We start from the raw sequence: 70107 nt of genomic DNA on the forward strand, positions 1-70107 counted from the left end.
AAAAGGGACATTGTGTATAAGTGGAGCGATGAAGCTAAGAAATCGTTTCAGCGAATCAAGGAGGCCATCGCAGAAGCTCCTGCGTTGGTCAGCCCCAATTTCGGCAAGGAATTCTTCTTGTACACTTTTGCTTCTAATGTTTCATATGCCGCAATCCTCATTAAAAAAATGATGATGGCAACAAAGTCCCTATTTCTTATATGAGCTCCAATCTTCAGGGAGCATAACTGAACTACCCAGACGTGGAGAAACAAGGCTTTGCGGTTTTTAAGGCCATAAAAAATTTCCGCCCTTATTTATTAAAGGTCAGGACTAAAGTGATCGTTCCCCATCCTGCTGTAAGAGCCCTCTTCGTGCAAAAAGAAATGGGTGAACGGAGAGGAAATTGGATAACCACACTTCAAGAATACAACCTCGAGATTAAGCCGACAAAGATAGTTCAAGGGTAGGGATTGCGTGAGCTCGCGACAGAAGCCTTGACGGAGAATACGACCTCGAGATTAAGTCGACAAAGATAGTTTGAGGGCAGGGACTGCATGAACTTGCGACAAAAGCCTTGGTAGAGAAAGTAGGGGCGTTCGAAGAACCAGAAGCGCAGAACCTACAAAATGTACAAGTGGAATTCAGAGAGGAGCCCCTATGGATTAATGAGACGGTGATATATGAACGCGAAGCGTCAGAAGCCCTTTTGGATCTTAAGTCGTGGTATTACGACATACGTTTCTATCTAACATGGGGATCATGTCCTCAACACATGGATGCATCACAAAGGAGAGCGCTCAGATTGAAATCTAATTAGTATCACTTGGCCAATGACACATTATACAGAAAAAATTATGATGGAATTTGGCTGAGGTGCTTGGAAAAGGATGATGCTGATCATGTCTTGAAAGAAATACACGACGGCCCAGCAGGTGGTCACTACGACGAAGAGACCACTGCTAAAAAAATATTAAGAGCTAGATATTATTGGCCCACATTGTTCAAAGACTCGCATGCCTACGCTCGCAAATGCAAGGTGTGTCAAACCACTGCAGGACGAGAAAGAAAGCCAGCGGTTCCCCTCAGGCTTGTTATGGTTTATCGTCCATTCCAGCAATGGGGACTAGACATCATAGGCGAGATCACTCCAAACTCTTCACAACAGTATAAGTATATACTCACGGTGACCGACTACTTCACTAGATGGACTGAAGCCATCCTGCTTCGGAAGGTAAATGAAGACGAGGTAATATCATTTGTTGAGAAATTTATTATCAACAGGTTTGGCATCCCTGATGCTCTCATATTTGATAATGCTTCTTACTTTTCATCACTGAAATTGACTGAATTTGCTATTGATAAATCAATTCACATAAGGTATGCATCAAACTATTACCCCCAGGGAAATGGAGTTGCAGAGTCCTTGAATAAAAATCTCATCTGCATAATCCGTAAATCTATCGCTGACAACCAGAGGAATTGGAACAACGCTCTAATAAATGCCCTTTGGGTTGATAGGGTCACCCCAAAAGTGGCCTTGGGAAACTCCCCATACTTCCTCGTCTATGGACAGGAAGCCATCTTGCCTCCCAATGTTACCCTTCCCTCTCTATAGCTCTCCCAAGCTTCAAGAGGAACCCCTTCAGCCTTACTTCAAGAGAGGATCAACCAACTAATGAGGTTGGAGGAATTGAGAGATAAAGCCAAAAACAAATTCAGAAATCACCAAATGATTTTGAAGACATGGTTTGATTGCCATTTGGCAGGAGATAAAGATTACCAAGTAGGAGAGCTAGTCCTGAAATGGGACAAGTTGAATGAGCCAAAAGGTAAACACACGAAATTCCAACACTTATGGCTGGGCCCATTCCAAGTTGTGGAAAAAATTGGTCAAGGAACTTACAGGTTGAAAACTTTACAGGGAGAAACTGAAAAACTCCCTGTTAATGGCCAACATCTGAAGAGATACTTCCAGTAGCCACCACATGGTGGTTACCTCCTGAGTAGGTTAGAATTCATTTTATTTTTGCTATTAGTTTAGTTACATTTCTGTCTTTTCCTTTATTGTTTTTCTGCAAAGTTTATTTTCCTTCTGTTTTGAATTGCAGTCCTTTTCAGCCAACTGATTTCGGTCCTCCCATCTTGTTTTTACCTTTTTCAGATTGCCCTCATTCACCACCTTTAGCCTTTCCCTTCCTCATTAACCTGCTGATGAGTCTGTTGATTCTAAATCCATCGTTACTTTGCAAATCAAACAAATTTTCAGTGAGCCCATGAGAACTGGAAAATCAGCGGTGGAATTCAAACCGAAGCCACTCATTGGCATATGTTGGGAACTAGGTAAGATCTGTTGATAACTTGGATATCTGGAGCATGTAGGGGCATCTTTATAAAACGAAAAATGTGTACCTACAGCTGGACTGGCATGGAGGAACACTGCATTTTAAATAAATCCCACTCAGACCTAGCCTATACTTGCCTGTAAGGTTTGCAGTTATTCTCCATTAGTCCCATCCACCACACTAAATTCTCCAATACCTGTCATCTACAAGTATACCTCCTTTCATGGGCTAAGCTCACTGTCGTACACCTTGTGGCAAATCCAATTGTGCTCTAGTCCTTGTTCCTGAAACTGGAAGGACTTATTTAAAAGAAAATGAAATGTCAAGTCCTTATGCCAATTTGGAAGGATAGGTTGTTTGGGAAGCCAGTTAGAGTAAGCATTGTTTCTGGGCTCAGAGTACCGGTTGACACAACAAGCCCAACCTTGCTTAAGCGGTTTAAAAATATGGCATGATCCATGATTGCGCCCCATTCAATCATATGAAAATATAGCACTGAAATTCTTATACAAAGTGTAGATAAACATATCTACATCAAGTTTGATGAGTGATAAAGAGCTGAGGTACACACCTAAAACAGGTATTGACAGACCAGTGATGGCCCTGAAAGGATTTTGAAAGTAGGAAACAGGTAAAGGATGGTCAATAAATCCCATAATACTACCATTGGAGAATGCTTGTCAAAACCCTATCAATAAGTAGAAGCTATTTGTCTTTTTCCCACCTGAAGCAATTAATGTTGAAGTGGAACCCATGCTTGTCCATCTATACAGTTTGCATTTCAAGTTTATCTTAACACCCTAAGCTTCTATTGATCCAAGGTTTATTTGGAAACATAGATAATTGATTTGCGCAACGGTTCGCCATTTTTTGTGGCCACAACCACCAGCCTATTAAAACCTGCCCTGGTAGCAATTTTGAATGGGTCCCCTAGAAGTTTGACCTTCCACCTCCCCAAATGATCTTCTTTATCCCAGGGATTTTAGCTCTCTGCCTTATGATTCATCCATAACCCTCTCTAACCCTTCATCCATTTCCTTCATCGGGACTCTTCACCATAAACCTTCATGGTGTTCTACACCCACGCACATAACCAACCCCCACTCTCTATCATGGTTGTATTTGAATTCAACCGATGAAACCTTCCATCACTTCCTTATTTCCATTATAACTCTTTATAATGGAAATGCCTCACAAACATGCGTAAATCACCCTTTTTCGCCTATCGCAATCAACTCAACGCATACCATAAGGCACCGGACCCGACGACATTATTAACCACATTATATATATTTCGGGTCCAGAGCCCTTCGCATATCGCAATCAACAGAAGTCGAAGCCTATACATAAGGCCAATGCGATATAGCGGACCCGACAAGACTATAAAGTAAAATATATACGTTATCGGGTCTGCTTCCCCATCGCATATCGCAATCGGCGGGGTCCAGGGCTTATATGCATACCATGATAAACCAGACCCGACGATAATTTTTAAGTCGGGTGCATAATTTTTCAAGTCCGGCCCTATGGTCGGCCGCGGGTTTTCCCGTGTATTCCCTTGTATTGTGATAATACGTTGTGGCCAGGGTTTTCAAAGGGAAAGCTTATGTTGCGGATCCGAAGGGATTATTAAACACGGCTCATATGTATTTCGGGTCCGCCTCCCCAATCGCTTATCACAATCGGCAGAGTTCATTGTTTATACATAAAGCGATTTGCGATACGTCGGACCTGCCAATAATTATAGGCTCAGGTATATAAGATTTGAAGTCTAGCCTTATGGCCCAGCCGCGGGTTTTCCTGTGTTTTCTTGTGTATTCGATAAAATGTTGTGGTAGTAGTTTTTAATGGAAAATCCCATATGGTGGACTCGATAGGGTATGGGTTCCCGTCTATAATATTTCAAGTCCAGATTTCGAATCTGGTTCCGTGTTATGCGATGATTTTCCATGTAAATTGAGTTTACAGTTGCGGGACTTAATCAATACGTGAAAAAAATAAAAGGGGTTGATTCTTTCACATTTGTTCCTATTGATGTTATAAACGTTTAATGAGGGCACAACTTATGTTTTTTAAGCGTTTCTATCATATTTTCATAGGCATAGTTGATGTCTGTTATCTCTGTAGGCGAGGAGTAAAAGAAACGCATGAATAGATTCGAAGGGTCCATATATGAGAATGTGTTCCGTTTAAGGATGCAGCCTTAAGCATTCTCGGTCAGGTTTCCATGTGTTGCCTGTGTATTACGAAAGCGAAATTGTCCTAGGTTTCATCATGAAGAGATGACACATAGTCATCCTCTTCTAATCAACATCTATTTATTTCCCCAGGAAAGGAAGCGCTCGAGCAGATATGCCTTCTACGTGTCAGTAGTGACACCAGTTGTTCTACGTCTATGTATTCTGATATGTATATTGAAAAGAACAGGGGGAAGGCGAAAGGTTATGGGAAGACCGAGAGTCATTTCCAACAGCATAAGTATTACCTCCAGATAAGAGAGAAGGGCTTTTTGTTTGGAGAGAATAGCTTTGATTTATTGTGAATAAAGAAGTCTGTTTGGTTCAAGAAGGAGCCAATTGCTTCAAATTTATTTTCCTTTTCTCTCATATGTTTGGAATCAATGTGTTGTTGCTGGCATAAACATAAATGTGATTTGCTTTGTGCATATTGATAACAAGTAGTTCATGGTTATTCCTGGTTATTTGAATATGATACAATAGCATTGTTAATTCATGAAAGGTTGCTAATTCAGAACTTTGTTAAACATCAGTTGCAAGTGTTATTTGTAAGAAAAGGAATGTATATTCCTGTATAAGTAATTGGATTGCAATTAGGATTTAATATAGCCTTGTTCTTATTGAACCAATAATTGATTCATTTGGACTTGGAATCTATATATGATGTTTAACCTCTTTTGTTATGCTCCTGCATGATAGATTAGGATAGTTAGGACTAGCTTAAGTAGTGAGAAGTAGTGTAGATAGGATTTGATACATATAGGTTAGCTGTTTCTTTTGTTGATTCAATTGAAGTCTTCCTCAAGGAAGCAATCTCTCAACACCTTTAATAGTTTACGGGATCCTTTAAACCCGTTGGAGCTAGCCATCCCAAACGAAAGCAGATCTAATTGGGGTCTGTGATTGGGTTAGTTCCTCTTGTTGGTATAGCGAAAATTCGCCATGTCAACAGATACAAAGAGCAACACCTTCTTTAGAGCAACACCACAATAATTGGAAGAAAAAAGAAAAAGGGCTTTGTTACAAAGTGGAAAGCAAAATTATGGCAACAAGGAAGTCTACCCGTCACAACTATAAATATGGAAGTGTTGTTTCTCCTAGCCTTCCACAACCTACAAGGGTTACACCACAACAATTGGAAGAAAAAAGAGAAAAAGGGCTTTGTTACAACTGTGATAACAAATACATTAAAGGTCATAAGTGTGCCGAGAAGAAATTATTTTACATTGATTGTGGAGAGGAGGAAGGAAAGGATCAAGAAACATCAAAAGAAGAGTATATACACTAGGAACCAACCCCAGAGAAAGAAGAAGTGAATCCGACCATATCTTGTAAAGCATTGGAAAGAATTACCACTCCTAAAACTCTCAAGATAGAAGGACATATCAAGAAGAAAAAGGTTCAAAAAGTGAAAGATCACATCGAGAAAGAAGAAATGAATCTGACCATATATAGTAATGCATTGGACAGAATTACCACTCCTCAAGCTACCAATATAGAAGGACATATCAAGAATAAAAATGTTCAAGAATTGAAAGATCACATCGAGTCTCAACAAATCAATCCGACCATATCTTGTAATGCATTGGAAGAAATTACCACTCCTCAAACTATCAAGATAGAAGGACATATCAAGAAGTAAAAGGTAAGAGTGTTGATTGATTCGGGCAGTACCCATAATTTTATTGATTGTAAGATAGCCAAGGAATTGAATTGCTTCCTATATCCAGCACCGGAGTGTCAAGTGATGGTTGCAAGTGGAAGAACCATAAATTATTCTGGAAAGTGCCATAATATCAAGCTATCCATGGGAGAATATGTATTGAATAGCCCAATGTTTTCCATTCCAATGGGTGGTGCTGATGTTTTACTAGGAGTCCAATGGCTACAATCTTTGGGTACGATAGATTTTAATTTTCAAGAACTTTTCTTGAATTTTTTTTGGGAAGGAAAGGAAGTTGAATTGAGGGGTATCGAAGGAAAACTTGGAAAGATAATAAACTCTAACAGCATGACAAAGCTTCTAAATAAAGAACAACGGGGTGTAATTGCACAATTATGTTCACTAGAGGATCCCACATCAGAATCATGTATTTCTCCAGATCTCCAAAATGTTTTGGACAATCATTCCAAGGTATTTGAGACTCCCAAAGGCCTCCCACCTATTCGTGATCATGATCATGCTATCCATTTGATTCCACAAAGTGTTCCTCCAAACATCAGGCCTTACATATATCCATATGCCTAAAGGAGTGGGAACTCATTCAAAAGTTGCAGAAGATCCCAGTTCAAATAACATTGCAAGAACTTGACAAGGAAGGAAAAATCATATTGGAACATGAAGCAGTCGCAGAACCGAGAAAACGAAAGCTACAAATAGATCAATTTTAGAATATCTCATCAAGTGGAAGAACTTACCCGCTGAAGATTCCACATGGGAGGACAAGAATTTATACAGAAGCATCAAGAACTACTCAAGCGTTGAGGACAAAACTTTTTGAAGGAGAGGGGCATGTTAGGTACCTATACTACTAGTGTAACCCCTTATTGTTATTAGAACAACCCCCTTATTATATTGTTGTGTCCATGTAGTTCCCATAATGTTATTATTGTGCCCCATAGAAGCCCACTATTGTGCCCTTATATTATTATTGTTATGTCGGCTCTGATTATATTATGACCCCTAAGACTCCTATATATAGAAAGGAGGTCTTGTCATTTGTATCATCTAAGAATTGTTCATTTGTGTAATGTAAAGGAGGTTGCCCCGTCAAAGAGGCTTATTTCTAAGGCGTTGATCTATCTTTTCTATCTTTCTATGAGTTGGTTTCATAACACATTGACGTACTACTTTAGGCATTGGTAAAACTTTTGTTTCTTTTTTTCCCCTAGGAAAAAGTCGTAATTTTATTCATATTGATAAAATTACATTTTGTAGATGCCATAAGGCATATTCAGATGGCTGTACCTATGGTAACAGGCAGTAAACAAAAAGGACACAAAATAGTATATGACTGTTCCTGTAATAACCGCAAACTACTGCAATAGAAATAAAATTAAAATATATCAGCAAAGCTAAACTTTTCTACCCTTCTTCTTCTCAACCCGTCTCCAACCACCAGTGTCAGGTCTGGGTGTAATAATAGCTAGCTGATTTTCCATTGGGATCAGTTGAAGTTCTTTGTCAGATTCTGAGCCCTCAGATCCGTGTGCTCGCTTGATGCCACTTGTTTCCATTTGCCTTGTTGTAGATCTGTAATGTGTGGCCCCAAGAAAGAATTTTGGGCATTCTCTTCCTGAGTATATGTCTGTTGCATTTGGGGTTCGGGTTCTGGCTGTTCCTCTGTAGGCTCCACGTTTATGTCCTCTTCTTCCAATGGTTCAGTGTGCTGCCATCCTTTCGGCTTTTTCTGTTGTTTCTTGGTTCCCTTGGGGTCCTTTCGAGCAAATGGGCAGTTATACTAAAGGTGCCCTGTTTGCGTGCATCCCCTGCATTGGAACGCTGTGTTCTCATAGTCGAGCTGTTGTATCCATTGAGAGTTGTTGAAGTTCAGCGTGATGTGGTCGGGTAGCCCCTGACTCAGATCCACTTCTACACATATTCTGGCAAATGTAAAAATGCCCCTAATAGCTCTGTCGTCATCCATTTTTAGGAATTTACCCAGGGAATTCCCAATGGCCTCTAATACTTTATGATGCCAGAAGTGTAGAGGGAGACCATGTAGCCTTACCCAAACCGGCATCGTTGAGACTTTCATTGTGTTGGCGTCGAAATCAGGAAACCAGGGGGTGAGGAAGAGGCCAGCACTGCCCCAGAACCAAGGACCCTGATTAATAATGTTGTCACGTTCTTGTTTAGAGTTGAATCTAACTATGAAGAACCCTTTAGGGCAGAGGTAAATTTCACAGTTTGTTGTCCATGCTGTAGAGATCCATTGATGCAAGGCATCTGATTTTGGCCAGAAACCATTAAATCTACAAATAACTGCGTTTTGAGATAAATCGGTGTGAAGGCTAGTTACCTCCGGCATAGTTATTTGTAACGTTGGTGATTCTGGCTTTTGTTCCACAATGTAGGGTCCTAGTAACTCTGTTGGTGGTGCTGTTTTAATTTCCATTTTTTTCCCCTTCACTGCATCCCGAAAGGAGCTGGTGTTTTTTGAGCTGGTACCAGTGCTTCCACCACACAGTCGAAGATTAAGAATGATGGTTGAATCGTTGGTAATGCCGTAGTGCTGGAGTGTTTGGTTGTCCTGCAAACTGAACCCAGAATATATAAGGTTTTGATATTGAGCTGGGGTTCCAAGATGACCCTGGATCTTCTTTTTTAAATCATGTATGCTCATTTCCTTACTGAATCTCATGCAAATATGTTTGCCTTCAATCGATTTAATGAAGATCTGGATCAGATCTGTGTTCATGAGGAGTAGACCCTGATTCACTGGTTTGTGAGCCAGATCTGGCGAAAAAATGGCAGATCTGGGGTTCAAATATCTTCTCGTTGTAGGAGAGAAAGGTCCACCTCCAAACAGGGATTCACTCGATGCTGCTGTAGCGGATTCTATGTGAACTGCGACAGATCTAGTATTATTAGCAGTGATATCCATGGGAACGCCCCAGATCTGGTTACCCTTACTCTGTTTGGCTCCCGCGCACTCGACCCTCTCCAGCCGATCCGCTTTGCCCTTGCCCATAAACGCACATAATGCCTCTGATTCAAGATGGTGTTCTGAGAACGGTTGCAGATCTGGTCGTTTGCTGGCCGTATCATCCTTGCCGTGACCGCTGCTGTGCCAAATCCACGCCGGCGTGTGCAGATCCGTTACTCCTGCGAGCGATTTCCCCCATGGTTTCTTCGTTTTCTCTGTTCCTTTGCATTGCTGCAGGGTGTTGGCGGCACAAGAAACCCTCGCCATCTTAAACTCCAGAATCGCGTGATCAAACCAAAAACTTTTGTTTCTTATTATTGTACTTCATTTCATTTAATAAGTTATGTGTGACAAGCTTCCATCACAAATGGAAGGGAGAAGCACCCCTTCTTGGAAGAGTCTTTGTAGTTGATAGGTGTCTTGGTTAGCAATCAAGTGAAAAATCCCAATTAGCTATGTTATGTGGATCCAATCATCAATGGAAGGATAATATAGGCATTGGTGGATTACAATGCCTTTAACAACATCTTGGAGAAGTATTTGGCAAGTGAAGTTAGACTTAAACTTGGAACATGTAGTGCTTTAGTCAAGGTATTCAATCTTAAGGCTAAGGTAGTAGTTTCGGTTGCATTCATAATTCACATACAATTGGACAAATGGAAGGGTTATGTAGATTTTACATTATTGTAGATGGATGTCTTTGAAGTGATTTTTTATGAAAAAATCCTAAGTGACATGCAGTGAGTTCTCGGGTCATTTGAGAACAATTTGGTGATACTTGGTGGACAAAAGACTATTTTGATGTGCACAACAACAAGGAAGTTGGCCAAAAAGGTGTACATTACATCTGCATTAAGCATGAAAAGGGTAGCCAAGTGCCCAAAGTATCAACCTTTTATAGTCATTATTGGGGAAGAGGATGAGGGTGGAGGAGGGATGCCTATTATGTGAGTGCTTTCCAATGTGTTGGATAAGTTTGTATATTATATGTATGATTCTTTGTCTAAAGTGTTCCCAACTAGATGCACCATTAACCATTGTATTAACCTCAAATTAAGCTTGTAGTTTTGGACTAGAGCTCCCTATCGACTTTGTGGAACTAAACTAGAAGTGATGAGGTGGTAGTTGACTCAAATCATCATTGTTGGCTTCATCAAGTCTTCTAAGTCCCAATATAGTGCACTAGAATTAACGATATAGTTGTACTATCATGCATTGAATAAGAAAACCATCAAACACTAGTACACCTTAACTTTGGTAGCATATTTCTTTGACAAGTTGGCTAAGGCCAAGTTTTTCTCAAATTTGGAATTAAAGTAGGGATACTACTAGGGATTGTGGAAGGAGATGTGTAAGTTTCAAACCATTATAAAAAGTAATGCATACATAGCTTTTTTATAAATAGAAAAGTAAATAGTGGCAACCATAAATATACTTAGAGATTTGCCCTAAATACCTTTAACTGGGAAAACCAACAAAATGTTTAGGTCCACACCTCTAATTTTTATCATTTATCAACTTTATTATTTACAATACAATATATAGGATCTCACAACAATCAAAACTCCAATTCCATTGACCCAGATTAGATCAAAACCTTAATTCCTTAACCAAAATTAGAAGAGTATGGGATGAAAGATCATGTACCACAAAACCACTAAAAGTGAAAACCATGTGCCAAAAACCACAAAAGAAGACTAAAAAACTACAAAAAAAATATTTATGGGCTCCACCCCTTGTTGCAACCAATGCATATGAATCACACAAGGGGCTAGTTGTGTAAAGAATATATCACACACCTGACATTCTCCCACTTATTGCTTTATTTGTTGGAAAGGGTCACATGATCATAATTTAGGGAAGCAATGCCCATTGTCTCTTTGCCCAAGAAAACTTCTTAGTGCTCACAAACTTTGTTACCGAATCTACGACACTATTTAAAGTGCCCACCTTCTTCACCAACATCTTCTTATCTTCAACCATGTCACTCATAAAGTGATATAGAACATCAATATGCTTTGTCTTAGAATGATAAGTTGGGTTATTTACTAGAAATATTACACTCTAACTATTACAATCTTACCTTACAATGTCCCATACAAACACAATACTTGAACATAATCTCCATACCCATACAACTTCCTTACTCGTCTGAGTAGATTCCATGTATTCAACTTCTATAATTGAAAATGCCACCACAAATTGTCTCTTACTCATCAAAGTGATTGCTCCTCAAAATAGGTTAAGCACACGACAACTTGTATATCTTTTGCGATCCAAATCTTCAACCCAATATATGTCAACAAAGTCATATATGTCTAACACTTTATCTTCCCCATTCCTTCCTTGGTAGCAAATTCCATAAGTTGTAGTGCCAGTTAAATATTTGAAAACCCTCTTTATAATTGCCCAATTCTCTTTCTGCTGTTTTGAATACCTCTTCAAAAAGCCCACTACATGTTGAATGTTTGGTCTAGTACAAACCATTACATACATTAAACTACTTACATCACTAGCATACAGAACACTAGACATGTTCTCTTACATATTTTACATAAGCGAGTCCTCACAGTCTATCATTGGCCATGACCTTCCATGTTGTTTAAATAAAGATCATGGACTAATTAGATGTTAAACCATAGATCAATAACCATTAGTATCGAGGAGAATATGAACCATTGCATCACTTTGTGTTTAGAACATATCATGGCCATCAGATTAGAATGCAACTAATGCATACTAAAGAAACACATTAGGAACACACTCTACTCTAAACTTTTGTAATTAAATATACATAACATATCTCACAAAAATAAGGGTTTTTAAAATTATAACTATATATTGAGATGACAGTGAAAAAATAGTTTGGAAACATTTTTCAATATATAACTAAATTAAAGGTATTCTTTAATATATGGCTGAAAACATGTTATATTATGTTATATTCTTTAAATAGTGGGAAACCTATCAAAACTCAATTGTCAAACCAACAGTGGGGACACTCATCACTATCTTCTAACCTCAAATGCGGGTTGACTAATCACTATTATGTGAGGAAAACCACACTACTTGGAATTACTGGCTAGTGGTTTGTAAGAGGGCATACTTGATGCCTCCGAGTCTTAGGTTGTTAACATGTTTCCTTATGTTGAGAAAAAAAAACTCTTAACCAAACGAAAGCAATTTTAATACATACTGCAAACCTAATTTTATTATAAACTTATTGAGTAAAAACCTTATACTAAAAAAAACTTGATTTATTTATTCACAAATAATTTATTTTATAAATGGTTTTATCTTCCTTTCTTTTTAAACACACTCACCAATAAATAAAAATAACATTTTACATTTGGGAGTTGTCCACCTCAATTTTAATGTGTAAGATTCCAAAGTAATATTGTAAATTTGGAAGTTTCATCGAGTTTTGCAATGTTCAATTTTCCATCTAAGAGTGATTTGTTTATGTCAATTTTCTATCTAAGAGTGATTATGTCAATTTTCCAAACCTAATAATGAGAAAAAAATGTTAACGAGATTTATCTTTATATTCACAGAGATGTAGTTTTTGTTAATGAGGAATGGAGAGTTCCAAATAGCTGCTCTAGAGTCGAACCAATCAATTAATGACATTTGTCTTTATATTCACATTGAAGAAACAAAGAGAATTAGTTTTTTAAATGAGGAATGGAGAGTTCGGAGTTGCTTGCTGTAGAGTCGGTTTCGTGAGGTGGGTAAGTGTCACGCAAGTTTCTGATCCGATATCATTGAAGATCGTTGGATCAAATGGGTTTTGATCGAATGGATATCGGGTTTTAAAATGGTTGGAGGTTAAGTCTAAGAGCAGACCCGAAGTTTTATAGACCAATGGTTTATAATCTATTTCGGCTCCATGAAGCGGGTAAGTGTCGCGCAAGTTTCCGGTGCGATATCATTGAGCACTGCTGGATCATTTGGGTTCTTGATCGGAGAGAATATCAACCTTCTAATTGAAGGTCCATAGTTTGAACACTTAAGAATAATGACCAGGGGTCTAATTTTGTTTTTGTGTGTAAGGTTTTGGGTTTTGTTGACCCTGTTGTTTGTTAATCATCAACGGGTCTGTCTTTTGTTGGTCTTTACACTTGTAAAGACGTGTACCATATGTAATCTTTTTTTTGGTTAATTAAAGGCTCCATTCTTACTTGACCAAAAAAAAGGTTAAAAAATACACATCATTAATTAATTAATTATTCTTTATTCTAATTTGTAGTAATGAGATCACATGTAGTCTTGGGACAATTGGTTAGTTTTTTATTAGTAAAATATTTTTATTGAAAGGTTATTAGTTAAAAAACAAAGAGACCTCAACCATAATTGTGAAAACAAAGGGATCGCGAAGGTAACTTAACATAATCATGAAATAAATAAAAGGTTGCAAAAGGATCTAATTTTTTTTAGGGTGTTAAGTTTATTTATATATTTAAAAAAAGGAAAAAATTAAACTACTACAACAAAATTTTTTTTTAACTAATTAAAATTAATTTAAAAAAAATTGAACTTCTGCAACAAAAGTAATTCTTAACTAATTAAAATTAATTTTAAGTTTTTGTGTCGAAGGGTATATTTTATTTCCCATTACAATTTCATGAAGAATTGTGATCTTTGAGCCACTATTCTTACAAATACAACCAGGGTTGAAACCATGACAAAAAATACTCATTATGAACTCAAAATGTTATATGCCATAATCAATTTAATCAAGTGGGGAGGATAACAATATTATTTATGTCATTTGTAAATAATGACACACACGCACATAAAGAACTAGTGCACACCCATCTTAATCCAAATCTCAATGCAAATATTTTTTCAAGTTTTGTACTTTAAAAGATATTCACAACTCAAGAGATTTGATCCATCTAAACAATTGATAAATCTAATATTTTTTTTTTTCCAAGTAAGATTAATCTATTAACAAAGTAAGGGGGTAAAATTACAACGAGACCGAAGTCAAAACTCTGCTCTGAAGAGAGGCATAACTGTCAAGATAAGCAAATAAGAAGACTGACCATGGGCAGTGAACTCATTCTTGAGCCAGTATTCAGGTCCCACGCAGGGGAACAGGTTAAGATCCTCTTGATGTTGCAGTGTAAACAAAAATTCAAAAATACACCAGAATTTCACATAACTGTTTGCACAAAAAGCTTGCCCAGTTGTAAGGGCCACACGGCACGTAGACAAAGTAGAAGTGAGCATACTAGTCATCTGGAGGCTCTTCCACAATGCGGCACCAACCGAAATCAGGCATATCCCTTGCTTGAGCAGCATTCTGATCAGAAGGACCAGGGTCAACCGGCGCCATCACCACATCCTGAGCGCTGCGAACCTGAGCATCCGGAGCCTGCAGAGGTGCATTACCAATCCCCAGCTGGAGGGTCGAGGAAGGAACAGAGACAACCCCAAATCCCTTCGGAAGAGAGCTAGAATCCTCCGTCTGAGCTGCCTCATGGAAAACCACCGAGATATGAGCTGTGATCCTTGGCCGATTCAGAGAGCTGTTAAAGGTGAAGATTGCGGAACCAGACCCTAGGTGATGGCTGGAGGAATGAAGCCGCCCTCTCCCACTGCGGGTGCTAGGGTAGTGGCCAGCAAACAACTCACTGGAAAGGGAAGGCGAATCAGAGGACGGACTGGAAGGCGCGCGCCGGGGCTGGCCTCTTCGGCACCGCATTCTATGGCGCAAGCGAGGCATCAGGGAGTTAGCAGCAGCGGGATACCAGCTAGGCTGAGCAACTACGTTGACAGGGAGATGGCAAAAGTGGAAGAGAAGCAAGGCTGAGCCACAGCTTTGACAACAGATCAGAAAGGCTTCGAAACAAAGGCTCGAGGCCCAGGAGAGGAGCCAGTGGATAGACTGAGGCCGCTCCTCCAAAAGAACAGAGCCAAGCACCGAGTTATCCTTCCCTGGCAAGTCACGAGAGGCCTCAGGAATGACAGAGCCCACATCAAGCAGACAGAAATCAGAATTGAGGCCAGAGGCAAGAGAATGATGCGAGTGAATCGACAAAGACAAATCCACCGCAAGCCCAAGACTGAACCTTGCTTTATCATCCTCTGGCGCGCATCGAGAAGTGCCCTCCATAACTATGGCATTGAAGAACGTCGTGTTCTGAGGCAGGCCTGAGCGTGCGGAGGGAAGAGCCAGAGAAGTAGACATGATGTGTGAACCAAAGCCGCTGGAGTGAAAGCAGATGAGCCCTGCTCTTCGCAAATGCCGAGAGCCCACTTCCATGCGTATATTAATCCTTCTGTACTGGGTAGGCAGGTGTCGATCCACCTCGCCACACCCCTGTCCCTTCACATTTAAGACTAGATTATACACCCGCATCCGGGATGATAAATGTAATATTAAGATTGATTTAACCTGAAATATTTTATCTAAAACCAATATATAATTATTTTAATAAATAAATCAAAAATTAAAAATAAAATCTAATTAAAAATTTTAATTTATATATATATATATATATAGAATCCAACCATATAATTTTTCAAGGTGTAGACTAATTTATAGAAGAAATAACTTTTGTCATCTAAATCCAACAATATGATTTCAACCAAAATTGTGATTTTTGTTTGTTTGTTTGTTTGTTTAAAATACATTTTTGATTGCAAAAATGAATTCGACAACGTGAAAAATTGGCACACTCAAATTATATAGATTAAACAAGTTAAACTCAGTTTCAAAAAATCTTTAGGAAATTTTGGTTAAATGAAACCATAAAAAATACTACGAAAAAATTCATTTTGTTTATATGTTAAACTACACCATTTTTTTTTATAAATATTATTCTTTTTCATTATTTTAAATGCATAAACGAAACAAAATTCATTAATAATATATAATTTCAAATATATTATCTCATTATTTTTATAAAATTTGAGATAAAATTGATTACCAAACACTTACAAAAGACGTGGTACTCAGGAATTGCGCAGAGGGCAAAAGGTGGCAGGTCTAGGAAAAAAATTTCAAGAAAGAGCATTGTTTGAATCAAGTTTTATATATGGTCGAAATGGATTCAGCATCATCAAAAACCTTCGGGACATCCAAAATCTTGAAATTTGACAACTGTAACCTAGATTTAGAAAAATCCCTACCGGATTTTATCACAAGATTGCCTAAATTTCCATAATTTTCATTAAAGAAACATTCCGAGTTGTGTTTAGTGCAATTTTTTGGACTTTCTGGTGCTGGAATCCGGTGGAAAAATTTGAGGGTCTTGATTTGTGTTATTTAAACTAATTTTTTGACTATAAATATGGATTCAACACCCTAAAAAACCCCTAGGACACTTAGATTGCACAAGGTTACCCATCAAACTTGTGATTTCAATAAATTTCTGCCAATTTTAGAGAAATTTAATTGAAAAAACCTGGCCTGAAAGCTTAAAAAAAAAATCGCACTAAAAACAAGTCCAAAACAATCTAGTTACACTTACAAAATTACAATTACGGTTGTAAAGAAGAAAAATCTGGACGACTCATATTTCCACCTAGGTTACTTGTGGGCGTAGTCAAACGCACTCCAGTCCTTTCGTTATTTATGATGTTTAAAGATCATAAATTCAACATCTCGTGTTTCGGCCAGATCACTGACTTTGGCCCTGTTTGGAGTTATAAGTGCGACAGATTTCTGCACACTATCAACATAGAGTCCAACTGTTTCGATCCTTCGTATAGAATTTGCCAGCCAAATTGAGCAGCCAGAGCCCTGTTAAGTATTACTGTTACAAGTTTTTCATAATTCGCATTAAAACTCATCGAATGCCTAGAATGTGCTTGAAAAAATTGCAGTTACAGATCTGAGCGTTGGAGGGTCTAAGGTCGAGGAGAATGGAGATGGAGAAAATGTTTCATATGAACGCTGGCCTTGGAGACTCCAGCTATGCTCAGAATTCCAATATGTTACAGGTTTTGCATCTTAATTTAATAAACTTTGCATCTTACTTCAATAATTTCTTCATACAATTTGAAATATTTTCATGTTATCTTCCATTTGATTGTAATTCATTGACACAATATTGCAGAAAAGGGCATTGAATTTGGGAGAGCCTTTGTTGGAGGAAAGCATTTTATCAATGAAAATGGTGAAATGAGAAAGATTTTGCATTGCAGAGCTGGGTTGTTCTTCTGGACCCAATGCTCTCGTGGGTACTGAGAATATTATAAAGGTTCTCTGAGCCAAATATTTGTCTGCAGGCATTCCTGTTCCCCAGTTCCAAGTATTCTTCAATGATCTGCCTGCCACTGATTTCAATTCTCTCTTTAAGACCCTGCCTCCCTCTGTAATGACCGATGGGAATTACTCAGCTACATCATATTTCGCAGTAGGAGTACCAGGGTTGTTCTATGGAAGGTTATTTCCAGATCAGAGTATACAAATTTTTCATTCCTCCTATATCTACTTCATAATTCGTCAATTTATGTAGCGCTAATGGAATCCGTTACGACCAAATGCCTGCCAACCAACATTGCTGTCGATGGAAAAGATAATCTAATGACGACATTGGTATCTTAAGTTTTTAAAGACTAGCAATTGTCCCAAAAGGTACAAAGAGAGACCGATAGGAATATTAAATTGGAATTGTTGAATCTGTATAGAAGAGTTGATTGATTTGTCAAAAATTTTCTTGGGCTGGATCATTGTGCAATAACTTTTTTTTAGATGTTTTGTTTATATCTATATTACAAATAACACATTGAATGTCTTTTTTCATTTTAGAGTAAGTTAATTACCCAAAATCAAGAGGTTAAATTAATTACCCAAAATCAAGAAACCTTTATAGATGGCCAAGCATATACAAAGCTTGGTTGTGTCGAAGGCAATAACCACCATGACTATCCTATAAAAAGTCAAAACATAATATTAGAAAACATGTTGATATGTTGTTATTAAAAAGTTAATTCCTTTAGAAACCATGATATTATTATTATATTTTGTAAAGAATAATACACATATATAGAATGATACTACATTGAAAGCCATAATTGTATAGTGCGATTAGAAAGTCAAAATATAATATTCTTAGACCAATACTTATTGTATTCATATGTGATTTTTAATAAAATAAAATAAAATTTGTGATGTATAATTAATTTTATTTAAAAATTAGTAATAATAATTATAATAATAATATAATTAAAATAATAATTAATAATAATATAATTGAAATGATAAAATATAAAGATTCATAGGAATGACCAAAACAACCCAATTTGCAAATTGACAATTGGACATCTTAATAGTAAAGGCATTTTAAGATTAAGCATAACTTTGAAAGAAAGTTGAAGTTGATTTGATCATGTCAAACCTTGTTTTTACCTATGCAAAAAGAAGTTGAAGTTGATTTGATCATGTTAAACCTTGTTTTTACCGATGCAAAAAGTTGACGAACAGTTTTGGACATATGTAAAAAGTTGCTGAGGAGAGGTTGAGATTGAAAATATATAATCATTATGGGGTGTATGTGGTGGGTGAGAAAGTAAAGGTTGAAGTTGAATTAATTTTTCATGATTATAATTATGATATTATGTGATAAAAGATTAAGAAATATAAAATGCCAAAGTAAAAGTTGTTCCAATTAAATTTACTTTATTATAAAAGAACGTTGTATCTTTGTGCATATTGTTCTGTATCTACATACCTATTTGAAAATGGAAAAACACCCAATTTAAATTCAAATTATACTCCTCTATTAACTGGAAATACTTTATGAATATGAAATCATATACCATATACCTGTCATAACTATATCCACTTTATTAATGTGGATCCATGCGCTGGATGACACTTGTGGATCGAGCATTTAAATAATATTTTTGAATTTTTAATATTTAAAAATGCATGTGCTGGTGACACTTGTGGATCGAGCATTTAAATAATATTTTTGAATTTTTAATATTTAAAAATGATATATTTACTCTGCATCAAAAAATACCTTTAATTGCAGAGAAGGGAAGCTGCCTTGCTTTTATAATTTCTAACTTCAAAAAACAGGAAGCTGCCTTGCTTTTATAATTTCTAACTTCAAAAAACAGGAAGCTGCCTTTACTTTTATAATTTCGAAAAACAATGTGATAGAATTGAATAAAATATCATAGACTGAAATGAACAAAATTGTAATAAAATATAATATAATAGACTGGAATGAATAAAATTAAAATAAAATATTGAACAAAGAAAGTAGTAATCTTTCCATACAAGTAAAATTTAGTAGCTAATATTGCAGAGGGAAATCCCATCATATTACAGAATGAAAACCCATTTCCAGCCGAAGATCTCTCATTTTCTCATGTCTCTACCAGCATGCTTACTACCACAAACAATATTTTGAACATTAACTGATTCCAGACTAAGCAAGGGAAAAATGGTCATCTAGATCCTCCAAGACACTATTTCTGACTTCAAATTAAATGTATAGTCATGGTTCACTCCCTCAACATAGAACTTGTATGTAATACCATTGTATAAGATGTTGGCAGTTGTTGTTCACACTGATGCTGCATTTTTGTGATAATCTGGACGGGAAAAAATAGTATTGTTGCATGATATTTTCCATTAGGAAAAGCAAATTGTAAATGATCTACATTCATACCTCCTACCTCCTGGGTTCTCTTATATTTCTGAATCATATGATAAGGCAATGTTTGGGGGCTTAGTGCTTCCACTGTACAGTTTGGCACAAGAAAGAGAAATAGGAAAGGTGACAATCTCATCAAGTTGCATATAAGAACTGTTATCCAAAGTCCACTGTAGTCATCTTTTTGGACATGAAGCCACTAGAGTAGAAGTGCGCTAAACCAAGAACCAGATGTATTCCCAAAGTTAGACACTGACATCAGGAAAGGAAAGACAGTGTCTTCGATGCCATTGAAATCGATCTGGAATATGCATCCAAAAATTCACCCTTGAAACAGGTATAATGTCAAAGAGCCCAATAAATGAAGATGCGACTTTTGTATGGATTTTTTGGGCTAGATTTCCATTTATGATGTCGATGCAGGAGCTGGAGGATTGCAATGATTTTGCATGGCATCGCTCACACAAATTCAGTATCGTAAAACCCCAAAAAAGACTAAATTCTCGTATTCCCAATTGAATTATGATGCAACCAGATGTGTTTGTATCCATGGAATTCATTTCTTTGGTATTGTGGTTGTAGGGATCTCCATGCCTAAACCTCACTGGGGTTGCATCCAAAGTAACAGCTTGAAGAATAGCTGGCCCGTCTTCACATAGATATGGTTGCACAACTAATCCAATGGTTGTTAATTGAGTGCCATCCAGAAATGGCTTGTACTCCTCCCTTGATAGCAGACATATATGTAGAAACATATTATTTTGGAGAACCCCAATCTATCATTGTCCAAGGAAGGTTGGATCATTTGACAAAAATGGTACTAAGTCCTGATACTCTGCAATGTTGGGCCTATTCTTTATGCAAGAATATGCATATGTCTTGGAAATCGCATGAGTTGCAAGAAGTCTTCCTTTCACCTTACATCCAATCCATTGTGCACATCAAGGGTAATAGAGGCCTCCAAATGTTAACATTGATGATGCAACCCAGGTTTGGATCTGCCCTTTCCAGCATACAGAGGAAGCCAACTATCCATCGACAACATATACCTTTTTACCATTAACTGGGTCTATATGGTTAAACTTGTACGATGCCACTGGTATTGGAATAGATTTATGATAGACAAATACCTCATTTGACTCTGAACCAATAGCAACAGAAAGCCCCACAAGGCTCCTTTCATATCTATGCCCAGAATATGTCAGAACAGGGTTGCAAAGTACACTTCTTGTGCTTGTTGTCAGGTTCCAAGGCTTGATTGTGCCATCAATTGAAACTGAGGTAGTTTTCCTATGATGTGCAAGCAATATATTTATAGGATCTTGCCATTGAAGAGACACAACAATAGTCAAAAGTTGAGGACTACAAGTAACTAAGGTTTCATGTTGAAGTGTTTGGAAGCTCCCTATATGGCCTTTCTGCTCAAAGCATGCAAGAAACATGTAGAAAGCAAAATTCAAAGTCTGACTCAGTTATCTCCACTTTCCCACGTAATACCATAGCCTCAAGATCACAATATTTTTCAATAACTGAATATGCTTGATAACTTCTTTTGGAAAATTGAAAATGCTTTCAATTTCCAAATAAATACCTCGAATTTGAGCCTTCAATTGATGTTGGTCAGAGTAAATGTGGCTATTTGAATTCAAGCCGTTTGATATTAAAGGTAATTATGTTGGCTTATTATTAGTCATCCACCCTGTTAGGACTTCCCTTCCGAGCATCTGCACTACGTCAAACGAGCCAGCCACAGGATCCCGAGTTCCATGAACTATAATTCCTTTGGTACGCGTATTGATAAAATGTGAATTGCCATTAATATCGTGGAGACTGGGAGCATCACCATGCCAATCTTGTAACTGTTTTTGGTGAGCAACAAACCAGACATGGTAATCATGGTATTAGGCAAGGCACCTCACCTTTGTAAGCATCTCTCTGACATGCTTGATTTACATTTGTTTAGAAGGATGTTGGTGATCTAACTCATTGTATGGATCATTCACTAGGCCACGTACTCCATGCCTAAAAATTGCTTCCTTTGCATGTTCCAGGTCCTAATTAATTGAAGGAATTTTTCATTTCAAACTTTATCAGATAAGGATTGTCATTTAACCATTGCTTCCCCTGCTCTGGTTCTTTGGCACTGATCCATTGTGTGGAGTAGCATGGAAGGAAAGCTTCTTTTATATGATGTTCTAACAGTCCTCTCACATGCTCCTGAACCTTGTTTTCCATGGAACAAAGAGCAATTGGCTAGTCTCTAGCATGGTTCACGGGAGCATCAATCCACTCACTTTTCCTTCCTGACATCTTCCCCGAGATTCCTGAACTGAATCGAGAAATGTATATCTCATGTGCAACATAATACGATGCATTGGGGGACTAAATTCCAGCTGCAGATGATATTTGATAATATTCTTTATTACCTTTGTTCTGAAGGGAATTTTTCGTCTGCAATCCTTCTTGATGTGCTACCTTTACATTTTTATTTAGTTGAATCTCCACATTACCACACATTGCAAGAACCCTAGTGAATTCATTAAATGGTTGAGGCAAGATACAAATAACAGAATTACCTCTCCTCCTTTTAGCAACAATCCCAGGTGTAAGGATAGCAATGTCCTCAGCAAACATGGTATTGGAGTTTGGAGTGTGGAAGCTTAGTTTCATTAGAGAATGTTCCTTGTTGTCTTCAGTTGTACCATCCACTAGGAATTCAATTTCTTCTTGGAGCATGTTCCTTGTAACATCATTGCAAACTTCGAATGGCCTTACAAAGACTCCAGTAAACTGATCCATATTTTGATGTTGAAATTTACTTATATTGAATACATCTTGAGTGGGATCTTATCCCCTGCAAATGAGAATGATGCCATCAAGATGCTTCAGATTGTCTTCACAAGATTTGTGTCCATATTTTGCTGAGCCTTTGACATGAACAATACCTTCAATCATGACACTGCCAGACTTAGTGGGTAACTGAACCTTTTCATGGGACAAACTTTTCAGGGTCTTTCCAACTAAGAATTCAAATGAAAATGGTCCATATATTTCTTCTAAGCCTGGTTTGGAAACCTCTTTATTTGCAACATGAATTAATACCTTTTTCCTACCACCATTTGGATTAACACTTACCCTTTGGCTCACTTCAGATGTATTTCACAAGGCTTCAACTGTATCTTCAACTAAATGTACTGAATCTTCATTTATGCTTATATCTTCGTCTTTAGATTTGTAATTGCTTTCCCCTTTCTTTGCCATCTTTAATGACAACCATGTTTCCAATTGTTCTAACATGTTTGTGAAATCTTGGTTGTAATCTTCAAATTTTTGACTTGGAAGCTTTTTATCTTTAAACTTCCATTCTGACCCTCAAATTCTTCTCCTTGATATCACCCACAGCTGGCCAGAGTTATGCTCTAATACCACTATAATATACCCAACAAAAGTTACATACAAACTTTTCCAAAAAAATTAAAATTTCTCTTTGGCACCTTTCTACAAACAATTTGAATGCAAAGTCTGGAAACACCTTCAACAAACAACTCAGAAATTTCGTCAAACACTTCAAGGAAAATTTCAGATAAATAACTTCAGTTAAAGAACTAAGGCAACTAGGTTTTATTTGATAGCTGCAAATGTTGTTTGGTTATATCAGGTAACTAAGCTGTTTACTGTTTAACCTGCTATCCGTGATGAATTTTTTCTGCAAACTGCTATTATTGAAATTATATAACTGATTACTGGCTAATCAGACGAAAACTTTTACATAAAGAAGCCATCCTACAAAATAGTGCTGAGGAAGAAATCATTCACAAAAGTTGCACCTCCCATTATATCTATTTATTTAAATCCATGTCACTGTCAAATAACTTTAATCTAAAAAGTCAGCCTGGACAGGATTCCAATCAATAAAACAAAAGACACTCCCCTTCCGGAGAATTCAACAAGAATGGGACCTTGGCATCACAAATCCATTTAAATTTTAAACCTTCAATCTAACTTTGTTCATCAATGTAGAGTAATTCTGGGCTGCTTTAAAATTGGAAATTAGCTCCAAATAGCAATTATATCAAATGGAAAAAGTGGGAAAAAGATGTTCTGAAATGCAAGTTGGAGGGAAAAGAAAAAATCAACAAAAAGGACTATCCAGTATCTGCCAGATATGTTTCACTTGTAAAGCAAAACTTTTACAACATCCGAACATCCGGTATCTGATTTCTTTAGGGACCAACGACCTGGCATCAATAGATATGATGCTAATTGAACGTCTTTTGTCAAACCTCGATCCTTGAGTCCAAAGACTCAAATAACTTTGGACGTGTTCTATACTTGCACTGCATCATAGACAAATTTGAACTTTGACCATCAGAGGCTGCTCGTAGGCTGATTCTCAAGTCATTGAGGACAACAATACTCCTCCAGAATAAACGCCCCTTCAAACATGTATTTAGCATACCCAGCATGACATTTAGATATACAAATATAAAAAATGAAAATCTAAACAAATTTCCATCATTTAACCAGGTATGGTGTGGGAAAACTTACATCAGTGTAGTCTTGATCAGTTAACCACCATAAACACCTGTTCGTAGTGTCATAAACTCTCCTACACACAAATGACGATATGCCTGAAGGAAGTTCAACGTCTTTCCTGAGAAATCCAACTTTAGATGGATGAAGCAATGAGGCAGCTCATATCTCATCTTTGTGAAATGAAATAACCAGCTGTATAAACACACGATGAAATCATGTAAGACAGACATTAAAGCTTCAAAATATCTCATCTGTTTGCAACTCTATTGAATATGGAATAGCAATATAGCAGATGCGTAATAGATCATAATAAGCATACCAGTAAACCAAGGCACTGACCTTTTCCAGCGTATATTTAAAAGAACAAGCATCTTCCTTAAGAAGTGAACCAGTCAACTTATTATGGAATTTGTTTCATTGGAGTGCTCCACCTATTGATGTATCTCCATTTGAATAGGTTCCCTTGCACACATCTCCATGTTATTGGTTCAAGGCACCCACACGTGGAGGGTATCTATTCAGATGATATACTAACTATTGAACCCTTTTTTTTGGAATCGACCAATATGGCTGAAGCATCATTGCATCAATTGAAGGTACACAAGGATCTAACATTTTCAGGTTCTAATACTACTACATGTGATGGCCTAGAGATAACAATACAGAGAGAGAAGATGACCTTCCTTTTACTCTCTTCCACCAACATGTACAATCTCCAAAGCAAACATTCAATCCAAGAATGCTCAGAACTTTCTTAAAAAACAAGGTAGATGCAATGGATGTTCAGAATTTCCCTTTGTTGTTATGTTATCAGATAGAGTTTACAACATGGGGATGATCTTGCAACTCTAGTGGCCCCTGTTATATTGGTGGCAACATGTGTGAATGCTACCTACCCCAGGAGAACTACAAATGATTCTGTCATGAAAAGCTGAAAAGTATATACCTAGGATGAAACTAACAATAATAAGCATATCTGATCATGATGCATAAAATGCATAAGGAAAAAATCCCCAATATGTAGAACATAATAAAAAGTACAAAAGAATAGATGACAATTCCCAAAAGCAATCTGTGATACATTGCATGGAATGCCATCTGAAAAGCTGTACTATATTTTTTGTTACTTTTCCAATGTCATTTCATTTTTGCTGCAATAATTTCCATGCACTCATTTTGGAAGAAAATCATGAAGCTAAAGTTAATGGTAAGCCTAAAGTGCCCTGTCAACAGGAGCTGAAGTCTTTATTTCAAAGGCAAACAACGTTTACCAAAAAAATTATATTTTAAAAATGTGCTATGAATAACTAATAATTCTCGCATTATGCGTGGAGAATATCATAAAGCAATTGTACTGCTAGTTCCTACTAATGCCTTTGCAAGGGGCTTAAGATATCATTACTATAAAATGACTCTATATGACTCTCGAGTTCCAGATAAATGCTCATTGGCTCAATTTGAAGCACCAACAACAAAAACATTCTGTTGCATCTTCAAAAGTACTTACAAAAATAAACTACTCTATGCACAACATGCCTCTTTTGAATTGGAGTCAAGATAGCATATTGACCACTCTGAGAGTCTGAAATGTACTTTTCCTTTTCATTATTCTCCTTTTGCTGCTCGCCAAGAGCGGTGATCTTGAAGTGCTCTGAAAATGATTGACCAGGGCACAGAGGCATCCATTTGAGATAATTCGTGAAAGTAGTTCCCTATCAAAGTGATAGATATAAAATATAGACATCTTAGATTTCACACTGTGAAGTTGTCTCTTTCTGAATTGAAGACACTCTAATTATTCTCCAAATGCACCAAGGCTATTGATAAAACAGAGACCCCACCTCTAAAATAAAGTTTCATCCTCAGACAGATGGGAAAAACTTGGTCAGGTTGAAAGGGAGAGCATAAAACTCTTCACTTCTAGGATCAGTTTTGAATGAACGGAACTTATCCCACCAATGATGGCCTCTGTCTTTCCTTGTTGAGCTCTCCCCCATATGTAGAGTGTTATCCAAAAACAATGCTACGCTGCCAGTAACTAAAGGTGGTGACGAGAAAATCACATTGATAATGTCATTGAACTGTTAAAAAAGCCATTCAAAAATGTTTAAAGTTAAAAACATTGAAAATTTGAAGATTGAAGGGAATGTTGCCACAACGAACTGCTAGCCAAAAAATTTCAATGTAGTCCCTGAAAGAAGTTGTAAGAACCCTACCCATCATCCATGAGTGTGGACTGGACCATGACCAGAAGAAACTGTAAATTCATTGAAGTATTGTGGTACCGATAATCCCAAAAACAGAGAGAAGCCCAAGATGAACTTCGTCCTGAAACTATTTAGATTACAAAATTGAAGGAAACTGAGACCCTCACCAGCTGCTCATCAAGAATACAAAAAATTTCAGACACGAGGCAAAACCCAAAGAATTGTTGTTCTACCCTACAATTTTAAAGCTGCATCGTACAAACTGTCTGCCAATATAGGTACCCAATGAATTGTTGTTGTACCCTAATATGTTGAAATTGCATTGTACAACTAAGTGTCTGCCAATATGAGTTAACCTTAAGGTTTTATGCATACATCCATTATACATTATGGCAACAGCTAAGATACTACTAGTTGACTGACTTTGCAGCTCAGCACATAGGATTTGTGTACACTGTATACATACCAACATAACCAAAGAGGAGACAGTACACGGCAGCAACAATGGGTCCTGGTATAGAAGCAAAGATTGCTCCAAATTTGCCTGGAACACATTAACACGAAATTAGCAATGCCAAATCCTAGACTAGGGAATAAACCCCAAAATGAGAACAATATACCAACTTGAATTGATTATCACCAAGAACAGAGAAGAATATCATAAATCTAGGGAATAAACCCCAAAATGAGAACAATATACCAACTTGAATTGATTATCACCAAGAACAGAGAAGAATATCATAAATCTTGCTGATATCTGGAGCACCCTTCGACTCCCAACTCGTGTCAACCCCAAAAGACGAGCATTCTCACTGCAAATTCCCAAGATAAGACAAATTTCAGAGCTAGTATTGCCAGAAATGGGTCAAGTTGCAGCTAAAGTTGCAAGAAATGGGTCAAGTTGCCTGGTTCTTACACTGATACATTTCAGAGCTAGTATTGCCAGAAATGGGTCAAGTTGCAGCTAAAAGTTTCCAGAAATGGGTCAAGTTGCCTGGTTCTTACACTGATACTGTGGACCCATTTCCAGTTCCAAACATCCCATCCAATAAAATTCCAATTCCCTGTAGAGAGGACCATTACATTCCATCAACGACAATGATACAATCTTCCAATTACCTGAAGCCATAAGGGTGAAAGCAACGAATCCATTTCCTTACCTGCCAGCCTATACCACAGCTGATGATAGATGAAGGGGGAGGTGTGGCACTTGCAAACCTTGAAACAACATAGAATGTACCAGTAGACTGCAAATTTATGAAAGAAAAAAATAGTAGTCAATACCCAATTTTGTTTTTAAATAGAAACCCATAGATAACTATCAGAAATGTCAATGGGATAAAGAAAATAAAGGAGAAGAAAGAATATCTGATATATGGCAAGCAGGCAGACTTCAACAAGAGACACAAATGCTGCCACCATCATTGCAAAAGACTGTCCTCCATCAAAAACAGGTCCTCCCCATTGAAATGGATATGGAACACTTATCCTGCAGAATAATAAAGACCATGCTGAGGCTTTGCATGAGAACGTACTGTATGAAATGACATGACAATTAGTATGCATGCTTCTTGTAAGAATGCATACCATTTGGCACCACTAACTAGTCTAGAATGGTCTGTTCAGCAATGGGCTTGGGTCTTTTGAGGGGTATGCTTGTATGCTCCACCTACAGTGAGAATATGGGCATATGCCCACACAATAGCAACTGCAATTATGATGGCAAAACGCTCAAATAAGAATGCCAACTGCCCATCTACGTTACAGGCTTACCCTGCAGCTTCTCCCGCGCAGATTTAATGCCCGCCCCTACGAATCCGGAGTCAGGCACAGGTTGAAGAAGGCGCTGTGCTTGAGGAGTGTTCTCCGAAATTGCTGAGAATAAACAGAAAATGCCCACAAATTTCCCGCTCTATGCCCGACGCCAGGTGTCAGCCTGAGAAACAAAAGGACGACGAAAGTCCCTTTCAAAGGAAGGCCTATCGGCCTAATTATGTGAAGTTGTCCGTAACGTTTGATTTATTACGTTTAAATTACTAAAAATGAAATGAAAACCTAATAAAAGAAATTAAAATAATAAAAATATCAACCAAAATTATATATTTATTAAAATAATAAAAATATCACACAAAATTATATAAATGAATATAATATTATTTTAATTTCTTTAATAAAGATAAATTTGGTGAAAAGATGTATTAATAAATTAAATTTATTATTGAGGCATATATACTTTCTTTTTTCTAGATTTGAAAGTGATAAGAGAGGATACATATTTTTAATAATTAAGTTATATTTTTTTTTAATATAAAATAAAAATCCAAAGAAAAATACTTATTATAGAATTATAATAAACAATGTGATTTGAATGGTTATGGGCTTTGTACTTCTTCTATTCTACTAAGACCATCTCACTCTTTTCCTTCACTCAAATATGAAATAACAAATCAATATAATAGGAATGGGATCCCCTATTTTCCTAGTGGTTTGGTATTTAACGTGTTAAAGTTTCTGTTGCACACCTCAACTCTTCTTTAGGGTTAGGGTTTTGAACTCTCTAAATTTGTCCTAAAAGACGTATGAGGAACTCCATATATATGAGTAATGGTAGATGACATGGCATCCCTCAATATATGGTGGTCAAGGCATAAGTTAACTTGTGGGAGGCTTAACTTCCTCATATAGAATCTTAATGAGATGATGAAAAAATGTATATTCATATAGAAATGTTGGAGGCCTTGAAAGTTTCCTTGCAAAATTTTGACCCAAAAGCAATTATTTAATGTCCATAACAAACTCCAAAAGTTCATGTATGTCAAATTACTGCAATAGATCTTGCCACTAAAATGGACCCTACAAGAATAACTCTCGACCCCTACTTATGTTCACCTCTTCTCTCGATCCCCTGATCTCTGCTTGTTTCCATGGCCCCTCTGGAGTACTATCTAGGGGGGCATCCACCTCCCCCTCCCCCCCGCCTGATCCTACCGTTGTCAACTTCTCTTCCCTCGTTTCCTCTCTTGCCCCATGCCCGCGATCGTCTTTCAATATCTAAGTTTGTAAAACGCTTGGATACCATTCCAAAAATCACGTGGCCCCCTTTTGTTCCTCCATAAGGCAACCCTTTCCCTTGTCAAGCGAGGTTTGTTAGGGAAGTTTACCAACCTCTAGCCCTCTCCAAAAGTGAGGCACAAATGGGTAGAACGAATTTACTGGTCTCCCAAAATCAAGGGGAAAGTCTCTTCTTTCTTTTGCGGAAGATGGATTTATACCTTCTACTTTGAAACCAAGGAAGATAGAGATTTAATCTTCAAGAACAAGTTGTACGTCATGGATACAAGAGGCCTTTATCTAAATAGGTGGACTCTAGGCTTTGATCCAAAGCTTTACATTCCTAACGTGGTGCCGATCTGGGTTTGTCTACCTCACCTCCTGCTTCATTGCTAAGGAGACGACTCAGTAAGAACAATAAGAAACACAATCAAGAAATACATATATCAAAGTGAGCAAAGGAGAACATGCATTTTTGCACAAGTACTTGCATGGAGGTTGACTTCAGAAAAGGTCTTCCTAAAGTAGTGAAGCTCAAGGTTGAAAATTGGTTACACATTCAATAACTTGACTATGAGCAGTTGCCCTTCAAATGCAAGGTTTGTTGCGAATATGACCATTTTGCTAATAGATGTCCAGAATAACCAGTAGTAGAATCTCAAGAGCCCTGTGAGGAACAATGGGAAATGAATAAATGCAAAAACAATAACCATAGCAAAAACCCTAATTGAAATTGGCCATCACACCCTGGTATAACCCTTTCGATTCCAGTGCACTTAGTGCATATCATTCAACCCTCGTCATAGCCACCCCCTTGGCCCACTTAGGTACCTCCATCCTTAGCTCCTCTAATACCTTTGAAATCCTGGCTAACTTACCTTCAGATCTATATGAACATCAAACCAAAACCACCAAGAAAGAAGATGTGGAAGCCCTAGGAGAAAAACTCCCTTCAATCCAGCGAAGCAATGATTTCCAAATAGTAGTTCTTGAATAGAGAAGCCATATCCCTCTTCCCTCATTAAATTCCGAAGAGCCATTAACGACTCAAAGGTCGGTGCATGACGACTTTATTTCTCTCTTCTTTGATCCACCCCTTGTCTCTCCGAACCAATCAACTCCCACTTTTGCTAGAATTCTGACCAAAATTAAAGTTAAAGAAATTGTAGTGCCATCAAAAGCACCACAAAGAAGATCAGAAGAAAATCTAATAAAGAGGTCCATGACAAAGTAGCACAAAAAGATATGTGTAATGTCCCCTTCCCCTAATCATAATAATAATAATAATAAATAATATAATATAATATCAAAATATAAGAAAATAAATGATAGACAATAAAGAAAATATAATAATAGTAAATAAATAATAATTAATGAAGAAAATATAATAAGAATAAATAAAATAGTAAATAACAACACTAGAGTTCTAAATAAATATAAATAAAAATAAACTATAAAAAAAATACTAAAAATAAGTAAAGTTAACAAAAAAGTAAAATAAAATAAAAAAGAGTTAAATTAAGAAAACTATAAAATTAATAAAAATAAGTAAAGTTATTAAAAAGTAAAAATGAATAAAATAAGAAAGAATTATATTAAGAGAATTACTAAGTTAAGTTAAACTTAAAATAAAGAAATAAAAAATAAGTAAAGTTATCAAAAAGTAAAAAGTGTAAAAAATGAGAGAGAATTATATTAAGAGAATTACTAGGTTAAGTTAAACTTAAAATAAAGAGATAAAAGTTGCATGTTGACACATGGAATGTGTGCATGCGGTTCCCCTTCAATATTTGCTCTATTTAATAGACCGTGAGGAAGATGAGAGATCATTCCATAATTCCATCATCCATTCTCTTGGGAGAAAAGTGTTGTAAGACAAAGAATTCCCTGGTAGTAGTATGTTGATTAAGGGCTTGGGGGTGGTTAGTTGTAGTAAGATTTTGTGCAAGTGAGCCTACGGTTGGGTGGAGAGTCGTCCCCAAAACTTTGTTGCGGTTAACAGGATTAAAATAGCGTTTAACTCCGAAATCACAAGTAAGGAATATCATCGCCACAGGTAAGTTGTTTCTGCTCATATTTCTGAAATTCAATGTTAAATTATTGATAAATTGTGTGTTGATTATAAATCACATAATTAATCTAATTAGTTGCATGTTTTAATTTTGGGGTTGTTACATATGGTATCAGAGCGAGGTTACAACCCTCAGGCCTAATATACATCTCGAGTTTTAGTTAAAATCTATCTGCAAAATTGATTATTAACCTTATTAACAATCTCTATAATTTATACGATTGATTAGATAAATTTATAACCAAATTCTCACCCAAAATTATCATATTATTTGATTTAATTAAAAAATAAATTAATAAAATATACTTTATGATTTTATTTTTATTTAATTAAAAATATGGTTATATTTTTAAGTTATATGGAGTAAAATAATATATATAGCTTTAACATCATATTAAACTTAAAAACATATCTATGGAAAAACAGACCATATTAAATTTAAAATGGTCAAAACGGACCATAAGATTAAGATCTACCTAACTTTACCAACTCAAGAAAATAAAGCACTTAAAATCTTTATTTATTTATTTATTGTGCATGTAGAATATAATTAATAAAAATAGCATAGTTATTAGAAAGAGCTTCCGTAGACCTTGGGAAATTCATGATTTTTTTTCGTAGTACCCAGTAAGGTATCGGTAATCGATAATTGGTCTTTTGATAGGATTGTATTGCCAGTGCCCGCAACTTAATTGGGTGGATTATGTTCATAAAGAAGAGATTAAAAGAAATTTTTGAAACAAAAAATTATTCCAGGAAAATAACAATATTTTAATGTTGAAAGAATAATTTCGGCGTAAATCACATGTAGACAGATATTTGTCAACAGTTTCGAATACGACATGGTTATTTTATGTTTGCCAATATCAAACACATCAAGAGAATTATTTTCAATCTATAAAAACAATAAAGAATATACAAATAACAAGGAATAGTCACTTAAGGTTATGCTCCTTACTTCCACACCGACCTAAATTTTTGGAGCATATTTCAGTTTAGGTAAAATCAAATTTTATTTTTGGGAGAAAATTTTATTATTTTAATTATTGTAAAAACATTATAAATTTTTCCCATCATTAAAATTTTGAGGATTATGGTAATAATTCTTCTAAATTAAATAATTTAATTTTTTTTCTCAATTATTAGTATGGGCAATTTTTATCACATATATATTTATTAGTATGGGCAAGTTATTTCTGATTTAGCAATCAATGTTATGGTAGGTGATATATGGTACAATGGTTTTTAAAATGTAAAATATTAGGTAGGTATATTAACTAACCATATATATAAGTAAGTAATTTTAATAAATTTTGTTTAAACAAAAGTAAAATGGAAAAGGTGAAAGTGTATGACATTAAATTATATAATAGTTATAATTAAGATTATTTATATTTGAATGGTTACTTAAAGTATAGTTGGCATTTTAAAATAAGGGGAAATGCATGGATTGTTTTCTATGATACTATGGTTATTGCTAATGCATTGGATGTATGTTGAGATGTGGTGATTGACGGGAATTCTACAAATGGGCCAAGAGGGCCGTTTATTTGATGATCTCATGGGAGCCCATACTTGCAAGGGAGAATATGTAACACCATATGGGCTCGGGACATACTCAATCAACAGTACATATGCCAGTGGTCCCTTTGTCTTGTATAGCTCTTGATGGATAGCTCTTGAGGGGCTATGGGACCATCTTGAAGAGGCCAAGTGCCTGATATTGTAGGCTAGGTGCCTAGTATTAGATTGGGATGCTGAAGTCTGGTGGGGGTGTAAGGTCTTCGATGCCTGCGGCTATGCACCTTAGTAGTTGTGGAGGGAGTGGGCCAACCTTGCGAGATGTCCGGAGTCATTGAGTACCATACTGGATGCCTGCCTTGGGGCAGATGAGGTCTGAGTCAGGCGTGAGCCTTGGGGCCAGCCTTGGACTAGGATACAGACCGGGGAGGCTTATGCCTAGTTCCGAAAGTGGGAAAAAGGATAGAGATTCCTTGAGATTTCCCAGGGGTTGTGAAAACTTTCGATGCCTACTGGTTATACTAGTTCAACAGAGAGTGTAGGGAAAACATGAAGTAATAAATAACTAAATAAATAAAATGTTAAATAATTCAACTTAACTTCGAGACGAAGTCCTTAAATAGGGGGAATATGTAATGTCCCCTTCCCCTAATAATAATAATAATAAATAATATTAGACCGGAAAAACTTCCAAAAAGTCTCACTAAAGACAACTCGTATATATAATCAAAATCTAATTTCTAATAATAATAATAATATATATGGTTATGAATTATAATTAAACAATAATTAAGCCGATAAGATTTTTATGGCGAGGTTCCTCCTCATGACAATGTAGCAGCTTCGTCGGCCTTCAAAGAATATACCGTTTCAACAGTGTGATTGACCGTGGGCCTCCGGTCTGCGATTTTCTCCGCATAGGGCTCTTTGAAATAACTGTGGAACCACATCACGCGCATGCGACCACATCACACGCACCTGGGCCTTTATAATATCGCAGAATCGCAATAAAAATTCCATAATGTAACATTTGGTTGGAGTCCCAAAACTTGCGATCTCCAATGAGTGACATGGTCTGATCTACGTGGAGAGGAAATGAGTGAAGCCCCAAAATCAGAGCCCTCTCTATCAGCGATTTCCAATCGAGGGTGTAACCTTGGTGCATGACATGTCAATTCACCGATTGTTGATCGCTGATCACCTTCTATGTTTGGGCCTTGGTCCTGTGGCTCTTCCCGTGACTGTAGTCTAGCCCCCGTATCAGAGCCTTTCAATCAGAGGTTTCACTTGCTGGTCTCCCACAACTTGACACCATCACTACCACATATCTGCCACGTGTTTCCTTTTGAATAATGCCACATGTCACCCTTGATTCCTTTGAACTCTTTGTGACCGTGGTGCTAGCCCTCAAATCAAAGCCCTCTCTAAAGACACTTTCCAATTGGAGGTGTAACCTTGGTGTATGCCATGTCAATTCGCCGATTGTCGATATTTGATCAATTTCTATGTCTGAGCCTTGGTTATGTGGCTCTTCATGTGACTGCAACCTAGCCCTCATATCGGAGCCCTCTGATTGGAGGTTATGAATCAGAGGTTTCACTTCGATTTTTTAAATCGCCTCAACCTCCGATCACTGATCTCCCATACGTGACGCCATCACTGACACGTATCTTCCATGTGTAAACTTTTGAATAATTCACATGCTGCCCTTTTTTTGGCATACTGTGAGCCTTGAAACTGTCGAATCCCCCTACCACTTGTCAACCCTTTCGACACATCGTGATCACGTCAGCCTCCTTGTGTCACTTGTCGCAACCAATTTCTGCCTACAATGCATCCCTGAACACATCCAGTTGCAACCAATTGCTGCGTGCAACACGTCCTTGAACGTATCCAGTTGCATATCACAACTTGCAATATCAAGACTTTTAAGATGTGGCCGATTCTCAAAAAGTTCCGCTTGAAAGCAGATGTGATGTTCCATTGAATTCTTTTTCATACCTCTGGAGGGTCCAGATATCGGAAGGAATAGCAATCTACAAAGTCGGAAGTCGAAAATTCAAAAAACAGGGCATTTAGAGGCAGACAAGGATCGCTAAATATCTGAAACAGATAAGGAACTAACACCTCGGACCTTCGAGACATTCCTGTTGGTCTATTGGTGGGATGAACCTCTTTATTATACATTTATGTTGGACTAATAACATCGTGGAAAGCCTTTTCGAAATTTCCGATACATGTAGCATTGGTCCTGTATAATAATAAGAAAATATCTAAATTCTGAATCTCCGAACTGTGGTATGGACCTCCAACCACTAATATGCAACCCCGATTGTTTTATTATACCAAACTTAAATGTGAAATCGCATACACCCCTTATCGTAGCTTTTGGAATACAACCTCCGATAAGATCCACTCTCTATGCACGTATCTTGCTCTTTCTATCTATTTTTATTCATTAATTATTGATGGTTAGCTGACTATGTGAATTTACTATCGTTTTATTCTCTCTCGTATGAAGATCTAATGTTTTTTTTTTTAGACAAATTTCGGTTGCTATATTATGATTTGAAAAAGAAAAGAGAGGCAGTTCGCCATACATACAATGTTTCCTGAACATCATGGATCCAAGGAATTACAAAAAGGGTCCCTTCCTTGATCCTTGTTCTAATATTCCTGCCTCTAAGGCTTCTTATACTACTGCAAATCCTTACATATTGCAAACACCAAAATTTACAGCTACAAAACATATTTAATCTATCTCTATATGACTAATCTTCCTAGCTGTGGACTCTTCTGGGTATGGATCTGGCTCATTCTGTTTTGCACTGGAGGTAGAAGGGGCTTCCTTGAGCTTTTTGTCCATCATGAACTTGAGAACAGTTATCGATTCTTTAGCGTGGCTGCACCGGTTGGTCAAGTTGCTGAACTGTTCATGTAGAGAATGAACTATGTGCAGGAACAGATTGATTTCTGCCCGATACTTCTCATTTAGAACTCTGTACTGATCTTCCAATCGTGTTTCCAAACTTCGGACTTGGTCTTCCAATGCACGCTGTTGCGCTCTCAGCTCCTCAAACTCTACCTGAAGGTCTCTACAGTGGAAGCAGTCCTCTGAGCGGTCCATTATCACTGAGTGTTTCCTGTCTGTGGTGTCGACCTCTATATCACAGAACCTCTGAACTCTCTGGCCTCTTCGCTTACAGCAGATTGCAACCACAGCTCTCGCAGGGTTGTTACGATGCTGCTGAGCGCTAAAACATCTACCTTGGGCAGATTGGAGGCAGACGAGAGCGTTAAAAGCCTGTTGCCTGTATAACCTCCCTTTCTTAATGTTTTGAGGAGTTCTGCTACCTGGAGTATAAATAGAGTCCATTTGCATGCTGTGCAGGCGGGAAGATGCCCATCCGCGTCTCATGATAATCCCCAGAATGGTCAAATGCAAATCTTTAACCGCAAATGAGATCATTCTGCAAGGACGATTTTCTCCTGGATTTCTCTTGATTCCCGTGCATTGAAGCGATATCCTGATCTCGTTTCTGATCCAAATCCTGCCTATCTTACCTGCTCTGTCGTCGGCACTGACTGCTTGACTGATGTCACTGATTCTGTCAGCTGGGGTACATCTACTGTTGACTGAATGTTGTAGGTTCATGGTAAGGGTTGAAAAGAGACAGTATTATTACAACTCAGACTGCCCTTGGAGCGCTCGCATGCCCTGCTGGCATGCTTATCGGCCTCCTTGTTCAGTCCACGTAGGATGTGGTAATACTCGACTTCTTCCATTGAAGCATGAAGGATCTGATTCCGGTGGTTTATCTGCTAAAGGAGAATATTTGGCGTGCTCTGTCGCTGCGCCATAAGCCTGATAATTATTGCAGAGTCCCCGAACACCACTGCCTTTCTTATCCCTAACTTTAGCAGCTGTATGAGTCCCTGATACAATGCTAATCCCTCTGCTATGTTGTTGGAGATCTCTCCTAGCCCCCATTCGAAGTGAAGTATGCTCTCTCCATTTGCGTTGCAAATTAGATCCCCTGCACCTGCTTGGCCCGGGTTCGGTTTAGAAGCACCATCAAAAAAAAGATAGAACCTGTTACAATTTCTCAACCAATTCGAAAATTCCTCATCCTTTAACCTCATTTTCCATACCCTATTCTTTTCTTTCATTTGTGTCCTTCCTTTGTTTGTTTCCTGAGCGTTGGCAATGTTCTCAAAAACATAGCTGATCAAATTTCTCTCTTCCATGCTATAATTTGTTGCCTCGATCTTGCCTCTGGTGTGATTTGTAACTGTCTCTAACGCTAACATTTTAGCCTTGTGGCACATTATCCTGGTGTTGCTGCCTTTCTCCTGGAAGACCTTTCCATTTCTTGCCAACCATATGCGCCATAAGAGGGTTAGAGGAATGGTGTTCCATACCCTTTGCGCCAATTTACTCCTTTTCTCTTTCCATGGACAATTCTTCCTCCATTTGTGAATCGTTTCTGCAATAGTTGCCTGAGGCTCCCAGGGAGCTTCCCCTATTGAGGCCATCTTCCTCCAACATTCACCAGCCACCGGACATTCTATAAACAGGTGCTGGATTGTTTCCTCTGATCGACAACAGTTTGGGCATCTGGATGGCCCCATTATGCCTCTTTTCTTTAGATTTTCAGCTGTTAGTGTTTTTCCTTTCAGGAGAAGCCAAATGAAAAACTTGACTTTGGGGGGTGCTTTTGCTCTCCATATAAGTTTCCATTGGTTCCATATTTCCTGTTGGAGGATGCTATCACAAAGAAATTGATGTCCAGCTTTAACCGTGTATTGAGTTCCAGTTGGGTCCCAACGATATCCATCATATTTGCCTTCTTGGACCGGAGCTTTGCTGTGAAGGAGATTCTTTAGGGCAGTGAGGCTAGTGTCTAGCTCCCTGGGGTGGTCCGGGAATTTCCAACCTGTCCATGCTTGAGAGTGTCTATCCCATTGAGATATTTGAGCTAAGTGCATTATCCCTTTGCCATTGAGCCAGTTTATGGCAGGGATTGCCTCCATCTTTGTTCCAATGGGATGTTGTCCTAAAATTCTGTCTGTGGAGAAGTTGATGCTGCTCCCCCCTCCTGGGACCTTTGAAATATTCTGAGACATAAAGGTAATGGCCTTCTTGCAGAGTTGCCAATTTTTTGTACTATCTCTGTTAGGAATATTAGTCTCTAGGAGTTGCTGCCTTGTGCAGTTCAGATATTTTGCTTCTAAAATCTTCTTCCACCATGCTGTAGGCCCTGTGATCATCCTCCATACTATTTTAGCTCCCAGTGCTAAGTTTAGAAATTTTGGTGATTTGATGCCTAGTCCTCCTTTTTCCTGAGATTGGATTATGTTCTTCCAGCTTACAAGATTGAATTTTTTCTTATCCGTTTTCCCTCCTTGCCAAAGAAAATCCCTGAGGGCTCTTTCCATTTTCTGATGAAAAACAACAGGAGCTTGATATAAGGAGAAACGATATATGGGAAGAGAAGCTATACCTGACTTTAGAAGGACTAGTCGCCCTGCTGGATTCAGCCACATGGTGCCCCATTGCTGAACTTTTCTCTTTATTTTATCAAGAATTTCGTTCCAGGTATCAGCTTTCAGCGGTCCCATACTTACTGGCATCCCTAAATAGGTGAAATGATTCCAGACTAGTTTGCAGTAGACTCCAAATATACTTGCAATGTTATGGATGGTATGATTGGTGTATTCCAACCATATATACAGCTTTTTATCTGATTGAACTTCCCACCTGAGTAATCCATGAATTGATCCAAAATCTTCTTAAAGCGCCTTGCTATAGTGGTGGAATCTCCTCCTAATAAGAGAGTGTCGTCTGCAAATTGAGAATGATTGATGTTCTTTGTTCCTTGCTTAATCTTGATGCCAGTGATTAGGCATATTCTCCGGTTGTAATCCAAGGTTTGACTGAATGCTTCAGCCATAAGGATAAACAAGTAAGGAGATAGGGGGCAACCTTGTCTGAGGCCACGAGAAGATTGGAAGGCAGCACACGGTCTCCCATTAATCAAAGGGGAGATCCAGGGATCCGTTATACAATCTTTGATCATTGTGATGAAGGAGGGATCAAACCCCATTTTATGAAGAACATAAAACAGGAAAGAATGCCTTACCCTATCAAAAGCATTAGCAAGATCCAGCTTTAGGACAAACCCTTTCTCTTTTCTGCTTAAGCTTGAGTGGATGGCCTCTTGCACAAGAAGGATAGAGTCAGTGATGTGCCTATTAGGGAGAAAGCCCCCTTGATTTTCGGAGATCAGGGATGGGAGGTGTGGTTTGAGCCTGGATGCTAGAATTTTTGAAATTATTTTATATGCTGAGTTGCATAAAGATATTGGCCGAAATCTTGAAAAAGTGGAAGGTCGATTCTCTTTTGGAATTAAGGCCAGATAGGTGGAGTTGGTAAATCCCCCCATTTTTCCTTTTTTTAAAACCCAACGAATCATCTTTAAGAGATCTTTTTTAATCATATGCCAATATTCTCTGTAAAAGCTAATGGAAAACCCATCAGGTCCCGGAGCTTTATCTGGGTGTAAACTCCAAATTGCTGCTTTGATTTCTTCTTCTTCTACTTCTTTTCTGAGGCTGCTGTTCATTTCTTGTGTGACTCCTTTAGACAGATGCTGTAGCATGCTTGAATAATCCTCCTCAGCTTTATCCTCAGTCAGAAGATTATTAAAGTGCTTGGTAGCTGCTTCCTTTATAGAGTCCTGAGTATTGTAACGATTCCCCTCATTATCCATTATTGTGCTCACTGTATTTCTGGCCTTTCGAACCGTGGCCTGCTTGTGGAAATAAGATGTGTTTTTGTCTCCCTCCTGCAACCAGAGTTGCCTTGATTTCAGTCTCCATTTTGTTTCTTCATCCCTAATAGTTTGACTCAGCTGTGAGTATAATCTAGTTTCTTGCTCTTTAGCTTGCTGAGTTAGCCCAAGAACTTCGATTCTTTGCTGCACTTCCTCTAGATCTTGCTTAATTTTCTTTTTATTCACCTCGGGCTCTTGATAATTGTTCTTTGCCCAATTCTTTAAAGCCTGTCTTACTCTCTTCAATTTTGTCTCCCAAATATAAGTTGGCGAACCTTCTACATGTTGAACCCAAGCCTGTCGCACCACATCTTTTGCTGCTGGGGAACGATTCCAAATGGAGCAGTATTTGAAGGGTATGGGTCCTAGCTGACATTGGCTATGAAGAGTAAGCGTTATTGGGTAGTGATCAGAGGCAGAGACATTGAGAATGTTTGAATGGCCTGTAGAGAAGGTGGACAGATATGCTATACTTATAAGGAACCTATCAAGTCGTTCCATGATATTGCCGACACCAATTCTTCTATTACTCCAGGTGTACCTACGGTTTTTGGGTCTGATATCAACAAGGTCGTGCTCCTGCATGATGGCCTCAAGACGGCTTCTGAATGGATCAGGGGTGAAATTTCCTCCTCTTTTTTCGTTAGCGTGCATCACCAGATTTAAATCTCCTGCTATAATGAGATTATTGTTCTGCTCTTCTTCTATACTTGCTTCCAATGTGTTCCAACACATTTCTTTCTCTCTGTACTGATTCAGAGAATATATGTTGTAAACTGTTACCTTTTGGCTACCCGTTTTACTTTCTAAATTGACTCGAATCTAGTTCTGGTGTACGCTGGTGGAGTCACAGGTCCATTTATTGCTATTCCACATAGTTAATATACCGCCTGAGGCTCCTCTTGCTTTGCTTGCACATCCATTGAAATGCTTTTGCTGGCTTATTACTCTACTCATTTCTGATTGATCTTGCTTTGTTTCTTGAATAAGAACAATTTCAGGATTTTCACTGTGAATTAAATCCTTGAGGGCAACTAGCTTGGAGGGGTGCCCTAAGCCCCTACTGTTCCAAGATAGTATTTTCATCTTGATTTACTGGTTACATGGAGAGGTGCTCGCCTCTCATTGCCTTTGTTGCTATTTTCTTTTTCCAAGTGTCCAAGAATGAAGGACTCTATTGGAGTTTGGGTGCCCAGGGCTATGTCTTTCTGAGCACTTTCATCCCTCTGTTGCTTGGCCGATTTCCTGCCAGGCCCTGGCTTTTTAGGGACATCACTAGGCGCTCCATGTTCCTTTGAAGAGCTCCTGGTAATCCTTGAAGAGGGGGGATCAGGAGAGGGCTGGATGATGAGGGGAGGAGAAAGATGGAGTGGGGGATCTGTGGAAGGGAAATCAGGCCCGGATTCTGCCTCAGAGAGGATCGCGTAGGGATTAGAGGATGGAGGGAGAGGAGGATCGGGAATCAGAGGAGGGGAGGAAGGTTGTTGAAGGGGAGGTTACTGAGAGGAGGAAGGTTGCTTATGGGAAGGATGCTGAAGGGGAGGATGCTGATGGGAAGAACCAGGGGCATCAGGATCCATAGTTTTGAGAGGAGGAGATGATTTTTTCCTTTTTACAGTTTCCCATTGCCCGTCCTGCTCATCAGATTCTACGTTAACTATTTTAGTGCATCTATTTGCAAAGTGTCCATATTCATGGCATACCTTTCATTTGAAGGGTATCTGCTCGTAATCCAACCGCTGAATATGGCACCAATCATCAACTTTCAATTTGATCGCTTCCGGCAGTCCTCGGCCCAGATCGACTTCAACACAAATCCGCGCACACGCCTGCATGTTGTCTTTAGGCTCACTGCGATCTATGTATTTCCCAACCGCATTTCCTATTGCTTTGACCGAGTCATCCCCCCAGCAGTGAAGGGGAAGATGCGACAGTCTAACCCAAACTGGAACCGAATTTGGTATATCAAGTTCTGGATCAAAATCCGGAGTCCATTTATTGAGGTAGAGACCCCTGGAGTCCATAAAGTAAGGCCCATTTCTGAATATTAGATCTTTGTCCTCTTTGGTTTCAAAATGAAAAGTAAAATATCCTCTGCCACAGAATCTGATGGATATTTTACCCTGGATCTTGTCCGACTAGTTTCTCTCAACCCATCTTTGCACTATTCTGGGTGATGGCTACAGTCCTGTAAATTGCCCGATTAACCCTTTTTCCGCTAGGGAAATGGCTGCCATGCATGGAATGGTAGGCGGCAGATGAACTTCCTGTAATACATCAAGCTTCTTCACAAATTTTGTTGCTGTTGGTCTAGGTCTTTGCGGAGGGAGTGACTTTACCAGATTGGAGAAGGCTCTTTGCAGCTCCGGATCCCCACCGGGTGGATCCGGAGGATCCATGATGAAGCTCGTTCAGGCGTCCCAGGCCGAGGCTCGATCGCGGGTTGCTCGCGCGTGCAGCAGCAACAGTGCTACAAAAAAAAAAAAAAAAAACACGAAGATCTAATGTTTTACGCCCTTGTACGGAGGCAAATTAATATGATCAATTGACATTTTTTTTTGCCCACAGATTTCCAAAATATTTCTTCTGGTGTGAAGGTTTCAATGCCTGAAAACTCCCATATATATTTAATCAATATGCCACATTTTTTTAATGATTGCAACTTAAAATCTCTACACACATCTTGGTCTCAACGACTACTCTATCCATTAATCTAATTAATGGACTGAGCATGTGCATCTACTTTCGTTTTATTCTTGCTAGCACGAAATTGATATGTTTTATGCCTTAAAAAATTTATTATATGCATTTATTCAAATGAGCCACATTGATATTCTGGAGCGGACTTCCAACTCACAATCTTTCGAAAAGGATTCTTCTCATTTCAAATTTTAAAATTACCAAAACTCCTATGTATATCTAATCAATATGTGGCATTTTCCTTTGATTAAGGTTTGAAATTTCTCCACACATCCTGACTTCGAGGACTGTTTTGTTCAATAATCTAATTAATGGCCTGCCTATGTGCATTTATTCTCACTTTACTCTTGCTCGGACGAGCATCTCTATCATTGTCTCTATCATTGGTAACCCCGCGACCTCTACCACGTGTCTTGACTCTGATTTATTTCTCCCTCTGCTTAGCTGGTAGATGGGTGTGTGCTCTATTTAGCCTCTTCACGTCGCACTATTCTGCTGATTTTTTGAGTTGCATTTTCTATTGCTGTTGTTGTGCTATTTCCGGTCTCTTGCTTTTGCTACTACACGTCGTGCTATTGTCTTCAACCAGATAACTACCACAAAATTTTAATAACAAACATGTGAGAATCGAGAACCTGCTAACCATATCGTCTTCTGCACTCAAATGTCAAGTATCAATGTTTTCATACTATGTGTATATCTTAGAATACTATGTGCTTTGTCGCGACATGCAACACACACACCTATGGAGTTTCTAAAACGCCATATATAGACAACTAACTTTTTATGCTTAAACATTTCAATTATCCTTTCCCCTTGCCTTTGACTATTGGAAAGAATCTAAATTGTAAATCTTTCTTCTTTCATTTGGCTCCAAGTATGCCAATGCTGTGAATGACCACGCTCGCTACTTTATTTTTGCTTCTCTTCCAATGTTGATAGCATTTTATGGGCTTTCACCATTTAGGACAACTCCTTTCCTCGTCATCATGGAAGTTGCCTTGACAACGAATGCCATCACTTTGTTTCTCGTTGGCTCTGCAGTGATCCAACCATCATTCCAAATCGTTGAGCTCGACCTTCTTGCTTCCACAAAGACATCGTCCCAATGCTACCACATTTCTCTCTTCGACGGTACCTATAAGCACATAACTTTGTTTTCGTCTCCTTACAATGCCCATGTCATCTCTGGTGCCCTCCAGCTGGGCTCAATTATCATTCTCAAAGATTATGTTGCACTTTTTTGCAAAATTATGCGTATGTTCACTCTTCACCATATTCTTGATGTTTTTCTATTCCTTCCCTCTCTCCGCCACTATCACTCTGACTAATGCCACGTTGCTTTCCTCTTTCTTTCCTTCTTTTTAGGAGTCTGCAAATTATTGAACTAGAAGTTCTCAAACATCATGCAACTTTGATTGGGGACCTAGAACTTCTTCAAATTGTATAAACGTCGACATACCGACCGAACTCTTCAACGTCACACGCCCCCACCTCGTCTACTGCTGCTTCGACACTGGATTCTACGTAATCATCAACTCAGTTGTCCTCCGCTTAGCCTGCTGCCATTCCATTCATGGCGCTAATCCCTTATCATAAATAATGGTTGATCTAGGGTAGGGTGCTTGGAAAAACATCTGTTAGCTCCTACAAAAATTCTCGAGGGTCAAGAAAGGACTTTGGATTTGACCTCATTGATTCTGTCAATGATAGAATCCATCTCTTTGCCTTCGGTGATCTGGAAGATTCCTTGTAGGACCTTTTCCAAATTGGGAAGCTTTACATGGTTTCAAATGGTACTGTGAAACCAACAAACACAAATTACAACCATTTGGATAGCAAATGGGAAGTCTACCTCTCTGCAACTTCCACTGTTGAACCTTCCTTAGATGATGTTTCGACAATTCCTTCCCACCGTTTCCATTTTAAATCTATAAATGAAATCATATTTACAAACCTCAGCTCAATTGTCAACATCATTAGCATTGTGAGGTCCACTTCTCCAACTTCCACCATTCGTCGAAGAGATGGATCTGAAACACCTAGGAAAACTCTCAGCTTCGAAGACATGTTTGGCTATAGTATCAACATCACCGTTGTGGAGCACTTGAAAGGTATGTTTTTGATAAACAATTTAGTGACTTTTCGGTAACAATTGTAACCTTTTCTGTATCATGAACTCAAAGAAATAAAGAATTCTAATAGAACGTGTGAGAATTAGTATGGAAAACTTAATCGCTGATAATTGTCATTTTTCTATGCAGGGAAAGGTGGAAACGAAGAGCTGCCGTTCAAAAGGGAAAGACAAAGGAGGAATAACTGCTGTCCCTCTAGAAGGGAACCAGATGCAAACGAGATCGAACAGATCGAAGCAGAATGATCCAGGAAAGAAAGAAGGGATACCAATTCGGCGGAACAGGGAAAGAAAAGTAAAGGATTAACGGCTTGGCGAATCCCTCAGGATCTAAGATCCTGAGGGATCGCTGTTTTACTTATTTTTGTTACCTAGATACCTCCGCCGTTACTTTTATAAAAAGGAACAACATCATTAAGCAAAGGGACTTTTATGTAATTTTCAGTTTCAGACTAAACTTTGATCATCGACTCTCACTGAGACTTGGTTTACTGTACGTTTGTTGATGCGTTAATATAAAAGACTTGGTGTTTATTTCATCTTTGCGTCTGGAGTAATCTAAGGCGGTGTACCATTGGAAGCTAAGGGCCCGGCTCCGAAGGACACTTGCTTTTGTATCATTATAACTTGATTTCTGCGTGGTTTGCTTATCTTTATTGCTCGGTAATCTGATATGCTTTTCATGTGCTATTCCATGCTCTGCTACGATTAATTCATTAATGGTTTCTTCAGGAAATTCATGTAGTGACTCTGTATTGTATGAGTGAATCTTTTCGGAGTTGATTGCATGTTATTAGTCTAAACCAGCTATTTCTGTTACAGAGCGTTTGTACTGAATATTATTGTTATTGGATTCATTTGAAATCCCGATTATTGGAATCCGAAAAGTAATGTTATTCTATTTGGAAACATAGTCGTATTCACCTTAATCGTCAGATTACTATATTAGCGTGTTGTATGTATATATGGTTGATTCTTGCTGTTCCATAATTCATCAGTGAGTGTTGTTCCATAAAGTACATTTCATCCGATTTGCCTTAAGAGAGAAGATTGTTATTTTATTGCAGAGTGTGAGTTTGGTTCAATAGAGCAAGTTTGGTTCTGACTCGCGAGACTTAGTTTATTTGACTGCTGTTCCATTTACTGTTGTTCCATTTTAGACTTGCCGTTCCATTTCCTATTTGCTGTTCCATTTTACTTTCTGTCGTTCCATTTACTTGCATTTGCTGCTTTGGTGTGAGAGAAGGTCTAAGGCTGTAGTGAGCCTCAGCAGTCGCTGCCTAGCTCCCAGACCTATGGTCCATGCTCTAATTTCCTTTCCATCAGTTTCTAGAGGGATGGGTTATCGCTTCCGCACCCTTGACTGATAAGATGCCTTGTGTGATTTTATTCTTTTAAAGTAATTTAGTCATAGTTTAGCATCCGTTTACTCTTGTATTTTCTGAACGCTGTACTACTAAGCATTACTCTGACGAATAGCCTCGGATTGAGATACTCTTTGCAATAACAAAGCGTTCCCAGATTGACTTATTAATGTGGGATAACTAGAGGTGAAAGAGACCCCTGTTACAGCTCTACAACCGTATGGGGGTAGCATTTCCACACCTTGGGTAAGCAACTTGTTGAACTCGCCTCTTCTAGTGCTTCGACCGTGCTTTCAATCAAAGGGGGTCGCATAACCGAATTTAATGGAAGAACTATTTGGACTATCTTGACCACCAGGCTCGTGCTATATCCCTATATTCCATAGACTGAACAACTCCAATCATGGTTTCATCAAAGAGACCATTTGGAATCTTCACCATCGTTAAGTAGAAAATTCTCAGGAACTTCCAAGTGGGGATACCCACAACATACAATTGTTGACATCATAGACTCACATCCTCGCATAAAGACAACATGGTTCTCTGTTCGTGGAACCATCGCCTCTACTAACATGAAAGATTTATACTTCCTTACATGCCCTCTCTCATATGATGGCATGAAAAAAGTTTTCAACCACTCAAATGGAATGTGGCACTACAAAAAATGTGGTGGGGCATTCCCAAAATGTGACTATCAGTATGTGATGAAATTTGAAATGCATAACCACACAGGCGTACTGGAACATGCCATCACATTTGATAATGCTGCAACTAAACTCATGGGTGTCTAAGCAAAAGACTTGTTCATACTCTCCAATGATCCTGGTGCTATCCGCGAGCTTCGTGCAAGGGTTTCATGCCATCCTTTCCTTTTCACACTGTGTGTGAAAACAAATATCTTCAATGGTGTGTACCGTTTGAAGTTTGTACTAATCAATTCAGAGGAAATCACCTATACCTCTATGTGTTCTGTTCTCCTCCATGAAATAAAAAAAAATGTCTATTGCTTTAGTTGTTCGACGTCTTTGAAAGTCGATTTCTTTTCCCCATGCCACCATGAAGTGTAAACAATAACTTCTATATGATTTTCTGTTCATTGTCGTTTCGTCCCTTGTCACCCCCTTTCTTTTTGTTCACTTCATCATTGTACTTCTCTTCTTTATGTATATACACCTATGATACATGTTGCATCTTCCACCTTGGATATTTCTCCATCTTTTACTTTTAAATATAGTATATACGTTTTTCTTCTTCCTTCTAAACAAGATAGAATATTTACATCCTTTTATGTTCTTCTTTGTGCACCTAAATACAAACATTGGATTGTTACAAAGTGTTGTCGTTTGATTGCCTTAAATCTACTTGGTAGATGAATGATAGATATTTATCGATCACCACAAAAATACTTCCCTGAAATAAGCTTGAATCTAATGTCGTTCTACGCTGCAAAGATAACTTTGACAAAGTTCTAACAACAAGAATTGAATCGCATGGCATTAGTACATAATATCAAAGAAACATAAACTCTATTATAAAAAAGGACTCTCCCACCACTAAACTTCAACTACTTTGTCAAAAGACACATCTACTTTATAATCTAGAAGGCACTACTTCAAAAGTATACCCACTAATGAAGTTCTTGCTTTTGGGGGCTATGTACTCTATCTTTGCGCGTAAGACAACTTTTTCTGATCTCCTATATTCACTTAAACTTGTCTCCCCATGTTTGTATCAGGATGGAAATGCCGACATCTTCTGCAAACCCCTCAAAAAATGCTCGAAAGAGACTCCTTTATGAACAGAATAAAGACGCATCCAACAAACAAAGATGCCTCAAATATAAAGCTGATTTAAACACCAAAACCTTTCCAGTTATACCCCCCTCTAATGCTTCTCTTCCCCAACATCCCTAAGCTTCACTTGCAAACCCATCTCCTTCAACATTCCCCGCTCTGACTATACTTACCCTTCAGCTTCCTCCATTCACTGCCACTTCTTTCCCATATACATTGCACACCCCACCATCGACTCATTCTCCTTCACCCTCTCATCCCCATATTTTGGACAACCCTAGCCTTAACCATGCACACCACCGATTTCGTGAAAGGATAGATGACCTCTATCCCTTGCATATCTACTCCATATGAAAAGAATCATACCCAAATATGAAAACAAAATTCTTACATGGTAACCTCCGTTGCTCCCGATGTGCAACTAAAAAATCCACCCACCTCTTCTCCCTTGCGAACAACATGGACCTTGGTGACCAGCCATTTGTCCTTGCTACTCTAACACAAATAGAATAAATGATCATATCACATGTCAGCCCAATCTTGCAAGTAACCCATGCACGAGGTGGACAATACAAATACATTGGTCATACTATTTGTTTCCCGCAAGACATCATTGCCATCGCCAACATTTTACCACACTTGGTTTCTAAATTGGACATCGTCGTTGTTACTAGGCATGGATGTGACCACAAAACATATGATTTCATTGTTAGCAAGACACATGTTCTTGCGGCTTTAGAGTACAAACTAGCCCATGATCCCTACTACAAGGATGTCCAACTAGACCAAGCTACAATATCTGCCTTGCCGACTCACCCTATTGATATGTCTTGTGTCATTCGTCGCACCTCCTCCTCCTCTCTTGAACTATGACTTGAATTCCCTACTTTCATTGATAAAATTCCTCCACACCCCACTCCAACAAACCTCCAACCATCCTCTTTTGTAACAACACTCCCTAATTCCAAATACTGAACTTGAAGAAATATGCAACTGCCTGCAGTCTCCCCATCCTAATTCCGCTACTTCAATTTCCTGTCCCTCTGTTCCCCCCTCTGTTATCAATGAATATACCACAAAGGCCTCCTTGATTTGGCGTTCCCCACACTTTTCCCCACAATAGTTGTTATGATTGGTCAACCACGTCTTAGAAAAGTTGAAATGCAAGAATATGTTGTTCACCTCATATACTACTATGATAACCATTTTTTGCAGGATCCAAGATTCCAGTATTACTTGTACAATATTTTGTTGCAGAATCATATTCAAGCAACTGACGTTGTTTTCGTGAAGATGAACCTTGAAGAGGGCTTTCCAATGACCATTGCAGACCTTCGTGCACACTCGTTCTGGAACAAACGTAAAGGTGAACTCACTAATATGATCATTCAAATAGGTAGTGCTACTTTCTTATTCACCCTAAGTGCAGCTGACACCAAATGGAATGGCATGCACATGGTCATGCCGAGCATCCCCCCTCAGGATTCATCTAAGCTATCTCGATGGAAATTCAAGAATATAATCAACTATCCACATCTTGTAGCGCAAAACATTCATTGTTGATTCACAATATTCCTCACAGAGGTCTTGGAAAAAGGTTTACATTCAAAGGACATTTGGTGTAGGTATTTCCCTGACCATCCTTATCCTTTTTGTTTCTTTGTCTAGATGTACAATCGCCTTACAAAATTTCCTTTTTCATATTTGCAGGTATGACTGGTAACATAGGGGCTCTGCACACATACATGATTTCCTTTGGCTAAAAATGGCACCTGATATGGACAACCTTGATTGGGATGACCAAGTTGCGATGGATAGAGCCAGGGGATTTTCGATGAACACATTTCTACATGGAATCCTTGGCATCCTGAGCAATGTGGACCTTATGTACACATATCTAAATGGAATGACCCATGCATCCTCCCACCGCCATTGATATTTGCATCCTCTCACCTTAAGGACTACAAGAATATTCTTAATTTCATTCAACGACATACAAAATGCCACCTCTCTTCATGTCTTCGCAAAAAAGGTCCTACTCTTATTTGCTGCTATGGAATTCCATGGGATTTGAATCCTACCTCCTCTTTGATCATTGATGATAGTGGATGAAAGGAATATGTATCCTCTTGTAATGATGACAGGTTAAATGTACACAACTCTGACATGTTATACCTATGGAGAGAAAACATCGATTGCTAGCTGGTTTTGTCTTGACATGTTGTTCTGCACTACATTGCTAAATATGCATCAAAACCAGAAACAAAATCAGAAAGTTATTGGCAAATGTTGTCACGTGTCTTCGAGATTGTCCACCCCAAAACACTTGTCGTTAATGTTGTCCGAATTTTTTTAACAGAAACAATTGCCGATGGGGACATCAATGCATAGGAAACATGCCACATGCTACAAAAATTGTCGCTTTCACTTTGTAGCCGCTCATTTGTTTCCCCCAGTGTTATTCGAACTATTTTTGACGTGTTTCTTATGGTCTAGGTTCCCCCTTCCCAGGACCACCCTTCATTGTTGCATAAATGAATAAACCTGATTCACTTGAAACACTAACTCTTCTTGAAGTTGCATGTTCCTGGTCCTCTTCTGCTCGCCGAAAACATAACCAATGGAAAAAACTAAATCCTTGGAAGATTTTTCATGTCCTCCCTTCCTATTCCTCGATACCTTCTCCTGTTGATGCATCCTACGCTTCTTTCTGCTAGAGTAAACTACTTCTATACTTCCCTTTCCGCACACCACTAATGAAGCAATCATTTTATATTGGGAACGAAAAAAGATATGTGTACATTCCATGGCATGTTTATCGAGTCCATGAAACCCCCGCTTTCCCCTTGATATGATGACATCTCCACTAATGATATGTTGAACCCCCCTAGATCCATAGACATTGATGAACGAAAATTCCTTTCTCAGCTACACCTTGGAAATAACATGGAAATAGATGACATTGGCATGCTTGGACATTGAGACTTTGACTCTAACCACAATTGGGTCCATACTACGATCCCTCTCCCTTTGCAAGAGACAAACAAACGTTTCATAGACATTAGTTGCTCATCCACCCAAATCCATTCTAATCTGTCTCTAGTTCCCTGCTTGCTCACCTCACTATCACCCACCCAATAAGTTTCTTTCACCATTTTCCTCTCCCACTTTAGGACCACTTCCTCCATTCCTCCACTTAGAATTCTCATCCAAGGCACCGTTGGCACGAGCAACTCTCGTTTAATTGATTTCCTAAAAGATACATTTCTTGCTGGAGCTCTTCCCAATTCAAGTCCATTTCTCCTACTCACTCCAACATGTGTTGCAATGTTTAACGTAAAGGTGCGTACAATCCATTCTTCCCTTCACATTCCTTTAGTGTCAATGCATCCTCTTTAGGGCCAACCTCTTTTGTATCTCCAAGAAAAACTTCGTCAAGTCAAATACATTTTAATCAATGAAATGAACTTTATTGGCCCTAAAATTCTTTCATAGATAGATGATCGCTTAAGGGAGGTATTTCCTTCGTATCAGAATGTGCCTTTTGACAATCGGTCTATCATACTTGTTGGTGATCTTGGGAAAGTACCTCATGTGATGGACATCCCCATGTATGTTGGCACATCACGCGGTAATGCCTCGTGGTGCAGCTTTGACATGGTCGTCACACTATCTACCATCTTCATCAACAAGGGACGAATCCTCTTCAAATTGCATTATGAAAATTGCTCATGAATCTCAGAAATGAAACACCAACAGTCGAAGACTGGAACCTTCTCATGTCAAGGACAATTTCATTTTTGTAAAAGGATGAGAAACAAGAATTTGACAATGACAATGCATTCCACCTATATCCAACCAACCTAGCTGTTGAATTGCATAACAAACAAATGCTCAAACAATTGAACTTTCCAATTACACACTGCAATGCAGAGAAAAGGAACCACCATCCTACTAGTGCACACGTAGAATATGAACAGTTGTATGCAAAAGTTCTTATTTGCAATGAAAAACAGGTTTTCCTCACATGTAACTTGTGGGTTGGAGTAGGTCTTGTAAACATAGCACTTGGAAAAGTAATTTCCATTTTCTATGTAGCTAGATCAAAACCCCCTCAATTACCATCCTTTTTTGTTGTTGACTTCTTCCAATACAAAGGTCCTCCATGGGACGCCTTCAACCCATCGTATGTTCCACTTGCCCGAATAACACGAAGGTCTCGTAGGAAAATTCCGCTTCGTTTGACAATACATAAATTGAAAGGAATGACATTACCAAAGGCGACAATGGACATTGGTAACATAGACCGACAAGGCTTAACATTTATTGCTATCTCCAGAGGTCGAACGTTGGTTGATCTTCACATCTCCCCACCATTTTCCTTTAGTTGCTAGTCCCGCATACAAGGAAATGCTTATGTCAAGTGTAGGTAGCAAGAGGAATCGGTATTGGCACCCAAGTCTCTACAACCACCTCCAGTCTGATCGCTGCGTCTAACCCCTTTTGATTCACTTTCAGTAAGCATATTTTGCATTCAATTTCACAATAGTTGCTTTCTTTTACAAGTAGTTGCTGCGAAACACACTTAAAATTCCATACATTTTCCCCTTTCTACAAAATAACATATTGTGTGCATTTGTCTTTAGGGAAAAAAAGACAAACTTTACAAGTTCCCATTTCGTTGATTGACATGAGCATACTTTTACAACTCTGCTTCAAATCAAATACTTTAAAAAACACTTGATAGTAAAATAGAAACTAAAATATATGTTCTCACTTATTTCCAAATCTCTTTTCAGCTCTCCAAGGAGTGACTTACCACAGAAGTTCGCAACGATTTTTCCAAACAACAAAAGGACTCAAAATGAACAAATTTTCCAAACTGTTGTGGTAAAAAAGATAACACTCCCAAATTAACTTTATTGTTATCATATTGGTAATGGAGACCCCTATGTATTTTCGACTACCTTTTGGATCATTTGTTATTTCACTTTTTCTTATCCTGTCATTCCCTTTTATTTTTCAATTTGACTTAATCTTTTTTTTTTATAGCTTCTTTTTTACTATTCATTAATTAGAATAAATGAAAGAAATAACCCCTGAGTCCAACACTTGTATTGCTGTGCAACTTTAACCCTTTTATGTTAAACCTAACCCTTCCGATTTCATTTCAGTAAGCATACTTTTGATTGAATTTTAAAATAGTTGCTTTCTTTTACAGATAGTTGTTGCGAAACTCAGTTAAAATTCCAAATTCCCCCCCCCCCCCCCCCTTTCTAAAAAATAATACAATGTTCGCTTGTGTTTGGGAAAAAAACTGGATAAATTTTACAAGGTCGCATTTCGGTGATTGATATAAACATGGTTTTACAACTCTAATTGAAATAAAATACTCTCAAAACGTTTGACAACAAAAAAAAGAAAAAAAGAAATTGCTCTCACTTACTCGCAAATCTCTTTTCATCCTTAAAGGCGTCTGTTCTAATATGCGATTGCCTCTGACCTCCGGCATTAGAGAACCTGCGAGATTAGCATATCACAATATCGAAGTCTAGACCTTTGACGCATATCAGAGAGTGGAGATTTTGAATCGTGTCACGTAACAAAAAACACCGATAGGGAATCTCCAATTTGCTAAAGCGGAGTCTAATATGCCATGTGGGCTCCTTTGATAGTGTTGATTATAATACGCCGAAAACTTTTAAAAGCGCTATCAGTACTTATGTGTTTCAGAGTTTAGATATTTGCTTACGATTATAAAGAACCAATTTTATATGTATTAGTGTTTTACTATCAGAGATTTCTAAACTAATTCCTCCAATGTCATAACTCTATTATCAAAAGGTTCCTCCCACCAATAGACTACAACCACTCTATGGCTTTCCTGCCACATCATTCTGACCAATCACGTGAGAGGAAATTTGGTTCCACCAATTAGAAGGCTCCCTTAGCTAGGGTTTTGACCATCAAAAGGATAAATTTATCCCAAATTTTCCTTTAAGTTCATAGCCTCACTCCTATGCACCGCAACAAAGCATTCTCTCTGATTCTTGTCATGAATCGGCCAAGGGACCTCATCTTTACATCACATAGTGTCTTAGCTAAAGAGCTCTAGAACCTCCTCGGTTATAAGCTCTGTTGTTGCAAAGGCTTCTTCAACCCAGTCTTGCTAACTATGTCTCTATCTTAGGAATCTTGTACACTCCCAGACGTGCTTCACGGTTTGATGATGATACCTTTGGTTACTTAGGACGATATATGATGTTATCCCTCTTGAGCTTGGGTGATACGTTCTCCAATGGATTTGTGGCCGACGAGTCTTCCCTTCCCACTGGGAGGGAATCCTACCCAAGGTGGCATAGGTGCTCCTACGTCGCTTACCTACCAGGGTTTTGGTGTGGACTCCTGAGAGCTTCCTACCTCTCCTACTACACGTTGACGGTGCCAGACCCTATGTCGAGCCTGAAAGTAGCTCCATGGCGCTTGACGAAACCTTCCGGTGCCTCGACAACCATCCTAAGACGCCAATAATAGGTATCCAGACTGCTGAGAAGTCCAGGTTACAGGGAATTCATGCAAATATGGCACCTCATCTGATCCTAAGGGGAAACTCCCCTTGACATTAATCCAATGCTTCCCATGCAACACAACAACTTGTAACTTGGAAAACAAAAAGCATGCAAGCGAATAAAGACCCTACTATCCAATGGGTCTTCCGTGTAATATTCATATTAATAAAAGGGTCTCAGAACCCACTATCTTTCAAGTTTGATTGAACCTCTGATTGTTCGACCATGACATGTAGTGAGTCCTCTCTCTTCCTTAATAAGTTATTAATCTTTGTTGTCATGCGATATGTTATAGGATGTGATTTAATATATATATATATATATATATATATATATATATATAGCTCAAATTAAACTTGTAGTTTTGGACTAGAGCTCCCTATCGACTTTGTGGAAGTTAGTTGGAAGCGATGAGGTGGTAGTTGACTCAACTCATCATTGTTGGCTTCATCAAGCCTTCGAAGTCCCAATATAGTGCAATAGAATTAACGATATAGTTGTACTATCGTGCATTGAATAAGCAAACCATCAAACACTAGCATGCCTTAACTTTGGTAGCATATTTCTTTGACAAGTTCGCTAAGGCCAAGGTTTTCTCAAATTTGGAATTAAACCTATAAACTATAACATATTTCTTTGACAAGTTCGCTAAGGCCAAGGTTTTCTCAAATTTGGAATTAAACCTATAAACTATAAAACTGATGGTAATAAATTTACATACAGATTTATTCCTATAAACTATAAAACTAATGGTAATAAATTTACTGCCTTATGATTAGATTCCTCCTGAAATTCTTAAAAAGAATTCAGTGACATGGAACAAGGGTAAAATATGGGCAGGATGATATCCTGTAGTTGGAGAAGCTTATTTTCGTCAATATCAAAAGGATTTCAACTCCTTTCTGAAAGTCCAGGCAGCGGAGATGGTTGAGGGAGGCCGTATGTTTTTTCTCTTAACAGGACGAACATCTCGTGATCCAAGTGATCAGGGTTTCATTGCCTTTGGTTGGGAAACGATAAAGAGCAGTTTGAAGGAATTGGTATCTCAGGTATTAATACTATTTTTGGTGGATTATTTTTAATTTGTTTGAATTATATTTATTTTTGGTGGATTATATTTAACTGGTTTGAATTACATTTATTTTTATTTTGAATTATTTTTGTTTAGATTATAAATTTTGAAAATATTTCAAAATTAGATGAGTGAAGTTAAAAGAAAATTTAGTGTAGTTTATTTGGTAGAGGTTTTTTGTTTTTGTTTTATTTTTTTATTAGGGTTTTTAATTAGCCTTATAGAATTATAATAAACAATGTGATCATTATAGAATTATAATAAACAATGTGATTTGAATGGTTACGTGTTTTGTATTTTTTTAATTCTACTAAGAGTATCACACTCTTTTCTTTCACTCAAATATGGAATAACAAATCAATATAATAGGAATGGGATCTTTTATTTTCCTAGTGGTTTGGTATTTAACATGTTAAGGTTTCTCTTGCACACTTCAACTCTTCTTTAGAGTTAGGGTTTTGAACTCTCTAAATTTGTCTTAAAAGACCTATGACTAACTCCATATATATGAGTAATGGTAGATGACATGGCATCCATTCAATATATGGTGGTCAAGGCATAAGTTAACTTGTGGGAGGCTTAACTTCCTCATATAGAATCTTAATGAGATGATGAAAAAATTTATATTCATATAGAAATGTTGGAGGCCTTGAAAGTTTCCTTGCAAAATTTTGACCCAAAAGCAATTATTCAATGTCCATAACAAACTTTAAAAGTTCATGTACGTCAAATTACCGCAATATATCTTGCCACTAAAATGGACCCTACAAGAATAAATCTCGACCCTTGCTTATGTTTGCCTCTTCTCTCTATCCCCTAATCTCTGCCTGTTTCCATGGCCCCTCTTGAGTACTATCTAGGGGGGCATCCACCTCCCCCTCCCCCTTGCTTGATGCTACCATTGTCGCCTTCTCTTCCCTACTTTAATTCCAAATTTGAGAAAACCTTGGCCTTAGCTAACTTGTCAAAGAAATATGCTACCAAAGTTAAGGCGTACTAGTGTTTGATGGTTTGAACAATGTAAAATTTGAAACGGGAACTATAAACTCAAAACGGGAACTCTGGCAAAAAAACCTCGAAAAAACAACAAAAACAGTGCTAAAAACGAAAAGTGTGTATACTGGAACGATGTTTTTTTTAAAGGTCAATTTTGAACATGTTTTAAAAATGGAAATGAAAACGAAATTTCCGTGCAAAAAACACCTTGAAAACGAAAAAGTGTTGATACTAGAACAATGATTTTTTTTTAGGGTCAATTTTCAACATTTAAAAAAAATGCTAGTGAAACCGAAATTTTATGTGCAAAAAAAAGTTGTTTATGAGGAAAAAAACACACTAATGTTTTTGGTAGAATAACATTTTTCTTTCCTAAGTATAAATTCAACATGTTTTCAACCATAACATGCTAGATACAAAAAAAAATGGAATTTTTTCAACCATAAAATTAAAAAACCATGACATTATGAACAAATTACATGACTAAATGAATCAAAATGTCATTATTTGTATATTGAATGAAACATACATTATATCTTTAATTTAATGTTGCATTGTAGATATTCTAAACAATAAAAATTATCATAATTAAGACATATAATCCAACAACATAAAAATGACTCATAACTTTTGATTTAACACCATATGGAAATCAAAATTTTTATTTCAAGATACGATGCAAACATCAGTTATATAAACTGTCTTAGACAATTATTCAAAATCACTCATATTTTCTTGCACACCATCAGAATTCACATTTTCAGATGAATGACTGGATGCTGACGAAGATGTTCCATATTCTTCTCTTTCATCAAATAGTGCCCCATCTGAGTCCACATGCATGCCCACCATTTCAGGTTTCAAAATTCTTCTAGATCTACGACTGGTTTCAGCAAACTCCCATCTCAACACTGTTCCTTCTGGTAACAACCCTTTTAGAATCTCTATCCTCTTGAAGCGAAGAGTTCTTCTCTTTGTTAAATTGAAGTCATAACCAAGTATGTCAACATCCTCCATTTTTAAGATGTCTGTGCGGTGATGATTTATATTTGTACCCTTTCTTTTTCTCTTTCCGCCATTTTTTTGTCAACTACCATCTCTGGCTTATACACACCATTGAATGGGTGTGTATTTGTGGCATACCAATGTACTTCAACACCTGTAACATCCTCATTTTTTGTAAATACCTTTCTAACTTTAGCAACCCAGAATGGATAGCCATTGGAATCTCCATCTGCTAGCACTGCGATCATGCAACCCTCCTTAATATCCTATACTGAACCCTTGTAAAGGTCTTCCAAGGCTTCACGTTGTGCACGAGATCTTCTGGAACCAATATACATCTCTCTTTCCTCTGCCTGTGAAGAACTAATAATACCTTGAGATTGTTGCTGTTCAACAATGTTTATTTCCTCATGTTCATTTGACACATTTTGTGGCCAAATAAATGGGTTTTTCAAAGGTATATCTTCATTTGTTGTTGTTGAAATGATATCACTTTGATTATTGAAAAATGACTCCCACCAAACTGAATCAGCAATGTCAAAGTACTCATATGTATATCTAATACATTTTTTAATTTCTTCTAGGTGATTAGAATAATTTATATCTCTATTTTGTCTGCGTGCATTATGAACTTTACCAACTGATTGTAATAACAATATTTTTGATGCAAATATTGGATGATTTGGAATGAACTTCAAAAATTCCAAACTTGATGACGGTGCCCATTCTGCAGTAGCTGAATACTTCTTGCCCCATATTAGTGTTTTCCCATCAAATTTTTTGATACAAAATTGATGTTGGAAGCTAATGTCATTAAGTTGTTCAATGCATTTCTCCTCACCATGTGATCCCAGAATAAACCTTCGTATGTCAACAGTTTCTTCCAACACATCAAAAGTAGGCTCTGGCATGTATGATTTCTTAATACATTCAATTAATGATGGCAAGCTCCCAACTTCCTTCCTCCTCAATGTTGTTGGAAATAATACTGAGAGGGGGGGGGGGTGAATCAGTATTATCTAATTCTTTTGCAAATCTTCCTTATTTGTTCTTTGAATTATTTATGCATGTCAGTACCATAAAATAATGAGCATGAACAAAGAAAACAGATAGTCACACCAAAGAACACAGGATGTAAGGTGGAAACCCAATGTGGGTGAAAACCACCTGCTGCAATATGTCTCTATCTTCTTTCAAATTAGAAACTTCTTTTACAATGGTTTTGTATTGGTGCAGTCCTTTATCAGTACGCAGGCTGCAACCTGCAGAGAGCTACAACTCTCTCTCGTTTTCCAGTCTCTCCTGGAAGGGAGTTACAACCCCCTACTTCTTTTCATAAAGCATCAAATGATCACCAAGTACATATCAGTTACAGTCCACTACAGTTATCAGATCAGCAATAACAGAACTAACCCAGAACACCTTATCAACAGAGAAATTTAATCAACAGAACATCTTAATACAGAGACGCAACTTTCCCTTCTGTGACCTGCGTATAGACGCAGTTCACCTTCTGCTTTCCTGCGACCACCCGCAGAGATCCTTCTGCTGTGCTGCGTGCCCACGCACTGTTCCTTCAACTGCTCTGCGTCCTGTTGCTTCAGGGATGCACCCAAAAACACTATCACGCTGCGTCCTGTTGCTGCAGGGACGCACCCAAAGACACTATCGCGCCGCGTCCTGTTGCTTCAGGGACGCACCTGAACCTTGGTCGCCCTGCGTCCCCACGCAGATCTCCAGTTACTGAACAGCGTCCCGGACGCACCTGAACTTCGTCTACCCTGCGTCCCCACGCAGGTATCCTCCTACTGCACTGCGTCCCGGCGCACTTACCTTTCACTGTACCTGCGTCCCTTCGGGTATGAATGATTTCAAGACTTTAAGTGTAACCCAAACAGTCAGATCTACAGATCTGATCTTGCGCCAAAGAGATCTCAGTCCTTCAGTAGATTCGCCTTTTAGATCTAGACCAGATCTCACCTCATAAGATATTCAACCAAAGACATGCCAAATCCAAATGATCTCCTTTGCTTTATATAGGCAAGCTCCTCCTCAAAACATGGAACAATACCACGAGCCGACACCATAATAACACAATACCGTCGGCTAGATACCAAGAGTAAAACACAAGAAACCCCCACGTGAGCTTTTCACTGCCTAGAAATGTGTGCACTGGGTGGACGCACCTCCTGAACAGCTGGCCTGCGTCCTGGGACGCGGTCCCTGCATGGTGTACCTGCGGGTACGCACCTTCTGAACTGATATCCTGCGTCCTTCTTAATTTTTTCATAAATTGAGAGCCTTGTCATGGGAGTTGCCATCAAGTACAACATCTGTAACATATAGCCATACCAGAAAACATAATGCCAACAAATGTGACTGAAAAATGACTGAACATCTGATCAATATGGTCATGAGTGCGCCCAACAAGAAGGAAACCAACCTTTACCTTATGAAAAATTCTCAATTCAACAAGCATGTTTAGATATCCAAAAACAACCTGATTTTTGTTTTCACGACAAGTGTTGTCCAATTGTAGATACAAAACTTCAGGAAGATTGCTAGACCAATGAGAAAGCACATCATGAATTATGGTTATTATCATATTTGCATCATTATGAATATTTGGAGTTGTGAATTACACCCTTGGCAACATTTTCCCATTGAAGACCATACAACCGACCAAGTGATACTGAATAAAATTTTCCTCTTGTAAATTTTTGGGTGTGCGAACAAAATGTGGTAAAAGTGTTTTCTTCTGGTCCATACCATCAATTATCAAACCAAATATTTATTCGGATTATCATAACACTTCTTTTGATGCTTGTACAACTTTTTCCTTTCACTTGTTTGTTGTTCGTGATGCTCCTGAATTTCTTTGACAATTGAATCTACACAACATAAAAGAAAGCCATTAAGAAATATGTTTTCATAGTTGATGACTATACAATTTTAAAAGTTAAAGTTATGAATGCTTACCTCTTTCTGACCCTTCACATTTATCCCTTTTTGATTTAAGAGAAGCACATGTACTGCAAATCCCCATCCTTGTCTTCTTAGGAATATGAACATTGTTGAATTCTTTCTTCCATACCTTCACAAAATATTGATATGTAATAAACCGACCATGTCCCTTAGCACCTTCTGCATATGCTTTGTATAAGTTGTATATTTCTCGTCTTGAAAAATTATCTAGAATATGTATTGTATCTCTATTTGGCATACACTCTCCATGATTTGAAAAGAAATCTTTCATCCATGACATTGCAGTATTTGATAATGGCCCAAACTGTCGTTTATGACATACTTCTGAATAAAATGTGGGATCCTTTTCCAAATTTTATTGAATTCTCGAGAGACGAAAATTCCCCATCGAATGAAACATTTTGAAAGCCTTTCTACAGATAAATAAAGACCCAATATGATAATCATAACCTGACAATGTAGATTGCATGCACCCAACTAAATATGAATTTTGCATGCTTTTATTCATTGACAAATATCTCTTCCTTTTCTCTAATGCAAATTTGAAATCCATATGTTTCAAGCAATCTTTTTGACAACATTCACTTGAAATGAGAGCGCCGATATAACTTCTTCTCGTCAGATATTCTGCTCTACCCCTTGTATAACTAGAACATCTTGCATTGATACGAAAAGGTCTGCTCCTACTCCTCGATACAATATTTCTTGGCAACATCTCCATCATTGGATCATCATTAAGAGGAATGTTATCCACACTATGATCAGTTGTGCTTTTCAAATACTGACTTGGAGGATATTCTTCATCTTCCCCTTCTTCAGTGCTACTGTCATAGTCCTTAGAATTGGGACTAAATGGAAAATTTGACTCGATGTTTATTGGATATTCTTCCTCATGTGCATTGTCAGTGCTGCTCTCATAGTCCATAGAATTAGGACTACGTTGAAAATGTGACTGTTTACTTACTGAAAATGCTACATCCTGTCCTTTGTCACTGCTACCTTTATAGTCATTAGGATTAGGACTAAGTGCTTCATCATGTCCTTCATCACTACTGCTCTCATAGTCCATAGGATTAGGACTAAGAGGACACCGTGACACTCCATTCTTTTGAAAATTTTCATCATGCTCTTCATCACTACTGCTCTCATAGTCCATAGGATTAGGACTAAGTGGACACTGTGACACTCCATTCTTTTGAAATTTGTCGTCATGCTCTTCATCTCTGCTGCTCTCATGGTCCATTGGATTAGGACTAAGAGGACACCATGACACTCCATTCTTTTGAAATTTTTCATCACGCTCTTCATCACTGCTACTCTCATAATCCATAGGATTAGGCATGGCACGAATTGTAAACGGTATCGGAGTTCGCTTCCAATTTGTCCTTTTTCAAAAATGTCTGGTTCTCCTGTAAGAATTTCAACATTGTTAGGTGTGAGAAGACCTTGACTGCTTCGTTCAACGTTAAATAAACGATTATAATCTTTATATTTTGTTTTTTCTTCACTGTCTTTTCTCTTTCTCCTTTTTTCTGTATTTTTCTTTTTCTTCTCATTTTAATCAATTTTAAAGTATTTTTTCTTACTATTTTATTTTTATTTTTAATATATTAATTTTATTCTAAATATGATAAATAAAATTAATTAGAATTATAAATTTAAGTTATAAAATAATATATATTAAAAAGTAATTAATATTAGATATCATTTTTGGGATTCAACTGCGTTAAGTAAGTCATTCAAAGTATGACCATTTCCATGAGAGGTAGTCGTAAAGTGACTAATTTCTCATGATTTTTGAATAGTTCACTTAGCACTCATTGCATTCCCTGTGAGCATCACCCGATGCAATGAGTGCTAAGTGAACTATTCAAAAATCATGAGAAATTAGTCACTTTACGACTACCTCTCATGGAAATGGTCATACTTTGAATGACTTACTTAACGCAGTTGAATCCCAAAAATGATATCTAATATAATGCACTGCGAAAATCCCCCACACTTAAATTCAAAAAAGAGTCAAGGGATCTCTACCTGAATGGTTCATGAGGCACAATACTTGCTAAGGTTTTGCAAATGGGGTAGCAAGCTAAGTGGGCTTGATTGTGGGGAAAAACTCCACAGTTAAGCGCGCTTGAGCCAGAGGAGTTCTGGGATGGGTGACCTCCTGGGAAGTCCTGGTTAGCGGGTGCAAGCCCCGGAAGTGATGATTGATGCTATGTGATTCGTTCTCCACATTTCACTAGTTTCAATCCCACTTCTTCACCCCTGTGAGCATCACCCGATGCAATGAGTGCTAAGTGAACTATTCAAAAATCATGAGAAATTAGTCACTTTACGACTACCTCTCATGGAAATGGTCATACTTTGAATGACTTACTTAACGCAGTTGAATCCCAAAAATGATATCTAATATAATGCACTGCGAAAATCCCCCACACTTAAATTCAAAAAAAAGAGTCAAGGGATCTCTACCTGAATGGTTCATGAGGCACAATACTTGCTAAGGTTTTGCAAATGGGGTAGCAAGCTAAGTGGGCTTGATTGTGGGGAAAAACTCCACAGTTAAGCGCGCTTGAGCCAGAGGAGTTCTGGGATGGGTGACCTCCTGGGAAGTCCTGGTTACCGGGTGCAAGCCCCGGAAGTGATGATTGATGCTATGTGATTCGTTCTCCACATTTCACTAGTTTCAATCCCACTTCTTCACCCCTGTGAGCATCACCCGATGCAATGAGTGCTAAGTGAACTATTCAAAAATCATGAGAAATTAGTCACTTTACGACTACCTCTCATGGAAATGGTCATACTTTGAATGACTTACTTAACGCAGTTGAATCCCAAAAATGATATCTAATATAATGCACTGCGAAAATCCCCCACACTAAAAAGTAATTAATAGTTATCAATTTATATGTAATTTAGCACAACAAAAACAATAAAAAGTCACAGTAACAATAACAACAAAGAAACTACACTAGTATTATATAACAACAAAGAAACTACACTAGTATTATAGAGATCTAATTTTTAACCATAAAAATTTATTTGTATTTTAGTATGAGGATTCTTAATTTTTAAATAAACTTTATTACAATATGGTGGTTTATCCATATCATATATCCAAAAAACCATATTTATTTCAAAGTCAAAAGAAATTATATATATGTATTTAATTTGATAACTATTTTTTTTAATTAAATTGAAAAGCTAAAAATGCATAACTATTTTGACTATTACTAACAATATTTAATGAATATTTCATAAATATTAAATCTCTACCATCTATCTATTACTAATTAATAATTAAATTAAAATGATAAAAACTTTACTTCAAAATAAAAACATCTATTTTAATAATAAAATTTTCCAATTTTATTTTTTAAAAACATCTCTTATAATAATTAAATTTTCCAATTTTATTTTTTAAAAACATTGCATCCATATATATTTGAAAACTCATTTTCAAAAAATCCCAAAAAACCTTTTTTTACAGGTAAAGGAATTGATAATTGGTCACGATTATTTGAACTGGTTTTAAAGTCAATGTCTCTTGGTTGTCATTATAATTTTTAAATTAGTATTAACAACAATAAATAAGCAAATTAGAAAATTTTTAACTTAGAAAATATCATATTCTAAAAACACAAGAGAGATCTCACTCTTATATTTCTTTTATATATATATGATACAGTGTAATCTAGCCTGTACAAGTTTTCACACATTTGACATTCTTTTCATTTTGCTTAAAATTTGCCATAGATTTTTTAAACGTTAAGTAAAATTTGCCATAGATTTTTAAAACGTAAAGGATATTTTTAGGGTATTATATGGATTTAAAAAAACAATCACCACAATATAATTTAAAATTGTAAAAACATTTTGTTATTAAATTACTCCTCATATCGTGACACAAATTTTTCAATGTTTTTGATTTCTGCTGCATTTATGTTGTAGATAAATACTATATTGTTTAGGTTACTATGCCAACTATAGTAGTTTTATGTCAGAGTTAGTATAATACAAAAATATTGTTATTTTTTTTTTTTAAGAAAAAAACAATCACCACAATATAATTTAAGATTGTAAAAACATATTGTTGTTAAATTACTCCTCATATCGTGAGACAAAATTTTCAATGTTTTTGATTTCTACTTCATTTATGTTGTAGATAAATACTTATTATGCATAGTAGTTTTATGTCAAAATTAGTATAATACGAAGATATTGTTATTTTTTAGCCTAAAATATTTTTTTTACTAATGATCTAGTTTTTTAGTGACACTCTATAAATGTAACCATCAATACATTTTAAATGATAAATAAATAAATAAATAAAGCCAGAGTTAGTATAATACAAAGATATTGTTATTTTTTAGTCTTTTTTTTTTTTTTTTAATAATGATCTAGTTTTTTAAGTGGAATAGATGTAGCCATGTCTTTCATCGCTCTCCTCCACAGTTGCTGAACGCACGCGACCTAGCCTGGGTGAATGCTGCTCTCAGCGGCCTTCCAGCGGCCCCCTGCCACTCCAATGGAGTAAACGGATCCTTCAGAAGATGGAGATCCACCAACAAATCATCAACATGAGCAAGAAGAATATGCAAATGCTTTTGCATCTCTCATTTCTGCTATTGGAGCTCCAAAAACCAGGCCACCAGTAACCAAGTTTGTGAAGAAAATTGATGACATTCTTGAGATATCCCTCCCTCTGACTCTCCCTCAACGAGCAGCGTTGTCCCTAGCAGAACGTGGTCTGGTTGGCTAGTTCACAGGTTTATGGCCATCCCTCAAATTTGTACAGAAATGGGTAGAAAGAAACTGGACTTCATCAATCACTGGGAAAATCTCCATCAGGTTCTGTGGAAGAGGTTACTATACCTTCCATTTTGAAACAAAACAAGACCATGATCTAATCTTTAGGAACGGCCCATACTTCATGCGAGGATTATATTTAAACAGATGGACCCCTGATTTTGATCCTGAAATGGATGTTCCCAACGTTGTGCCAGTCCGGGTTAGTTTACTGCATCTCCCTCTTCACTGTTGGGGAGATGAATCAATAAAAGCTATTGGGAATGCAGTGGGGAAATACATTGACAGACGTGAACCAAAGGAGAACATGCAAGCATGCACCAGGATCTGTGTTGAAGTTGGTTTAGGGAAAGGCCTCCCGGAGGCAGTAAAGATCAAAGTAGACCAATGGATGCATATACAACAACTAGACTACAAACAAATACCATTCAAGTGCAAGGTATGTCATGAATATGGTCATTTTGCAAATAGATTTCCAAAAAAGCAAGAAAATGAAAATGCTAAAGAACCCGAAACCAAATGGGGACAAGTTAAAAGGAAAAAAACATCTAACAAACAAACCATTCCCCCTTCAACCCAACCTCAAGCCTCCTCAAAACCTTCTCCATCCTCGCCCAATATTGATAACCCTTCCTCCCTTTCCAACCCCAACCCCTTCGGCCCCTTGGAAGAGCCCTCTACTCCCCTTTCTCCCCCCTCCTCCTCTCATCCCCCTCCCTCCTCCCTTATGCCTTCAATCCCTATTACCCTTCACACCCCTCCTCCACCATCAGTGGACAGAATATTAACTAGAAATCAATCCAAGGAATCCCTCCAAACCCTTGAACACAAAAAAAGTAGGAAGAAAATCCAACAAGGAGCTGAGAGATGAAGCGACAACTAAAGAGATGGCATTAGGAACACAACAACCCATGGACTCTTTCTTTGGGAAAAGTTCTGGGAATAATGAGAAAAATCAAAATCAACACAGAGGGAAAGGTCCCTCATCTCACCAAACAAACAAGTAATGATCATGGTTTCCTGGAATTGCCATGGATTGGGAACACCCTTCAAAGTGAATGCAACAAGAGATATTTTAGCAAAAGAAACCCTAGATATATTCATGCTTCAGGAGACCAAAACAAGCTGCCAGGAATCATAAAAAATGATAAAAAACTTAAAAAATTATGAAGGAACAACAAATCAGGCCATAGGGGCCTCAGGAGGAATTTGTACACTATGGAAGAAAGGAAAATGGGAAATGATTCAACAAAAAAAGGAACAACATTGGATCTGAACAAATTTAAAGGAAACAAACACCAAGGAGAAATATTGTTTTATTAACATATACGCTCCAAACCACAACAGGGAAAAAGAACAACACTGGAGCACAATGCAAGAAACTTTAAATGAAACACAAAATAGAAAAGTAATTTTGGGTGGGGACCTCAATCTGGTCCTAAATATTGAGGAGAAATTTCGAGGGTCCTACCATGTAGATCCATCGAGGGAGGCTCTTGAAACAATTATGGAAAAAAACAAGCTAATTGATATCCCCTCAAGTAATGGAAAGTACATGTGGAATAACAAGATGGCAGGCAAAAACAATATAAAAGAAAGATTGGACCGAATATTAGTTCAAGAAAACATCATCTCAAGTTTCAATTCAACGAGATAAAAAATTATTCACACCACGACATCTGACCACAAGTCGGTGGCAACCACTTTTGGAATAATGGACAACCAAGGGTTGTTACCTTTTAAATATTGTCCAGTATGGGACAATAGTGAAGATTTTAGAAAACTAATCTCATAAGTATAGTCACAGAAGGTTATAGGCTCGCCTTACTTTGTGTGGGAAACCAAACTAAAAAAATGGAGAAAAGAAGTGAAGATATGGGCAAGATAAAATGAAAAGCAAAATAAAAAAAGAAGGGCAAAGCTGATTAGAAAAACGGAGAACTTACAAGAGGCAAAGGAAAATAAAGAGGAAGATAAACAAAACTATCTACAAGAAAAGGAACACTTTTGTGAAATATATAGAGAAAATAGAAAAGAAGAAGAAGAGACGAGATTAAAGTAAAGAAGCCTATGGCTAAAAGCAGGGGATAAAAACACAACATTCTTCAACAATTCCATGAAAATGAGAAGAGCAATAAATCAAATTTACAAAATCCAAGTAGATGGATAAGAAGTTAAGGGAGTGGAGGAACTAAAAAAAGAAGGGCATAACCGCTTTAAAAACATCCTAACAACAAATGGAGAAGAAGTAGACCATGATAATTTTCTACAACGTACTCCAAAAAAGATAAGTGAAGGACAAAATGCAAAAATAATGAAAGAAATTTAAGAAAAAAAGTAAAGGCAGCAGTATGGAGCCTCCACTTGGATAAGGCACTAGGCCCAGATGGCTTCACAATAGCCTTTTATAAGCAACACTGGCAAACAATAAAAAAATGACTTATTAAGAATGGTAAGGAATGTTTTCAAAAACAAAAAAATGGGAGGCAACACAAAATCTTCCTATCTGGCATTAATACCAAAGGAAGCTAACCCCTCCACTTTCAGTAGATTTCGGCCAATCTCCTTATGCAATTCTTCCTACAAGATAGTAACAAAGATTATAGCCAATAGAATAAAGAAAGTTCTTCTGGAGATAATATCGAAAAACCAAGGAGGTTTTGTCCCTAACAGGCAGATCATCGACAATGTTATAGTGGTCCAGGAAGCTATTCACTCAAGCATGCTGAGAAAAGAAAAATGAATTATTATAAAATTAGACATGGCCAATGATTTTGATAGAGTTAGCCTCTCATACCTCATGGTTGTCCTAAAGAAATTCGGGTTCTCAAAAGAAATTATAGAGGTCATCAAGGCTTGTATCACGGATCCATGGATAGCACCGCTTATAAATGGAAGACCTAGTGACTTCTTCCAAAGCTCCAGAGGATTGAGACAGGGATGCCCCTTATCTCCATTTCTATACATTATAATGGCAGATACTCTAAGTAGAGCACTGGATAAAAAAAGGAGAGAAAGAACCATAACTGGTCTGCAAATTTCAAAAGGAATAAAAAGTATCAATCACTCTTTGTTTGCTGATGATACATTCTTACTGAGAGGTGCCTCAAGCATAATTTCCCAAAGATTCAAAAAAGTTATTGATAACTTCTTGCAGGTTTCTGGTGGTCTTTTAAATAATACTAAGTGTACAATTTATGGTTGGAATACCTCTCCCAAAACCATGAAAAGAATCTCACAGATTCTCGAGATCGCTACACAAGAAAACTGGAAACATTTCTTCTACCTTGGACTACCCATTTCAAAACAAAATCTGAAAGCTGAGTTGTGGAGTAAACAAATTGAAAAAATGAAAGAAAAATGCAAAATTTGGGAATGATGTGACTGAACATGGCAGGCATGGTAATTTTAATTAAAGTTATGCTCACGACGCTCCCACTATATCAATATGCTACAATTTTGGCTCCGGCTAGTGCACATAAGAAAATGGAACTAATTGTAAGAGGCTTCCTCTGGCAGGGAGGAAAACAAGAGAATAAAAAATTCAGTTTGGTAAAATGGCAGTAAGTAACTTTTCCTTATGATAAAGGAGGCTTATCAATAAGGTTGCCCAGCTTGATGAATGTTGCTTTTAGGAATTAAAATCATTTGGAGAATGATAACCGGCAAGGAGAGCTGGTGGAAAAAAACACTAGCTTCAAAATACATGAACCACCCAAGAACAAATCTGATGTTCAAAAATAACCGAATAAGACTATGCACGCAAGTATGGAAGCTTGTGAAGAAAATAATACCAACAATCAACAAATACATCTCAAAAATACCAAGCAACAACAAAAATTTCAGGATATGGGATGATAGACTAATCGGGAAGGAGCCTTTAAACCTTCTCTCGGGCCATGAAGACATACAAAATTGGATGAAGGATAGAGAAATCACAACTCTTCACTCCATCTCTAGCTGGGAAAATCGAAATTGGCAAGAATGGTATCTTCCAAGTATTCCTCCAAATCTAAAAGGTCAATAGGACAACCTTCTGCAACACCTTAAAGGAGCAACACCTACAAGCATGGAGGAGGATGACACATTTGTATGGGACCTGAGTGGAGGAAGCTATACAATTAAGACCGGATATATTGCTCTACAAGAGTAACAAAATCAACAATATTGGGCACCATGGAAGTCTATATGGAAAACTGAAAGCCTCCAAAAAATCAAAATTTTCATATGGACCCTGCTAAAAAGAAAAATTCTCACTACTGAAAACCTCAAAAGAAAATGATTTTCTGGACTGTCAAGGTGCCTGATGTGTTTAAAGGAAGAAGAAACTATTCAACACCTCTTTCTGGAATGCACGATCATCAAAGAGTGTTGGAAGCAACTAATAAGTCCCTTGGATTCTGATATAAACTTCTCCAAAACTTTCATGGATTTCTTCATAGAATGGAAAAAAAAACCCCTACTCAACAAAGAACAAGACAACCATTAAAAGGTTTTGGGATTGCCTCCTAGCTGTTCTCTGTTGGAAAATATGGATTTCAAGGAACAAAAGCATCTTCAAAGATCAAGCACCAAAAATAGGGAAGATATTGTAAAAAACCGTGGGGCCTCACCTCTGAATTT

The 70107-nt window shown here is 37.6% G+C and overlaps 1 pseudogene across 1 annotated transcript; it reads right to left on the reverse strand.

Annotated features, from left to right (window-relative positions):
- Positions 1-24417: 24417 nt before the first annotated feature.
- On the reverse strand, positions 24418-28436 carry LOC149232807 (nucleobase-ascorbate transporter 6-like; annotated as a pseudogene). Its single transcript, XR_016248188.1, has 8 exons — positions 28349-28436; positions 27968-28244; positions 27736-27822; positions 27581-27639; positions 27296-27387; positions 27042-27119; positions 26585-26745; positions 24418-26449 (listed from the first exon to the last, which is right to left on the reverse strand). The product of XR_016248188.1 is annotated as a nucleobase-ascorbate transporter 6-like (transcript).
- Positions 28437-70107: the final 41671 nt, after the last annotated feature.

The sequence above is a fragment of the Pinus tabuliformis genome, chromosome J (genome assembly GCF_031772625.1).
Source record: "Pinus tabuliformis cultivar Carrire ecotype Pingquan chromosome J, CPIR1, whole genome shotgun sequence".
NCBI lineage: Eukaryota > Viridiplantae > Streptophyta > Pinopsida > Pinales > Pinaceae > Pinus > Pinus tabuliformis.